Source organism: Lissotriton helveticus, chromosome 12 (genome assembly GCF_964261635.1).
Source record: "Lissotriton helveticus chromosome 12, aLisHel1.1, whole genome shotgun sequence".
Classification (NCBI taxonomy): domain Eukaryota; kingdom Metazoa; phylum Chordata; class Amphibia; order Caudata; family Salamandridae; genus Lissotriton; species Lissotriton helveticus.
Genome location: NC_136073.1, coordinates 705,952,954 through 706,025,042, shown reverse-complemented (window position 1 = coordinate 706,025,042; position 72,089 = coordinate 705,952,954). Strand labels below are relative to the sequence as shown.

Below are 72,089 nucleotides of genomic sequence, written 5' to 3'. Positions count from 1 at the left end.
AATCACTGCTAATATCCTTGGTAGAGGCTAGTGTCCCTCTAAGGCAAGAAATCCTTTGATAGCAGTTCTGGGTCCAGCAGACTCGAGTGCAACTTTTGGCTACATCGGAGATGTCTCTAGGAGCACCCAACAGCAGTCAGTGGTGATTCCTCTGAAGAGGATACTGCTTTGCCGGTTTCGGCTTTCTCAACTTTGGTATCCATGGTGCTCTTCCAGGGGGCCAACCAACTAACCCTTGGAGTCACTGCTTCAATCTGGCTCTGGGATCAATGTTTTCCCAAGCCGGGAGCCGCAGGCACAGTCCAAATTTTACTAGTTCAAAGTGCAGCAGGTGCAGTCCTTCCAACAGTGAATCCTCTCTTTGTGCTATTCCAAGGGCAGGAGAACAGTCTTTGTTGGGTTATTTTTCCAAATCCAATGTGTACTGAGGTTTAGCATGCATGGGGTACCTATTTTATCCTGGGAAAGTGCCTGGGGGGACAACGTGGTCACTATCCAATGGGCTTGTAGGCCCACTCCTTTTTTGCGACAAAGTTCAAGTTATGTGTGGCATTTCGCAATCCCAGTGTGCAATATTTTTGCTACTGTCAAGCCCACAGGAAAACTGGTTTGAGGACAGTGTTTTCTTCTCCGTCCCTGCCTTCAACTTGTCTGCAGGAACAAAAGTCATCCTGCTCGGGTGTGTTGTCACCCTTTAAAGGGGGAATTTCCTTTGAGCCTGCCTTTTGGGCTAACACCTCAGTTGGCCTTTCTGGGAGAGGAGGTGACACCTCAGTCTGCGGCAACTGCCTTTGTGCTTAAGCCTTGGAGTTGTTCACATGTCTCCCCAGGTGGGCAGAAAGCTGTCTGTTGGCCCGGGCCTGCACAAAGCCACTGGACTATCTAGGGCACAGAGTGTCAACTTTTTAAAAGCTGCCTAACTTTAACAGTGACATTAATTTCGATTTGGTCATCAAGTTGAATTTGATGTAAGGTAGTCCCATTCAGAAGTTAGGCGGACTAACTTTCCTCATCAAAACAACAACTTTAAGGGTTTTGCTGCTAAGGCTATATAAACGTATATGTCTTGCTTAACAATATACAGCTCCCTGCCATAGGGGTCTATATGGCTTCCTTAGGGGTGAATTACATATATCATTAAGGGAACGGGTGGCTTTGCCATTAATGGCAATGCCATAGTCAAACTAGCATTGTGAACAATACCCTTCTAGTCTGCAGTGGGAGGCTGGTAGCCTTCTTGTCTTTTGTCACACTCTGCCCCATATACTAGGGACTCACAAGTAAGTTAGTGCTTGCAAATTGGGGTCATCCAATGCAAGAAATCTTTTATAAAGGGTCAGTACACTGGCACTGGGGTCAGGTTAACAGGCCTAAGTGCACTGAGTCGGAAAAACAGCAACTAGTACTCAAATAGGGTCAAGAACTGGGATGGGAACATGCAAAAAGCCCGTTTCCTGACAGGGTAGGGTTGTAGTGTGATGTTTTTGGGCCCTAGGGTACTGCAAAGGACTATGTGGTGTGAAGTAGAGTTGTATAAGGTTAGGTTGTCTTGGCTTGTAGTCCAATGCTTTGCTATAGTGTACAGAATAAGTAAGTTAGTGTGGTGTTGCAGTGTTATATCATATTTTTGTGCAGTGTACTATAGTCTTGTGTAGTTTGTCAGTGTCATGCTGTGCTGTAGTGCAGCTATGTGTGTTTTGTGGTGTTATGTTGTAGTATGATGCAGAGATGTATTGTAATGCATTACATCGCTGTGTTGTGTTGCAAGTGCCTGGAATGACAGATTTTCATCTAAAGCATCCATTAAGTATACATATTGATATCGTACTTCATGGATGAGTCATTAGACAAAACAGTATTGTAACCTTTGTTTGAACATTTCAACTCTGTTCGGTCAGAGACTGTGGGAGAAAATGGCAGACACTAACCTCTCACCGAACCATGTAATGGCAAATTCTTTCTTGGAGTGAAGAAAGAACAGTTACACTGCTAGTTTGCTGTAAAAATACTTCAGATCTTGGGGTCTACAACCTAGAACCAGAAAGACTGGATCCTGCCAGGTATTCAAGATATCCCTGTAAAACAAATGTACATAACCTCATCAAAATGAAGATCATTTAAACACTCTGGTTAATCCAGAAATGTAACCAGAATCTTGCTTTGAGGGACTTATTGAGAAATACCCTGATCCTGATTACAGCAAATCTGTGAATGGAAAGCTCTCATGTCAGCTACTTTTGTCCTTACAATATTATGTTGAGTGTCATCTAAAGGAGCCGTTTGTGAGACGTAAGAATGCATGGCTAGTTTCTACTCTGGATAGGGATAATTGAGGAACATGTGGCACAAGGAAAAGGTAAATAAATACAGGTCAAAAAAGACTATCATCCCTATTCACAAAAGTAGAAATACCGGCAATCGTGCACATTTACTCTTAGACTTTGTAGTAACTTTACTGCTTTTGGCTATTCACCGTTTTCACATGTAAAGTTACAACACAGTGGAAATGTGCATATCCTCGATCCCTGAAACTAGAGGGTGGAGGCAAATTTATAAGTGACTAGTTGCCACTGGTAACCTTTCACACTTATTTCACCGGGGCAGAGTTCTCCTTATGGTATAGTATTGGGGATTTTTATTCTTTAAAATAAGTTAATGAAAATATTTTAATGTATTTTATTTTTTTTAAACCTAAAAGAAATTGAAAATAAATTCTACAGCAATACTATCTTGAAAGTATGTTAAAATATTTCCTGTAAATATAATAGGCTAATACAAAATTATTTATTTAAATATTTATTTAAAAAATCAACCAGAAAGTAAAATGTATATTTTTATTTAATCTGAATTAAAAATTACTAATTGTTTGTTGTTAAATGTATTTAAATTATAATAACTGTGTAATTCGTTTATATATATATATATATATATATATATATATATATATATATATATATTACCTACTGGCGGTCGCCAGTAGGTATATATAGTTAGGATTTTTTCCCTATGGGATTTTTGAAAATTCTATGTCTAATAACTTTGGCGTTTGTGGACGGAATTGGCTGAAATTTTCAGCAAAATGGAACATTTTGTTTCTGAGCAGCCACTGGAAATTTGGGGGGAGTTGGTCCAGGGGGGGCCGAGAAAAAAGGGGGGTCCCAAAACGTGTTTTTAACATTGAGTTTTCCATAGGGCGGTTAGCCTCATTTTTAGCCTGAACGGCTGAATGGATTTGCACGAAACTTGGCAAATTTGTAGGGACTGGTAGCCCGATGTGCCTTTTGTAGGTCTCAATATATGTGCTCCAGTGGATTTTGAGAAATTAACGTTCAAAAAAAGATATATATCTAGAGCCGCGCCTGGAGCGCTCCCACGTACGCGTACAGGGGAGCGCTCCAGGCGCGCCACGCGATCTGCGCACGGCAAGCTGATTGGTTCTCGGGTGTCTATAAACATTCGAAACAGTCCGCAGCGGCCGCCATCTTGTGTCTCGGTAGGATTGAGACACAAGAGGTGGCAAAAATCAAAGGGGGAAATGAGCAAGAGGGAGCAGGGTACACACCCCCTGACCCCCTAGGTTTCATGTGGGGGCCATAAAAGGCTCCCGCGGGTGAAAAAAAAAAATAAAAAAAAAATCGATTTTCGCGGGGGTGAGCGCCCGGTACGCGCACCGGGGAGCGTACGGGGGAGCGTACCATGGAGATTAAAAATGACAGACTTTTAAAAAAATAAAGCTTCTTTTTAAAAATTGGAGGTAGTTCTGAAAAGAACTTTTTTTTTCATTTTGTTGTTTTATATATATTTTTTTTTGTTTTTTTTGTTTTATATTTTTTTAGACTTTTTAAAACAATTTTATATTTTTTTTGTATTTTTTTCAAGGGAAAAACAAAAACAAGGATTCCAAAACTGCTCAACAGGAGCAAAAAAAATTGAAAATTTAGGGACTGGAAGAGCAGCGGTGTTGCTGTTTCTTTAGGGCAATCAGTTCAACACTCTGCTCCCCATAGCAGAGCAGTTCGTCACACTCTGCGCACAAAAATTTGATGCCCGCAAACACCGGCTGAATGTTAGGGATCATTCTTCCACGGGGTGGTCCCGAAGGTGTTGCTCCACCAGTGGAGGTGCTGCCGCCATCTGTTGGTACATTCCGTGCCAGCTCTCTGACACTCTCCCTGGCAAAGTTGTTAGGGTGTCTTCTTTTGACATGCCGGATCAAATTGGCATTGCCAAAACTATATTTTTTCAGAGGATTGCCTCTGGATAAACTACTCCCACATATTTTGCATGTTACTTTGGGAGCGTTGACTTTTTTCTGTCCTTCTGGGATGTCGTAAAATTTCCAAATGAAATGGGTTTTTTTCTTTTGCTGAGGAGGGTCCTCATCCAAAAATCCCTCTGAATCACTGCTGGATGACTCTCTTGCAGCCATTGCTGGAGATCAGAAAAGTAGGAGATAGAGTAGACACAACAGCTCTTGCTCTCTCCAAGTACAAAGCAATAGTGAGAGAAATGGGTGGGTTTCACACAATTTGGAAAAAAAAAAGTTCTGAACCAATGAAAAGTGTTATTTTAAAGTCACATGGTTTGACGCGCTTACGCTACGCGCCCGGGGCGCGTCCCGGGCGTGTATCGTAAGCGCATCGGGGCGCTTACGTTGCGCGATCGTATGCGCTTCCGGGTGCGCTTACGCGGTGCGTCATAAGACGCATCTCGCGGCTACGCGATACGTGTCTTATGACGCAAGGCGTGGCGGCTACGCGATACGTCACGATGTTGTTTTCGTTCTCGGCAATAGCGCTTCCGGGACGCGCATTAGTACGCGCCTCGGGGCGCGCCGCCAGATTGCGCTTACCCGTGCGTTCACCTGTCCGCGCCCCGGGAGCGCACTAAAAATAATATTAAAAAAAAATAAAAAAATTATAAAATATAAAATTAGATTTAAAATGTATTATTTTTATAAAGATTTGCTATTAAAAAACCTATGAAATTCACTGAAAAAACCATAGGTTATAGACCATATATAGTTAGGAATTAGCATTTACAAAACCTTGAAAATTCACTGAAAAAACCATAGGTTATAGACCATATATAGTTAGGAATTAGCATTTAAAAAACCTTATTTTACTCACACAAAACCATTGAAATTCCATATATAGTTAGTTGCACTAACTATATATCGCGCACCCGCAATCCACTGCTGATCATGTCACATATTACATCATTCATGACATGGTCAGTGACATCACTGATGACATCACTGATGACATCTCAAATGACATCACTGATGACATCTCAAATGACATCACTGATGACATCATGACACACCAATACCAGTTACTACATACGCACTCACTGATTCCTACGTCTACACACACATTCACTCATTCACCCATACAATCACTCATAAATACAGTCACTCATTATTACAACACTATCATATGCACTCATACACCTAGTCAGTCCTGTGAAGAATCAATCACACTTCGATTTCCTCATCTATACAGTTAAACACAGAACACCATACTTTTCACACATAAACTAACACATACTTACTCTCTTATACAATCACTGATACAAGTACACATTGATATGCACAGTCACACACCTCCCAGCCAGCCACACACACACTCAGTCTTCCATACATCCACTCATTCTTCAATATGTAAAACATATTTAAACTTTACAAAAACACACAGACACTAGATGATGTCATCAGTGATGTCATCAGTGATGTCATTTGAGATGTCATCAGTGATGTCATCAGTGATGTCACTGACCATGTCATGAATGATGTAATATGTGACATGATCAGCAGTGGATTGCGGGTGCGCGATATATAGTTAGTGCAACTAACTATATATGGAATTTCAATGGTTTTGTGTGAGTAAAATAAGGTTTTTTAAATGCTAATTCCTAACTATATATGGTCTATAACCTATGGTTTTTTCAGTGAATTTTCAAGGTTTTGTAAATGCTAATTCCTAACTATATATGGTCTATAACCTATGGTTTTTTCAGTGAATATATATATATATAAACATACACGTTTCCCACCAGTTCCTCTGAGCTCACAACTGGTGCCTCCAATTAGCGGGGGTGTGACCCATTTCATTCAACAACCAAAAAAGCAACTCGAACACTCCCGGGGCTTTCAACATAACTTTATTGGCCACATACGCGTTTCACCAATCAGCCTTCATCAGTGTGGCAAAAGTAGATGTTCGACATAGGCAGAACCATGAGAATGTAAGCAATTTAATGTCACAATTGACTATTTTCTATCCAATCAGTAGACAGTATTTGAGCCAGTAGGCAGATGGTGAACCAACATCTCCGTTTGTTATTTTAAGGACTGTGTGACTTGTATGCCCAATGGAAAATTAGAGATGTCAACAGTGATGTCACTGAGCATGTCACAAGTGATATAATATGTGACGTCATCAGCAGTGCATTGCATGGGCACGAGTTAAAGTTAGGTCTACTGACTATTTCTATGGTTTTGTATGAGTGGAATCTCCAACTAACTATAACGTCCCTGAAACCTATGTTTTTTTCAGTGTGGGGTCCAACTAGCCCACTCAGTACATCCAGTAAGTGCCACAGTGGAGCTGCCTCTGATTGGCTGCCAACACTTGTAACCAGGAAGTGTTGACAGCCACCTTGTCACTTGGTATGAGGAGAAAGAAAAACGATTAAAAAAGAAGAAAAGGTGGCAGGGTAAAAGCACCCTGACCACATAGGCCTGATCAGAGGGTCCCGCAGGGCCAAAAGAGCATTTTTTTGGGGGCTGTATTTTCACACCCAGCGTGACTCCGGACGAAAATATTTTAAAAAATGAAGCGCGGGAGCCTCATGTATGTGGCGCTCCAGAAGGTGGCAGATCAAAGGGTCATTAAGGGAACCATTGACTCCCATGCGTGCCACAGGATTAGGATATAAGAGCATGACCAAGGAGATGAGCGCGGTAGGGATTCCCAGTTTGATCAGAGCTTCTTTCAAGAAGGGCCACTCCAAGGGGTCAAACGTCTTTTCGGCATCCAATAGGGTAACTAAAGCAGGTGTTTGGCAGGAGATTCTGTTGACCACTGCAAAGAGATGTGGGTGACATGTTGTTTGAAAGCTTTATAGAAAGCTCTCATAAGGCCATCAAGGCCAGGGCCATTGGACCTGTCTAAAGAGTCGATCACCTGGGTGACCTCCTCGCAAAAAATCATCTTGCTAAAAAATTGTCATTGGCCATCAGTGGGCCAGACCTATGGCGATCTCCACCAAGTATGATGGGATCTCTGGTGCATTGTCAGGAGTGCAGGATGTACAAAGGAGTTCATAATAGCATTGGGACTCTGCCAGAACATCTTCGCCAGCAAAAACAGAGAACTCAGAGACGGTGCGCAATTCATCGACATAACTACCTAGGTGATTAGGGTGAATTATCCGCACAAGAGTGCGGTCGGGTGCGCCCCCTCACCATAGCAGGGAGCCCTAGTGTGTTTCCCTAGATATGCGATTTCCCTATCAGCCAGATCGCGAAATTCAGTCAACAATACTAAACGTCAATGGAGTTGGAGGCCGCCACCTTAGGAGGCACTTAAGTCTATACCTTGGAGGTTTAAAAGCATTGCGGTTGGGAGTGGATATCTCATAGGATACTCAGATGCTTGGATATGCACACCCCATGGATATATGCTTTAAAGGCCTTCCAGAGGGTTGCCTGTGTGGAGACCGTACCCGAGTTCATTGCGAAGTAGTGGACGATGGAATGAAGGAGTTCGCTACAGAACACAGGATCATGTATAGCCTAGTGATGGATACTCAAGGTGCGCTCTGACCTACATCCATAGGGGACCTGTATGGTTAAGAGAACAGGCTATGATCTGATAGAGTTTGCGGTAGAAGTTTTACCTTTGTAGTCCAGAGTGAAACATTAGCAGACAAGAACCAATAATTTAGCCATGTCAAAATATCATGTGGGGCAGAGTAAAAGGTATAACCAGGTGTGGATGGCTGTTAAGCACATCAGATATCCTGTAGAGCATAAGCGTCTGCAATATAAGGTGGAGTGCTTCCCATGATTGGGGATAACCATTCAGCTGGGTACTAGAGTCAATGCTAGAGTATGTACCATGTTGAAATCCCCACTCAGAAGAGCAAAGTTGGCATCTGCATGTCCCATATGGGCATAAAACTCCTGAAAGAATTGTGGATACTCAGTGTTCGGGGCGTATATGTTGACTAATAGTACTCGTTTGTCAGTGAAGCTGCCTTGTAGGATTAAATAGCATCCATTTGGGTCCGAGTGACATTTATGGAGGGAATAGGGGCTGCTTTTATGCATGAGGGGGCAGAATCCACAGGAATAGGAGCCATGAGAGGAGAAATAGCGGGGTGGGGGCCCCAAGTAGTCGCATATGATTGGGCGCCATTAGGTAGGAGACGTGTTTCCTGAAGGAAGGCTATGTCGCGACAGATATGAGAGGACTTGTTTGCCTTTACGTGGATTATTGATGCCACATATCTTTCATGTAAGGGAAGTAATGTCTATCACCTCTACAGGCCCTTTCTGAGATGGCATAGAGTAAACAGGTGTTAAAAGAACAGCGCCATGTCATACGCTGGCATATAGTGTACCTGTTGTGCAAAGGGTAACAAACAAATACAAAACTGAAGAGAAAGCAGAATGGGCCCACACCTATCCCCCCCCCCACCCCCACTATATAGGAAAACATCCAATAAAGCCCCGAAAAGGAGAAACAAAGAACTAAACAATCCCAATGAGGCTACTGCAGTGTTCTCCATGGGGGAGAGTTGACGTGTTTGCTTGGTGTGGCCCGTTCCTAGAGGAATGGCTGAAGCAGAAAGGAAGAATCAACCACATATAAACAGCATTTGTATGGAAAAAGTAATATGAAAGGAAATGATGAGCAAAGCATACTGTCTGGGGCAGTCCACATGTGTTATGCAGAAGTAGTCCCTATTTTGAGGGAGAATCCAAATACTGCAGGCCATATCAGCTCTAAGGGGACTAAGGAGCAGGAGTCGGTGATCCAGTACTTTGTAGCGTGTTCTGTCTAGAAGAGGAGGACTTGAAAGCAAAGTGTTTGCAAAAGTCGTTTGCCTCTGCTGGGTTGTCAAGGAGCGAGGCCTCCCATTGACCTCAACTCATAGACAGGCAGGGTAGAGCATATCATATTGAAAGCCCAACTTGCGGAGAGAGTTCTTCACATCGCTGAATTTCCACCAGTTTCAAAACCTTCAAGGTGGGGAGTCATACCCTGGGTAAGGTCCCAGCTTTCTCTTACCTGCTGGTGCTATTTGATGCTAATATGAGTTTTAAACCCATAGTTGAGGGTAAGACTTGTGATTTGGTCAAGACCACGGGGACTGTAGCTAGCGTTGCACAGAGGTTGGCCTCATGGTGACTGGACCCTCTAGTTAAGTATTTTAAGTCCAAGTGCTTCTCCAAGGAGCTATATGACAGTGATGTATGGGGTTACATGACGGTCGATAAAATTGAACTCACAGAAAATACATTTTAAGGTGTATTCTGCGGGTCAACAAAGTACCCCAGCTTTTCTTGTTCGTCAGGAACTTTGTTTTAGATACATTGGTGACCTTGTTGCTCTCAGACCCTTGCTGTGCTGGATCAAGATATAGACTGGAGAGGGATGCAAAATAAATAGACTGATTTTGTCTGATTGTCTGACCCTTGACAACATGCATCAAATCCCTTGGATTGCTTATATGAAGGCAGCTTTTACCAGCATGGGTTGGGTGAACATATACTGCAGTTATTAGTCCCCGTACCCCCTGGAACTCAAAAGAGGGAGAGACTTGTTTCTCAAAAGTCCCTTATTACAACATGAACACATAGAGCTTGTGAAACCCATTGTATAGGGGCATTTATTTTTAAAAACTGTTCAGGGTATGGAGCTTTCCTTTCACTCCTATCTAATGAAAGGTATAGATTTTTGTTGGTACGATTCAAGGTTAATGTTAGACCTGTCAGGCCTAGGGTGGTCTTCCCTATTTTTTTTCGCCTTGGCCTCATTTTTCCCACCTACTTTTTGTTGGCCATAGGTCTCTGGGCACCTTCCCATTGTTTCCCAATGTTAAGGTGCAGGTGCTCTCTTCCCCTAAGATGGCTGCCACTGACCCCTGCTACGGCAGCGTGGTCTTTTTAGGTGCACTCTAGTAGCCAGGAGCTGACTGGAACCCTAAACAATGTACCAATGCCAGCCTTCCAGCCTGCCCATAGCTAGAATGAGGGAAGCTCCTGGAACCTTCTAGAACAGGGGAGGTGACACCAACTGCCACTGCCAACTGCCAACTGTCGCTATATAAGGAAAGGGAGGGTAACTTTCCAGTCAGAGCAGAGTAGAGAGTTGGGGCATCACTGACCTGGGGGACCCACGCAGGAGATTTAGCACTGGGAGTGACAGGGCTTAGGTGCTGCCTTCCAAGTAGAGTGAGGAACCCTGACCTAGCCCACTGATCTGGCCCGGCGGGAGGGGAACCCAGGGACCACCTGAAGTGACCTGCTGTAAAGCCTTCAACTCTACCCCCCCTCAAGAAACCAAGGAACTACAAACAAAGGGCGTCAGAACCAACACGCGCCAAGAAGAAGCTTTCCCGCGCTAATCAGGAATCTTGGGGATCAACCAGGTACTGATCTGCCTGCCAAGCGCTCTCCCCTCTCTGCGCCAACCCCCCCTGACTGAACTGCGAGCCTAAACCTGAAGTGACTTGGGCCACCTGAGAAGTGCTCTTCCCCCCCCTCAGCGCTAGAATGCTGACCTGCCTGATAGCTGCAACGGCTATTTTGCATGTATTATCTATCCAGCGCTCGTCAACTGTGCCCCCACTGGGAAGCGCTGTGAGGCCAGAGCCCCTGTCTTTCACGAAGCGCTGTGAGTCCAGAGCCCCTTTATTTCACGAAGCACTGTGAGGCCAGAGCCCCTTTCTGTCACGAAGCGCTAGAGTTGAGACTGCCCCCTCAGCGCTGCGGAACTCACCGTCGCAGCCTGGCACTCCCTGGGCCGGTGCTGCCTTCATCACCCCCTCAGTGGCCCCCGGGACCAGGAGAGGGCCGCCGCCACATTCCACAAGGCCGCTCCGGGCCCGAAGCCATTGCCTCCCCTGTCACATGGTGAGGGGACGCCTGCCGCGTCACCAGCTGCGCCCCCTCCACCACTTCCTGCTGTCGAGCGTGAGGCCTACACGCCCCCGTAGGCTGCTCTGCAACCGGCATCTGCGGGCGCGCCTCCTCCCTGTCTCCTATGATTGGTCCTGGGCCCAGTGAGACTCGGTAGGTCTGGGACCCGGGGCAGATCCCGCAGCAGCGCTCGACGAGAGCAAGAGATCCTCTCCTGCTTGCTGCACCCGCGGGGCCTCGTGAAGCCCGGCTGCACCTCGCGACTGCCCCTCACAGTGCCAGACCACCGGAGAGCTCCCGAAGGTGCCCGAGCCCTCCTACACCAGTTGACCCGCCGCAAGGGCCCCGGAGGGCCTAAGATAGAATGTCACCCCAGGGGAGGAGGGCGGAATTCGCCCCTCCCCCGGGGAACATCGTGGTTGGGCCCTGTTGGCCTTAGATGACTCTGGGTGGTGGAGAAGTTCTTGCGAGACTGCCAGGTCTCTGAACTGGGCCAAGACATTGGTTAACCCCTGCCTGGGGTCCAGACGAATGCCAGCTGGTGTAGGCCCTGATGCTTGGGTAATGGTGGTATAAGGAAGTACTTTTTCTGAATACAGGGGTATCTGTGCCTTAATGAATGGAGAGTGTGGCTCACTGGTTAGAAGCGGCAGACCCTGAAGCAGAGGTCGGCCTGGGACCAGGGTTCAATTCCCGACGCGGCAGGGTCTTGGGTCAATGTCCGCGGACTCGACAATTCTCGCTTAGGTGCCTACGCTAATCATGGGTCCCACTCTGCAACTCTGGGCAATAGCTTGCTTAATCTCCACAACGGCCCCAGCAACGCCGGGGATGCCTGGCTTCACCTTGGGGTGCCCTCTCACAGGGAAAGCCAGGACGGGTTCCCCAGCGGTATACAGCGCCAGGACACCACGTAACGAGGTAACAGTGCGCTTTACAAGTATACATACATACATACATTACATACATACATACATACATACATACATGCCCAGTTCTCTCACCTAATGAGCTGATGCCCAATCTTCACTGTGATGTCCATTAATACAGAATGAAATGTTTTACTCCTACTTAATGGACGGTTTACTCTTGTCTAAGGCAAAGTTTCCTGGATGCTTTTAGTCACTAAATGAGATGGTTGCTTACATGAAGAAATGGTTATTGATGCTTGATGCAATGTTATTTGAATGTCTTTCTAAAGGTTGCCTTGCAGGTGCTGATTAGGAACAAGGTTGTTGCCAAGCCCACGGTTATCTAATATTTAATATTTATTCATTTAAGTATTTATTGCTGAGTGATGAGACACATGTGCTTTTAAGGGAAACTAATAAGTTATTGCTACTGTGAATTTTTGATTGCCCTGATTCTAATCTTATATAAAAACTTAAAAATTTGAATCAAACGTAACTGGTGTAGTCTATGTCCTTGCCTGCACTTATTGTCTCAGTGGATGCGTGTGCTGTGTAGTCACTTAACACCTGAGCTTTCAGGTGCCTAGCTGCTCATGCCAGGCTACCCCCGGGGAACTGGTGACCTCAGTTCCTACATTTGGTGGCGAGCGGTGGGATCCAGGACCTGTGACTATACAGCACCCTCCAGTGGGACAGAGTGCGCTGCAATTAGACTGGACACCTATCGTGCCTACAACCTTTCTCAATTAACCCCCCCCACTGTCTAGCCTGTAGAGTGCGTAGAGACCTGTGTTGACCCAGTATTGTACCCACGTCCTAATATCTTTCCTTGATTTTATCTGGGTCCCCACCTGGCAAAATGGAGTTCCAGCTAGCCGATCTGGAGGAGTACACAGTGGTGCAGCTTAGGGAATTTTGTCAGGGGATGGGGGTGCCGGTTGGGTGGAGAGCCGCAAAGGAAGAACTCCGTACCGCCTTGAGGGCATGGGTAAGGGTCCACCCAGAGGAGAGAGGGGATGGGGAACAGGAGGGACAGGTCACTCAAGGGGAGGCGGGCACTCCAGAAGACCCAGGCCTGCTCAACATTGATATGTCCGACAATGTGTTGCCAAGAAGACGTTCCGGGGCAGGGAGTATCTGGGGGGAGTGCGTCATCCCAGGAGTATGAGGACAGGAGGGAGGAGAGGCGATTGAAGTGGGAGCTTGCCAAACTAGAGCACGAGAGGGAAAGAGAAAGGGAAGATAAGAAGCTTGCTTTGGAGGAAAGAAAGATAGCTATGGAAGAAAGGAAGTTGGCGCACAAGCTCCAGCTTAAAGAAATGGAGCTGCGAGCATTGCAATTGGGTGCACCAGGAAGTCCCAATGGTGGCAGCGTACAAGGGGTTCAACAGGAGCCCAGATTTTGGTTACCCAAGGAGGTGATCGCGAGCTACACACAGGGGGATGACATTGCTAGGTGGTTGGAGGCGTATGAAGTGGCCTTGACCGCCCATGGGGTGCCTGAGAAACACTGGGGAGGTGGCCTGTATTGTTATATACCTCCCAACATCAGGGACACCCTCCTGTACTTGGATAAGGCAGACCAGTTCAGGTATTCCCCCATGAAGGAGGCGCTCATTAAAAAGTTCGGCCTCAACCCTGAAAGGTATCTCCAAAAGTTCCGTGGCAGCCATAAGCTGTCCACTGAGATTTGGGTGGATTTCTTTGACTATGCCCGTAAGGCTCTGGATTGTTGGGTGCGTGGCAGCGAGGTGCATAATTATGAGGGCCTGTACAATCTTTTTTTGAGAGAGAACCTCTTGGATAAATGTTTTCCGGAGCTGTGCCAAAATCTGGTGGACCGCAAGCTGACTGATCCCCGTGAGCTTGCGGAGGAGGCGGATACTTGGGTCAGCACCCGGGTGTCACACAAGGCCCCCGGGGGAGATGGCCCAAAAGGCGGACAGGGCGGCCCCCAGAAGAAAGAGGGGGGAGATAAAAAGAAGGAGTTCTCACGAGGCCCACAAACTAGACAGTTTGGGAGAGGAGTAGGTGCCCCACCTCAGTCCAGTTCCCCAAAGCCCACTTACCTTGACAAGAGTCAGCAGCCAAAAGTTGTCCGGTGCTATGAATGCGGGGATGTTGGACACTACAAGGGAGATGCCCAGTGTCACAAACGACCACCAGCCCCCACAGGTGGCAAGAGTCCTGGGGTGGCTAGTTTAGCGCTTGGGATGGAGCTGCCCCTAGATAGGGAGGGGGAGTAGACAGGCCTGACCCTGGTTTCACTTGGGGATAGAGAGATGGACCCAGTGACGCCCTTACCATGGAATACTGCTAAGTACCAGCAGAGGGTGAAGGTCAATGGGGAGGAGGTGGACGCTCTGAGGGACACAGGTGCCAGCATGACCACCGTAGTGAGGCCGCTGGTGTCCCCTGAGCAAGTACTACCTGATGTGTTCCATCCAGCTGTGTTGGCTGACGGCAGTCTGAGCTACTATCCCGTGGCTCAGGTTCCCTTTGAGTGGGGAGGAGTTCAAGGCCCGTTGAGAGTTGCGATAAGCCCTGCCTTGCCTGTGGACTGTCTGCTAGGAAACGACCTGGAACATACCGCCTGGAAGGAAGTGGAGTTTAAGGCCCACACTGAGATGCTGGGGTCACCAGAGTGGACTTGTGTGGTCACGCGGTCCATGGTTGCCCATCAAGAAACTCAACTCGGGTTGGAGCCTGAGACAATGGCCCAACCCAATGCTGGTCCTGAAGGGGAGAATGGAGTGGAGAACACACCCCGTGTGATAGATGGGGAGCCTGTGGAGGTACCCCCGGAGTCCGTGGAGGTGGATGTTGTTCCCGTGGGGGACTAGCCGACCCTTGCCGAGTGGCATGTGGAAGGAGGGCCTACCCGGGAGGAATTCTGTTGGGCGCAAAAGGAGTGCCCCACGCTTGAAGGCATGCGGCGACAGGCCGAAGCCCAAGTGATTCAACAGGAGACCGGCAGTTTTCACGTGTACTGGGAGAATGGCCTCCTTTACAGTGAGCCTAAGGTTCCGGTGCATGGATCCTCGAGGGCCTTAGTGGTCCCCCAATGCTACCGGGCCTTCTTATTGGAATTGGCGCATGAGATTCCTTTAGCTGGACACCTGGGCCAGGACAAGACCTTTGCGAGGCTAGTCCCACATTTTAATTGGCCCAGGATGAGAGTTGTCTCTGACACCTACTACAAGACCTGCAAGACTTGCCAGGCAAGTGGCAAGATGGGGACCAAAATGAAGGCCCCTTTGGAACCGCTCCCGGTGGTCGGGACCCCTTTTGAGCGGGCCGGTATCGACATCGTTGGGCCGATAGACCCTCCGACCTCTGCGGGACACCGGTTCATCTTGGTGTTAGTGGACCATGCCACTCGGTACCCAGAGGCTATTCCTCTGAGGACCATCACTGCACCTGTGGTGGCGCGGGCCCTGATGGGGATATTTACCAGAGTGGGATTCCCCAAGGTCGTGGTGTCAGACAGGGGCACAAACTTCATGTTGGCCTACATGCAGGCCATGTGGAAGGGGTGCGGAGTGACCTATCGGTTCTCCACTCCTTACCACCCCCAGACTAACGGGCTCGTAGAGCGCTTCAACAAGCCCTTGAAGGGTATGATCCGGAGCCTGCCAGAGGAATTGAGGTGAAATGGGACATCCTCCTCCCTCCTTGCCTGCTGTTTTCATACCGCGAGGTACCACAGAAGGGAGTCGGGTTCAGCCCCTTCGAACTGCTCTATGGCCATCCCGTTCGGGGGCCCCTCAGCCTTGTTAAGGAGGGGTGGGAGAAGACTTCGAAGAAGCTTCCCCGTGATGTCGTCAGCTACATGCTGGCATTCCGCAGCCAGATGGCCAAGCTGTGGAAGGAAGCATCAGACAACTTGGAGGCTAGCCAAGCCGTCATGAAGGAGTGGTATGACCGCAACACTCGGACGGTGGAGTTGGACGCTGGACAGAAGGTGTGGGTCATGGAGCCTGGGGAGCTTAGTGCCCTCCAGGACCGGTGGACTGGTCCGTACGAGATTGTTGAGCGTCGAGGCCAGACCACCTACGCCGTGGATTTGAAGACCCCCCGTCAGCCCCATCGGGTGCTCCACGTCAACCGCCTGAAGCATCACCATGAGCGATCAGAGCATGCTCTCCTCATGGTGACGGATGGGAGCGAGGAGGAGGAGAGTGAGCCTCTTCCTGACCTTCTGGCGGCCCAGGAGAAGGATGGTTCAGTGGAGGGAGTTGTCCTCTCCCCATCCTTGACCCCAGAGCAACAGAGGGACTGCCGCCAGGTATTGGCGCAGCACGCCTCGTTGTTCTCCCTCATTTACACATCTGTGTACCCATGATGTGGACACAGGGGATAGTCCGCCAGTAAAAACCAAGTCTTACCGGCTGTCCGAGAAAGTGAAAAACAGCATCCAGGGTGAGGTGGCCCAAATGCTGGAGCTGGGGGTGATCGAACCCTCCAGCAGGCCGTGGGCTAGTCCGGTTGTGTTGGTGCCGAAAGCGGCCCCACCGGGCACCACACCAGTACTTCGGTTCTGTGTGGACTATCGGGGATTGAACTTTGTCACCAAGACAGATGCTCACCCGATCCCACGGGCGGATGAGCTGATTGACCGGCTGGGAGCAGCTAAGTACCTCAGCACCATCTACTTGACATCAGGGTACTGGCAGATTGCCATGGCCGATGGAGCGAAGGAGAAGACAGCGTTCTCCACCCCCGAGGGCCACTTCCAATTCAGAGTGATGCCCTTCGGGCTCAAGAATGCTCCGGCCACCTTCCAGCGGTTGGTGAACCAGGTGGTGTCTGGCCTGGAGTCCTTCTCAGCGGCGTACCTGGATGACATAGCTGTCTACAGTAGCACCTGGGAAGACCATCTGCAGCATCTCCAGGAGGTGCTGCAGGCTCTGTAACGCGCTGGCCTCACCATCAAGGCTAGCAAGTGCCAGATTGGACAGGGATCTGTCGTGTACCTGGGACACCTGGTGGGCGGGGGTAAGGTGCAACCCCTCCAGGCCAAAATTGAGACCATCATGGCCTGGGAGCCCCCCAAAACCCAAACTGAGGTCCGAGCTTTCCTCGGCATCACGGGATACTACCGCAGGTTCGTCAAGGGATATGGTACCATCGTAGCCCCCTTGACTGAGCTAAAGTCCAAGAAGCAGCCCCGCAAGGTGATCTGGACGGCTGCTTGCCAGGAGGCATTCGAAACACTGAAGCGTGCGATGTGCACAGCTCCGGTGCTGGCCACTCCTGACTTCCAGAAAGAATTCATCGTGCAGACGGATGCCTCAGAGCATCTGTGGCCAAATCCAAAAAAAAATAAACAAGTACAGTCTCCTGTGCTTGTTTTCTTTAATTCCCTGGGCGGGTAAGGTCCCATGTTTTTGTTTTTTTACAGAGTTTTATATAGCGCGAACTTGACCCGAATCGGGTATCAAAGCGCTTTACATAGCACCAGTTGTATTACTTGAGGGCACATGAATTTTTGTATATGCATATAGGTCAGAGGTGTACGTGGCCCACTTCCCAAGGATGAGCCAACCCTGATGTCCCCATTTCCCGGGGACCAGCTTTATAAAATATTGAGAGGGCAGCTCATAGGCCCCTTACCGTTTTCAGCCTTGGACTCCATCTTCTGGGGTACAGATAAAGGTAAGAAGGGTGAGGGGGCACGCAGACCCCCTCCCCGGGCTGATTCAAGCCCTAGGGACCCCGTTCCCAATGGTCTGGCACTGTTACTAATGGGGAGTAACTATACCTTGTGCCCTAAGGCAACTATAACTCACAAGGTCACCATGCACCTCACATTTTACTTCAATCGTGACATCTTCTCTGATATTATTGATAATATCAGTGCAACTTTTGCTGTCAAATTGTTCATGAGATAACAGTTCATGGCGGGGTTGAGTTATAATTACCTTAGGCACAAGTTATAGTTACTTGAGATAACTCTAGCTATAACTGCTGAATTTCTATGGTTTTGAGTGTGGAAAATCTGAACCTAACTGTAACCTCCCTATAACCTTTGGTTTTTAATGAATATATATACCCTAACTACCTTTACCTAAAGCTCTCCCATTTAGTAATAACTATTACCTGTTTTCCAGCCACTCACTCCCATCCCTCCCACGGGTAGTACAAAATTATAGTTGTATGTGTAGGGCAAAGATCTCGTAGTAAAGATAAGAGAGGTGGAGGCAGAGGTCTTCAGACAAAGGTTTTGGGATAAGCATTTTGCAGTATGTTGCAGTTTGTGAATAAGTTCCTGATTGACTCTGTTAATCACATGTATGAAATGTACTTTTTCTTCCAGTTAACACTCATGCAGGAACTAGCCATTGTACATTCTATGTATACTACCATCACTCAAAGGGAGGTGACAATGAGCAACATGTTGGTGACTGCTGACACTCTGGATAGCATCTTGACGGACTCGGTAAGTAACAGGTTCTCACCGACAGATGGTGATCATTCATTCAGTCTTGGAAAACCTCAGAACCTTCAGGGCAAAGCAGAATTACTTCTGATCCTTCAGTCAGAACTTTGGTATTCCAGATAGTTCCATCATGGTCTGCAGCCGGTATGGAAACTAGCAGTGTTGCGATTGAATGGTTAACAGGGTTATACAGATGGCTCTCTCAAAGTATCTGAAAAATTTTGCACAGGATGATTAACTTGTCGCCACAATGGATGTGAGTAGAGAGCCTGGCAGAAGTAGTGCATGGGAGACGCAATGGGGCACAAAAAAACCAAGATATTACTGACATGAAAAAGTCTAATCAGTTACCCAAAGGAAATAGAAGGGATTTTGTTGGAATTGGGGATATCATGGGAATTACAAGAAATATAGCAGCTCTTATAATGAGAACACTGTCTTAGTTTTACAGTGGGTGGGAATGTAGAAATCAACAGAACTATATATCAGAATATTACATATAGAATATCATTTGACAGAGGCAAGATGGCGGCCCCCAGCTCAGTCCTGTGAGCTGGTAGCTCCTGTCCTCCTACACCCGTGAAGAAGATGTACTGTGGATAGTGAGAGGATGAGAGGGTGAAAGTGGGTCTGAGCACTTACCGAGGTGTGCGAAGCTCAGTCCTGGTACTATTGGCATGTTCAGGTTATCTCAGCAAAATCCGATTTAGATACATTGTAGCCACAAGGGGCCGGGCGTAGACGCCGAGCCGAGAAGCAGCAACTGTTGCAGGCAAAACTACTGGAGAGTCGAGAACAGGATATCGCAGAACACCGATAATGCCGCCTAAAGGAGCTAGAGGGAAAGCCCAGGCCCTGGCTGATGGTGCTACTGCTGCTGCTACAGTGGCAGCTGTTGGAACTGTCTCCGGAACGGTAGGAAAAACCGCGGAGCCGCTGAGCCGTAAGAAAGCCTCTAATCTCAATGGTAAAACAAATAAAGGCGAGAGCTGTGCCCGTCGTAACTCTACGGGCATGGTCAGTCCCGCAAAATGCACTATCCCGCAAATTTTCTCACAAGGCAAAGGTGGGAAGAGTGGGAAAACGGGGATCCAGGGTGTTCCGAATCCCCAAACAGACAAGCTCCTAGGAACATTGAGTGTTGAAGCTGTTGTTGGTTCCCCCGGTCATCATGAAGGAGAGTTCAGGTGCTCAGCAGATTTCTCTGTATGACGCTGTTGCCTTGGACAATTTAATATCTGGCAGCAATATGGATCTGGCTAATGGCGCTGGTAAAAAGGATGGGCGCAATCCTGCAGGAGTGAACAACAGTGGGGTGAACCCCTGGAACTGGGTTGCCAAGATACTGAACCAGTTGTACCACAGAAGCTTTGTAATGATAATAACATTGTGGTTAGAAGTGAAAATGGCTCGGTTGGCTTGGCTGGGGCTCTTAATAGGACAGAGTCACTCAGTCTAGATTCACTAACGAAGGAGGCGGAGTTGGTGGATCTTGTGGATAAGTTCTTGTCATTATCAGATCATTCGGATATATCCAATGAGGAGATGATGAGAAATGGGAAAACGCATATGGCTCAACATTGGGATGAACTGAGTGAGCATAGTACTACACCCCCTGAGGATACGGAAAGGGATTCATCGGAGGGGAGCCCCCAGACAATGCAGAATAAAAGGGCTTTGACAGAGGAGTCTTGCTACTTTGCCAATTCCTCTTTACCGGTGCAAAAGTCAATGGTTGGAACCCCGGATAAATCTGACCCCTCTGTGGTGCGAAGAACACTAGAGCCATCAGAAGAGGTATCCTTGAGTCTTATATATCGAACAGTGATTACTCACAGGGAGGAAACGCGATTAGAAAGCCAAAGGACACAGAATGTCTGTCGTAAATTACAAAATTCAGTACGGCGTATCGCCAAGACTTGCTCAGAGTTTACTGCAAGAATTACCGAGGCAGAAGCCTGTATTTCGTATTTGGAGGATAAACTAGCTTCACAAAAGACGATGAATGAGACTTTACGTGCAGTGAAGGATGATATGCTATGGAAACTTATTGATTTGGAGAACAGAGCTCGGCGGAACAATCTGCGAGTCTTTCAAATTCCTGAGGGGGTTGAAGGACAGGATCCTTGTAAATGTATTATTGAATTGTTTACTGTGGCGTTTCCAGAATGAACTCAATGGGACTGGCAGACAGAGGATTCAGAGGGCTCACCGTTTTCCCTCTTCTGTCCGGGCCCGGCCAGGTCAGTCGGCAGAAGTGGCTAAACCAAGGGCCATACTGATTTAATTTAACAACTTTTTTGGCATGAGAAGCAGTTTCCGATCTGGCCTGTCCCGATAGGAAAAGAGTTGGCAAGGGGGTTGAATTTTTTGTTAGGCCAGATTACGGCCATCAGACGGTAGAGAAACGCTGACAATTACCTCAGTTTATTCTACCATTTCAAACTAAGGGGACCCAAGCTTTCTTACTACAGCCAGCCAAACTTAAAATCATCCATAAAGGGAATACTAGGTTTTTCACCTCTGAAATTTTGGCGAAAGAGTTTCTGCAAACCCTCAAAGAAGGATAAGGAGGGATTAGGCTTATAGAATTATTATCAGATTTGCAGCTTCCTTTTGTGCTCTTATGCCTAATTATTTGCATAACTCTTGTTTATGAAGTTGTATACCCCCCAGCTGTTGATCTGTAGGTTAATGTTTTTTTTGTTAGGTTCAATTGTTGGGGGACTTCACGGGTGTGGGAGGGACTTTTAGGTGTAGGGAGCATGTCACCGCTAGGACTAACAGTCCTAAAGCCTCAAGGTAGTGGGGCTGTGGGGTGTGCTGTAGGGGTGGTATTGGGGGGCGGGTGGTGGAGAGGGTAAAGAGGAGGGCAAAAGTAAAAGAAAAAGGAAGATTCAAAGCAGCAAAGAAAAGTACAGAGGGTTAAAAAGATTTGCGTATAGGCCTGTAGGTATGGCAACCTTGAATTTATGGCAAATTTAGGCCTTCGAATATGGACACTGAATGTGTGAGGGTTAAATAATTATAATAAAAGGCAGAGGGTCTCCAGAGAGCTTCGGGTGATTCAGCCCGATGTGGTGTATCCACATCGGGATGATTTTGGGCCATTGTGGAATGTAGGACAGGGGGGGTATATTTACCCTCTGTACAATATACGGTTCTAACCTTGATGAAGCCCCAATATTGGAATATTTGAATGGGGAGCTTGCTACATGGCCCATTCTGTTATTCTTGTGTGGGGATCTTAATATAAATTTGACCTCTGACGCTTTTCAAAATTGGAGGCGAAACTATAAAGGTAGGAAACCCCGGATCATCAAGGCTCTATTTCAATTACTAACTGATCATGGGCTATTGGATGTGTTGAACTGCTTGCATAGGCAAGACCCAGGATATACATTTTATTCACAGCCCCACAACAGGCTTGTACATCTTGATTATTGTTTTGTACCTACATCAGTGTTTACTGGGCTGAAAATCTGTGTATACTCAAGGGTGACCTTGGACCATGCACTTGTGGTTGTTGAAATCCCGGCACTTGCTCGGTGTGTAGCCCCGAGAACGTTTACATTTGACAGGAAGCATTTGATGGATAAAAAATGTATTGACCACATGACGGTGTGGATAAAGGAATTTTTGCAAATTAATAGACACTCCGCGTCCTGAGGGACTGTATGGGATACATCCAAAGCTGGATTTAGAGGGGAAACACAGAGCCTTGGGTATTTAAAATTTAAATTAGTGAAACAGGCATTGCAGGTTTTTTATGATGAGCTTAAGATTGTCGAAGAGGAATTAGTTAGCGGGTTAGCTGCAGGATATAACACCACACCACTTCAGAATAATCTAGCGAGATGTAAGGCCAAAATTAATCTAGAATGGAGCAAGGAGAGCACCATAAAATATCAAACATATAGAAAAGAGTGTCACGAGTATGGCGAGGCCACGGGCCGATGTTTAGCCTAGAAATTGCAAATATAAGAGGACGAAAAAAGAATGGATGGGGTTATTGTGTCTGATCCCTAGGAAATTCTTATAGTGTTTCATGATTTTTATACAGAATTATATACAGAGAACGATACTGGGGGCCTTTCTCTGACAGATATGGGACTTCCAGCCACTTTATGGGGCCAATTGGCTCAAACGGATGTTGAACCTATTAGGACGGGGTAATTAGAGCAGGCCATAAATTCTCTTGCAGTAGGGAAAGCTGCGGGACCAGACAGACTCCCCTTGGAAGTATTTAAGATCTTTTTTCAGGAGATAAAAAATGATATGCTTAAAGTTTATCAAACTTCACAAAAAGGGGAGATTCCACGAACCTGGTCCGAGGCCAATATTTGTGTGTTGAAGAAAAAGTGGAAACCATCTGAATTACCGGGGTCTTATCATCCAATCTCTCTTCTTAATGCCGACAGTAAAATCTATGCAAAAATCTTGGCCACCAGGTTGGCAAAAATTATACCATCAATAGTATTGTTAAAACAACACAGCTTTATACCTGGGAGAGGGACCGTAGACCATGTGCGTAGAGTAATTACTCTCCAAGATATCGTACAGGTAGAATCTCGAGATCTTGGCCTGATTTTACTCAATGCCGAAAAGGCGCTTGACCGGGTTTTGTGGCATTTCCTCTCATGGGGACTGCAACACATGGGTTTCAGGCAGGGCTATATACGTGCTTTAAACGCCCTTTATCATCTCCCCTCAGTGAAAATTTGCTCAATGGGATATTACTCAGAGACCATCGCGATTTCTAGAGGCACACGACAAGGCTGTCCTTGTTCACCACTTTTATCTGCGCTGTATATTAACCCTTTTATTCTTAGGCTAGAACAAAGTAGAAAGATTTTGCCCTGTAAAGTACAACAAGAACAGTATTCTGTAATGGTTTATGCCAATGATATAGCGATTGTTACTTGTAATCCCTGTCTAGCTATACCTGAAATAGAATCCCTGGCGCAGACTTTTGGGGCACTTTCTGGGTATAAACTTAATACTGCTAAAACACAAATTTTATGTACAAGTCAAGCAATGGATGGGGATGCTAGGTGTGTTAAGGAAGCTATCTATCTGGGTATTAAGATCCGTACCTCTGTTAAAGAGATCATTGAGGTTAATTGGGGCGATATTATTTGGGGAGTAAAATGCTCACTTGAAATGTAGGAGAATCTCCATCTGTCATTAGTGGCAGAGCTAACGTTCTGAAAATGAATGTCTTACCGCAAGTTATGTATTTTTTTAGGGCTGTGCCCCTGGAGGTATCCTATAAGCAAATTCAATATTTACATATTTACAATCTCTCTGTACTAAGTTTATGTGGGCCCCTTGGAAACCTCGTAGGGCTGCTTGATATATGACTCCTTCTTGAGAAAGAGGAGGATGGTCTATCCCTGACTTTGCTTTGTATTACTATTCCTGTATTTTGTTAATGGACGTATTTTACGTACTGGAGAAGAGATTAGTAATCTGGCCAAAGCCCACTCAATTTATCAGATGATTCTAGGGTCAAAGGTCAAGCATTGCCTATTCAAAAGAGTGGACAGCAGTTATTTTAAAAGAACGCACTTCAAGGTATTAAATGCTGTGTTTAAAGTCTGGAAGACTGTACGGAAAAGCTTCGAGATTCCAGTACTTTCCATGTATACCCCCACTAATGCCACAGGAGTGCTGCCCCCGATCTTCTGGGACCAGGTGGCCTTAGGCTTGAGAAGGAAGGGGATTACTTGACTTGGCGACTTATATCATGATGATGGGAGATTACACTTATTTGCGGAGTTGGCGGATAAATTCCATCTACCCACAACTCAATTTTTTAAATACTTACAAGTAAGGGACTTTCTGGGAAAACACCCTATTTGCATTATGAAGTTTAAAATTGTACAATCTATTAGACAGCAGGGAAACATCGAGCTAATTTATAAAACACTGTTAGAGGGCAGAACGGATGATCTAGAAAAATATAATATGAGATGGAGAACATGGTTGGGGAACCCTGAAATCTCATTGGAAAAATCCATTGATTTGACAGGGAGGATGTTTCCTGCAGCCAGCCTTAAAAGTCCTCATTATAAAATGTTATTAAATTTGTATCATACCCCTCTTAAAATGATGAAGTGGGGGGGGGTCAGCATGGTGGGAAGTGTTGCCTCTGTGGAAAGGATAGTGCAGACATTGTGCACGTGTTTTTTGCATGTGCGGTATTGGACACTCTGAAAGAATCTATAGAGAGGTTTTTGTCAGAAATAACCGGGGACTGTGTTAAAATTTCTCAGTCTATGATGTTGCTTGGTATTGGGGAAGATTTCCGCCAGGGGCAGCTACTATATGAACACCGTTATCCTATTTTTATGGCCACGGTGGTTGCTCAGTTGGCAATTGCCTCACTTTAGCTACAGCAAGAGGCTCCGCCCTTTGAGATGTGGCGGGCCAAGTTTCTCAATGAGTACCACATGGAATACAGTTTATATCCTGTTAAAGGATATAGAAAAAGGAGATTAGGGTTAATGATTTGGGGGGTGGTGAGGGAGGGGGAACATGCTTTACGACACGGATGTTACCCCGCAGTACCGTTACAACGCGTATTTCAGAACGCAAGTCGTAACCACGACTTGCGCTGGAGGGCGCTAAAGGACAAGGAATAGTAAATTTACTAGTCCAACACCTTCCCTACTGTACATAGGCTGGTGTTGGAATAGTAAATTAAACTATTCCTAAGTCCGCACCCCTACAGCGCAAGTCGTGGTAACGACTTGCGTTGTAAAAGACGCGTTGTAACGGTACGCGTGGTAATACCACACGTCGTAACACGTACATCCGTGAGGGAGTATATGACGGGGTAATTAAGTCTATTATCTATCATATAGTTTGTACCTCATGTTAACTTGATGTCGAGGGCATTGGTTAGGATTGGGGCTTAAAATGGGCAATGGTGGAAGTCTTGATGTATGTGTTCAGTTATGTATTATTTACTTTGCTGCTATGGAATTCTAATAAAATTTAAAAATAGTCGATCATTTGACATAAAAATCATGTCCTAAATGTGGCAATAATGTTTATGAACAATGTTTAGTACAGAGTATTATGTCAGTCAATATTCTGACCATGCTATTCAGGTACAACACCTTCAATAGAATTTGACAAAGGATGACATATTTAATAAATTAAGGGCTGTCAGCTGCAACTGTGTCATAACATTATGTCAGATGGACCTATATGATAGATTAGGTGCTAGTTCAGCTGTGTCTGCAGCAAGAAGTTATATTTGATTTCACAGAGTTTGAAATTCAGCCATAGTATTTCTATTTCAATTAAACTGCAAACACTTAACGTAACACTGTATCCATACACATTATTTTTACAATGGTCTTATTAACTAAGTAAGTTTAAGTAAGTCCGTTTTATTTGTAAAGTGCATAGTTAATTAAAACCATTGTACAGATAAAAAAGTAATTAACTATAAAATATGGCATGTTAAAACAGTTTTGTTATGTACACACCGGTTTCTCATGTATTTCCATTAAGAATTCTTTAGGAAGGAGTAAAATGCAATGTGCTGATCTTTTTAACTGCCATCTCTGATACTATTGCGGGTGCAATATTCAATTATTCCCTTTTAAAAGTTTTAGTAAGGAGCTTCTCTGCTGTTAGCACTCAAAAGACAACAGTTAATTTTTTGTTATCTAGTGTTTGATTGTTATGTTTTTTATCATTCCAGGTCCTTTAGTTTGGTGTAGTAGTACTTTAGAGTTGATAGTGATGAATTATTATATTGATATTAGGGTGTGTCCTGAGGAAGAAAGAAATAGTGTGCCTTAAATGGTCTGCCTGTAGAAAATGAGTGTACTGAACATCATTATGCAATGCACATTAGGGTAAGCATGACACTCTCATACTTTTGTAGGGAAATCTGACACCACCAGCTAAACTATAACCTGCATCTACACTGCACTTCCATACCACACCTTCACTACCTACATCGTACATGAAACCTACATCCCAATGTTTGCTGTTCTACACTCCTGCATCACAAAAGACATCAGTTTCAACTAGCTAGCATATACTTCTTTCCCTATCACATGCAGCCTAGAGGTCAATTACACTCTTTAAATCAGGAGTCTCAAACCTTCCCTGAGCTACTGTCTAATATAGGAATTTTATAAATGCACACAGAGACCAAATAATTTAAACACTGCCCCTAGAGTACCCTTAAGTTCTTCATTCCAGATACAGGGAGCATAAAGTATTAATAGAACAGGAGCTGTAATGCAAAGGTTTACAATTGGGGTCCCTGAGGATCAGTGTTGTCCCTTTGCTCTTGAAACACCTAAATAGAGAGAAAGAGAGATGAGTATAAAAGAGGAAGATAAATAAAAGAAAGAATGACAAAATAAAGAAAGAAATCAGGAAAGAAAAACAGAAAGAAAGGAAGAAAGAAAGAAAGAAAGAAAGAAAGAAAGAAAGAAAGAAAGAAAGAAAGAAAGAAAGAAAGAGAAATATAGGAAAACAAATAACAAAATAAAGGAAAAAAACAACGAGGACAAAATACCCAGAGAAAAGAGTCAAATGCAGGAAATGAAGGAAGAAAGCAATTAAGAAGACATGAAAGACGAAGAAACAAACTAGGAAAGGAATGAATGAAAATACAGGAAGAAAGAAGGCATGGTAAAAAAGAAGTACGCGAAAGAATGAAGAGCACAACAGAGAAAGAATAAAGGAAGAAGGTGAGAGAAAGAAAAAGACAGCGAGAAAACAATGGAAGGAAAGAAAGAAAAGTAATAAGAGAAAAAAGTAGAAGAAAAAAGAAGGGAGAAGATCAGGTCAGAGGTGGAATTAAGAAAAGAAAAGAACAATAAGTAATGACACCAAAAGGAGAAATACAGAAAAAGAATAACAGAGGAGGGAAGATGAAGGCAGAGAAAACAGATAAGACTGAAAAAAAGAAGGGAGAGAAGGAAACAACCAGAGAAAGAAAAACATTTAGAAAGATGGAGATAGGACCAAAGAAAAGAAGGAGAGGGAGGAAAATTAAGTAAGAGTAGAAGAAAGAATAATAAACGAAGAAAAGAGAAAAACAGAAATTGGAGAAAAAAGAAAAAATGAAAGAAGAAAGGAAAGAATTACTGAGAGACACAAGATTGAAAAAGAGAAGGAAGAAATAGTAAGAAAGATACAAAGAACTGGAAAATGGAGGAAAAATTGAAAAAAAGGTAAAATGAGAAAAAAAGAAAGAAAAATATCAATTAGAATATTAAGCCAAAAAGAAAAAAAGAAAGAGAACTGAAAAAGAATGCACAACAAAGGAGGGAAGGAAAGAGAAAGTGTAAACAAATAGGGGGGAAGCGGGAAAGAGGGAAAAATAACGAAAGAGGACAGCAAGAAAGAGAGAGTAAAATACATTGAGAAATGAAAGAGAGACATAAAAGCAAGGAAAACAGAAAGACATGTAAAAAGAGGCTAGAAAGAAGTAGAAAAAGAAGAAATTATTTTCAGAAAAGGGTAGTCTGCATCCTCAAGCACTGTCAGCGTTTGAGTAAATCATAGGAACGGGAGCTGTGTTTTAAATAGCTGTGTTATCAGGTGGGCACCTGTATATTCTCAAGCTTGTTGACAGGCAATTATCATATGTGAGCTACTCAATGGCAGAGTGCGAGCTACTAGTAACATGTGATTGATTAGTTAGAGACCATTGCTTTTAATCTACCAATAGGAAACACGCCACTTCCTACTCTTTAAGTCTCTCTTACTTCTGTACCTACATTCCTCCTCCTTCGGTGCCCTACATTAACACCTGCACCAGACATCCTATAAGTTTTTTATTTTTTTTGAAAACATATTTTATTAGGTTTTCATGCAATGCACAAACAATTCACCGATACATGCAACTTCATTACCTTAGTCTCGCAACACTTGACCAATAATTGTGTCCCCATCCAGATTTTGCCTCGCCCCGCCAAGTCTGTGTTAGTCCATCCATTTGTTCCACATATAGAGTGAGGCCTTTCTAATAGCAAGAGTTATATCCCAGTGAACCCGAGACACAGTTCTACAGGGCTAAATTGTGTTGCTCTTAGCCTATTCAGGCACTTTCAGCCTCCATGTTTCAGCATGTATAAAAACGAACAAAATCCCCCCTTCAACTCAAACTCCCCGCCCTCTACCCCCCCGAACCCTACCACCTACCTCCCCTCAGACATGTCGCTTTCCCTAGCCGCGCATGTAATGCTCATAATGTGTTCTGCATACTCCACCCTAGTCCTATGTCAGTAGCCCACATCTCCGCCGGAGGGACACTCCCACTTCCACGCTCGGTCCTCCCATTCTCTCAACTCACTACCTGTTGTTGCAGTCTCATATAATAAAGAGGGCACCAATAGCCGGCGAGGTCAGTCATCATCCTCAGTTGGATTCTTTTGCAAATCCACCAACGCCACACAGGCTCTCGCCGACTCCCAGAATTTGTTGTTGTCAGTCCTCCGAGCTAATTGGAGGCGGAGCGTCCCCTCGCAATCCTCCCACTTAGTAAAGTCACTTAGCCAGCGCGCAACGCTAGGGGCCGTGGACGCCTTCCAATGGCTAGTGATTTCACGCTTGGCTAGAACTAACCCCAGGTCTAGGAACTTACTGGTGGGTTTGTTGCGGGAAGTGTGGGGAAACCAGTGCAACAGGCACACCCCTAGAGTATTCTGCAGGTCCCTCTCCGTCACCTCCGTCAGTTTGGCCAGTACCTCTCCCCAGAATCCACGAAGCAGCGGACAATCCCAGAACATGTGTATGCATACCGCACCCTCCAGTCTGCATCGTGGGCAGGTAGCGTGGGAGCCAAAAAACTCATTAATTTTGTGAGGTGTAAGATATGCCTGATGAAACACATAAAATTGAATAAGTTGGAATCTCGCGTTTCGGGAACATTTCCAGGCCCGTTCCATTAACAATTCACAAGGTTTCTCCTCTATAGGCGTTCCCAGGTCAGTTTCCCACTTAATACGCAGTCCCTCCAGAGGTGTCTTCAAGCCCTGCGTCAACCTCCGATACAAGCACGTCACCGCCTTGATCCTACCTACAGAGGTGACCACATATTGGCAGGGAAGTAAGACCCGTGGTTTCTCTAACCCTTTTTTCCAGTGCTTGCGCAGAGCAGCGGTTAATCCCGCGTGCAAGAGAAAGTCCTGAGCAGAAAGTTCGTGCCTCTGCATGAGGTCTTGAAATGGTAAAAGTGCACCATCTTTATACAGATCTCCAATGTAGGAGATCCCCGATTCCTCCCAGTCATGTAGCCGCTGTCAATCTCCTCCATGGGTGAGCTCCTCACAGAACCACACCGGGATCTCAGGGGTATATGCCGGGCTCCCTTTATTGCGTCATATAGCCCTATACCAACATTGCCTCAGGACCCATAGATCCCTGGATACCTTGCGTTCCCGCATCGGGAACGGTAGCAAAATCCGACTCAAGTGAAGAAGCTCTAGGTCCCTTCTTCTCTGGTTTGTCTCCATTCCCAGCTTCCCTGCCAGCCGTTGTGTGAGCCATTGGAACTGGGCTGCATTGTAGTAACCCTCAAATCCGGCACTGCAAAGCCTCCCTCCCAACGCGGGAGCATCATGGTCGGCAGAGACACTCTTCTTCGTCCCGTTCCCCACAGGAAGCTCGAAACCATGGAGTTGAATTGGGCAAAGCACTTTCCAAGTATCCAAATCGGCAGGGTAACAAAGTAATAGAGTAAACGGGGGAGGGTTATAATTTTTAATAATGCCACACGCCCCGCAACCGACAAAGGCATGGAGGCCCAGAAGTCAAGGTTACTCCTGGTTGAGCGCAGTGCCCTCCCTATGTTACCCTCAAATAAATCAACTGCCTTGTTGTAAATTCTAACCCCCAGACCATACATCCTATAATTTATACCTACATACTGACCAACAACTCCTGCACCACCACTGTCACTCTCAATACCCGCCAAATCATAAGTCTCACAAACTTTACTCTATACAGCTTATCTCAAACATAAACACAACATCCCACACCGATACCCATAAAAAATGCAACAATAAAACTGTTCTGCTTTATCTCTGATTCTATTGCAAAATAATGGTATACTTGGTTGTGATTTTTGTAACTATTAAATACATTTTTTGCATATTGTGTTCAGAGGTTTTGAATTACGAATACATCTAACACACCTTAAACAATAGAAAAACATTAATCTGGTCAAATGGAAAAAGTCATAACATCTCAAATGTTATCCACTCTATTTTTTCTGCACATTGACAGTAAAAGAAAGAGAGGTTTATTTTACAACTAACGACAACAGAAAGCTGTAAATACATAGATCAATTAAAAAGTAAATGAGCATTCATCAAAGTAAATATTTCTTTGTAACAATATGATGCTCAATATATATCTAGGAGAGAAACCGGTGGATTTCAACGCCGGTCTATGATTGTTTCACCTCTTTATATATTTTGCAGAGCCTTTAATAAGACTATAACAAACATTAGGCCCCTGATTTAGAGGTTGGCGTACAGGTTATACCGTTGCAAATATGACGGAGTACCCTGCCCTCCAAGCTTTTGTCCACCTGCCTTATTTACAGGTGGGCAGACTACAACTTTCCAATCAGTGGATTTCTTGATGGCTCAGTCGACCAAAGCCTAGAATCATTTTCTTTTGCCAATCACTGCAAAAAAACTTGTCTGTGAGGGACAGGAAAAAAACAATAATGATCTCCACACCTTGGGAGAAAACTCCCAGAGTGTGGAAGTCATGAATCTTTTGTTTTTCAGAAACTGCCGCTTCATGGGTTTCTGAAAAAAAAAAGTTAAATAGTTGGTGAACTGCTGTCAAACCGAGGATGGCCATCCACCAAACCTTTTGTACCTTGATGGAAACAGCTGTGACAGTGGTTCCTTTCAAAGTACAGAGATGATCGCTGGGCAAGAGGTCAGCTTGAAACATAACAACTCAAATACCATTGGGGTGGCGGACGCAATGTCCTCTGACACCCTGGAGGACACTGCTTTGCCTGTAAAATACAAAATCAGGCCCCAAATTCCATATTTTCACTCCTAAAGAACTTCTGAAATATCTTAGCAAAGGTAGCAATATGGTAACACTGAGAATCAGATTCTTCTTTACATTCCACAGGTAGGCAAGGGCTGAGAACACAAAATAGAGTCAATCCGTATATAACAAACTAATCGATTCAAAGGTAAAGCTCTCTCATAGATCTTGATTTGTATTTTGTAGAATGAATTGCCTATTTTAGTACCAGATTTGCACACAGAAATGTGTGTACAAGTCTGTACTGGTTTGTGTGTGTAGTTGTTTATGTGTGTGAGAAACTGAGAGAAGAGAGAGTAAGAAAGGGGATGAGAGTTCGGGGCTGCACTCATTTAAAATCATGGACTACATTGGCAAAAACCACAGGAGGTAGGTGGTGTTTGTTTTGCAGCAGATTCTGCCAAGGCATGTGCTGGGCCTTTTGTAACAAGCATTGTACTTGCACCCATTTCACCCCCCACACTGTGTCAAGACGCATTACACCATTTGCTAGGAGGCTAGGGCCCATACAAATGAGGGAACACTTTTGTCCAGGTCTTTCTGTCAAATTACTAAGCACTGGCAAAGGCAAACTGGATCGCAGAAGATGTCTAACTCTAAGGGAAGCGGTGGAAAGGTAGCACGCCTACCGAGGCACACTTTGGGAGGTGCTACGGAGAGTCTCAGAAACCCAGTCATCCCCATGAAAATGAAGTTAAGTAATATACCCACCTCCAAATGTGTTTAGATATGCTGGCAGTACAAAACAGAACAGCAGCTTGGAAGTGCCACACATCTTTCACTGTTGCACCCTCTCTGGCCTCTGAGACTTCAGGACTTCACTAGCAAGGTCATGTTTTTATCAAGATACACAAGGAGATGAAACAACTGTAGACCTATTTCGTAACACACCACATTGTTATTAGCATGTAGTTAATGTATTATACCATTACAGTACTGTTGATTTATTGACATTGTGCTTTATCATGTATTTCCATGTATTTTTATCTAAGACAGTCCATCCTAATAAGAGTGTTTAAAATACATTTGTGTTAGACTTAAAATAGGTAAAATATTTGTAAATATAATCATTCAGTGTTTTTAAAGCCAGTTTACCTTTTGTTCCGCTCAAAAAGATATTGCAGTCTCTAAGGCCAGTATTGTGTTGAAAAGAGGTTAAATGTTTCACAAACTCATACCCCTAGTACAGATATTTTATAAGTATAAAACACTAAGGTAATCCAGGTCTAGAGAATAGCCAAATAGAATTAATTATTTCTGATGATATATGCCCCATGCCAATAGAGAAAGCGACTGGGTTGAATAGCTCGCACCTCTCAGCCTGTACCAAGCAATACACTTGGTGCACATCCTAAATGGTATCAGTCACTTTTGGATACCTCTGCAGTGCAGAAAGACATTCATTTATAAAAAAAGAAAAGCCTTTTTGATGTGAAATTAAGAAAAGACAAGAATTTCTGATATTTTGATGGACTTATTTATTCATTCATTGGGGGTACCAATATATTTATAATTTTATTATGACCCATTTTTATCCTGTAAACTTTCTTGCTGCTAGGGGTCAAGAAATCTCAGACTACAGCCTTATCTGTTTTGGTAACTGCTGGTTCTACTTGGTCTATTTCAAGGAGTGATTACATTGTTGTTATTTGCTCCGCTTCTATCTTATTGATAATTGAGTCTTAGGGCCTGATTAGGAGTTTGGAGGACAGGTTTACTCCATAACAAACGTGAGGGATATCCCGACCTCCGTATTACAATTCCATTATATCCTATAGTTGTAAATGTACATGTGTTGTATTTGTATAGCGCGAACAGTAACCCGGAGGCATCCCGGCGCTTGTACTCCTACCACAAGGGAACCCCTCCTGGCTTTTCCTTGTGAGGTGTCCACTCCTGGGCATCCCATGGTGAAACCAGGCATCCTTTGTGCATCGGGGGCCGTTGTGGAGACTAAGCAAGCTATTGCCCAGAGTTGCAGCGTGGGGCCCATGCTTAGATTCGGCACTGAGGCGAGAATATCCGGTCAAAGGAATTTAAGCCCGATCCCGCCGAGGCGGGAATCGAACCCTGGTCCCTGGCCAGCGTTCTGCATCAAGGTCTGCCGCTCTAACCATTGAGCCACACTTCTCCACAGTAGGAACATGTAATATGGCGGACGGGATATCCGTCACGTTTGTGACGGCGTATCCCATCCACCAAACTCATAATCAAGCCGTTATTGATTTGTTCAAGCATCTCCTGTATTCACAATGTTCACTCTATACCTGATCCATGGTACTTAATACTTGTTTTGGATTTGTTTTTCTCCTCTTGTTCGTCACAAATGTTTCAAATTACCAATATTTCCTATTTCTGCATATTTAGGAGAATTCGCCTGAAGTTGAAAGGATGGCTTTAATGTGTCAAATTTCTCTTACCAAGTGGATACCACAGTCAATATCTTCTAAGATTGTAAATCTGTTTACGGTGCCTTCTATTCCAGAGGAGATTGTTTTTTGGGCCATTCATCAAATGACAATTCAATACGGTAATTTGAAAAAATGCTATGTTGTTATCAAACACTGTGCTCTGTGGCAGTCTACCGGATTCTACATTCATTTTAGGTCTGTCTGCAAATAGTTTTATCTGTCTATGGCTCATGTCATCACAACACTCAAATACACAGAGTGGGCTCTGAAGCATGTGGCAACATGTTCTTTCAGTTCCCTTACTCCATTGTTCTTTCAGTTCCCTTACTCCATTGCTTGTTTAAAGTATTTCTACATTTTGTACAAAACCCATAACAGTATGGTGAATTTATGCATTTTACAGTGGTGATTGAGAATGGATCAATCACTAGCATTGCATATACAATGCAAATTGAAAGTGGAAAGAAGCCACAGGGTATATTTAAATTATTTTCTACATATATTTCAAACTGATTGTGGCATTCAGAATAGAGTCCCATGCCCATGCCTTTGCCATTTCAGCCCACATAGTTAAAACAATTAATTTTTTAAGGAAGTGACAATTAATTGGAAGGAAATACAACAGCACCACTATGTGTTGCAACCCCATGTCATAATGGTAATTCAAATAAGCTCCAAAACGATTACTTTCTGTACAGTGCTAATTAAAGAAACAAGCATCTCCGTGCTAATGCCATCAGAAGGCTTCAAAATATGGAACTCCAGCAAGAGGCCTTAGAAGTGAATGGTTGCATCTTAAATACAGGTCCACTGACAGCCACTTTTGAAAGATGCAAATGTATTGCTGCTATTTTGGTTATTATGTTCAAATGATACATATTGTTTTAGATTTGTTGAAATTTAGTAATTTCACATTTTAGATTCACATTTTAGCACCACATACCAGTACCAGATGTCCCTTACAGGTTTTGTTTCATTATGTCTCTTGAGGAAAAACTGTTAAAAACAGAAACAGCTCTACACCAACCAGCTACTTAACTATTAAGCCTTTATTTGTACAAGGATTTAGAATTTCTGTAAATGCAGCAACTCTGCTATAATGCCGAACTCCTTCATCACCGTCATAAAAAGGTGCAAATGAATCCTGGGAAAAGACAATTTGAAACGTTCTTTTCCGCTTATTGCATTACGTTTTATGTTCTGCTGGGTGGAAAATATACAAAGCCATGCATCAAGATTTTTTAACAATATGTTTCATGACCAACACCACCTTTGCAGCACACTCATCATCTTAAGTTGGTATTAGTGTTTAGTTTAATTAATATTGTTTATCCTATTTTCTCTTACAGGACCGGAAATGGAACCATCTCTAGATCTGATTCTCAGAGCGCTCTTTCCTGTCATGAAGACTGCTTCTACAATCAACCAGAAATATTGGTTTAGTCTTGGTGTGCACCTGCGCTGGTGGAGGGGTCGCGTTCGGTTTGATGGTTGGGAGAGTGTTGGGAGAGGACACCTTTATTAAGTTCACTTTTGTAACATTTCCTGAGAGCACCCTTCATGCAAAGAGATGCAATTTCTTATGTCTGATTGGTGCAGAGAATAACAGTCCCTATTCATCCCATTGTTTTCAACAACTGATTACTTATCTGCACTAAACTTTCATTTGTGGCACAAATCAGAACTCAACTGCAACAATGGTCTGCATAATGTGTAACTCCACTACTTTCTAGTACATTTGCCAATTGAACTGGCATGCTGAGCTGCTGTGTCAAGTTTGCCATGTAATGACTGGAACACATCTCTAGTCTGTATAGTGCACCTCCGGGAAAAACCCTATTCTTTTCAGTAATAAAAAACGAAGGGCTTGATTTAGAGTTTGGTGGACAAGTTGTATCCTATTGTATGTGTAATAAGAGGGCCGGGCTATCCCATCACGTTTGTGATGGGATACCCATCTGCCACAGCCTGAATCAGGCCTTATGTTGTGAACTTACCTCCCTAGGAAGTGAAGCATTAAAACCTGTAGAAATTGTACATCATTTCCCAGAGGTAATTGTTCACTTCAATGGCACAGACATCTTGTTGCAACCTAGAGCTCGCACAATTGCAAACTAGTCACCGTGTTAAGTAAAGATTTAGACTGGTGCAAATCATGGAGTAAACATATTTTTACCATTTTTGCCTCTTGAAAAATAAAGAATGCAGGAAGAAAGATTTGCTCCCAACTAAACATTTCAATATTAGGACAGAAAAAGGGGCAATGTGATTTCACACGTTTTGCTATGCTTAATATAGGAAATTGAATGAATCAGTGTTTATTTAGATGTGAGATTAAAACCAGTGTAGTGTCTTCCTGCCTGATTAGCAGAATAGTGCAAAATCATTACACCACTTTTTACTCTGGTGATATCTGAACCAGCACTTCTTTGTTAACCACATGAAATGATTCACAAAATTACTGATAAGGAATGCTCGGATGCATCATCTTTTATATTTTTACATAGTTTTTTTTATTTTGCCAAGAGGGCAAATATCGTCATACAGTAATAAGTTGTGCAAAATCCGATTTCTCCACTCTTATTTCATAAACAACAAAACTGTACAAACTAAATTGCTTTGTTGCTAATTGAATGTAAAAAGTACTCTGGTGACACATATTCTGCCTTTCCTTCATTTTAGTTCAATACAATGAGATGCAGTAATGGGGAATTATTACCATATATTGTCTAGAATGCTTCAAAAGTGCAATAGGATGCATGATCGAAATGGATACCATTACAGTATCTATGAGAGTCAGAGAATACCTATGTGAATTGAGTCTAATACCTGCTAAAAAATAATTTCCTATCAGCAGAAACATTGCACTGTTTTTCCTCAGTATGTCCTATGCACTACCAGACAAGGTGGTACATGTGTAGATTAATGCAACACTTAAGCCTTTGAACTTAACTGTAATTTTTTTATTTTTGTGCAGTCATTGAGATGTTATCAGGCCAGTTTGCTTCCAGTGTAGACACTCCTCTAGTCACACTTTTCTTTGAAGCCTACTCAACCTGTAAGGTATTTCTTCTTGAAACCATCCCCAGTCTGCAGGAGGTGAGTTGGTAAAGTGGGGAAGGAACAGAGTGCAGTGGATGAAGGTTTAGAGCTGTTACGTTTTGTGAGATAACTGATGCATACACATTGACTACCCCTTCCTCTGCCTTTGCATATATACTTCATTTGATGAAATACAAAACAATATGAAATTCATTCTCTTGACCCAGACTTGTGATCTCTATTTATGTAGCTGAATAAAATGTGTAAAAACCTTTATTGTACCCGACCAAGTATCAAATTCCTATCAGGTCAGATATATAAAACAAAATCAAAGCTAAACCATGCTATAATACTTAAGTATTAGGGAACAGTAAGTGTAATAAGTATTTTTGAAAAAGAAAGTGACAGAATTAGATTCTAGGGCAATTTAATAAAATCGCAGCTGCAGTAGTGTATTTTCTATGTCTACCACAACCTGTCCATATATAGGAGGCAGGGGAAATATATTTTTTTTAAAGAGCTGGGCAGAGGGAGAAAATAGAGAGAGTGGGTGGGGAACCCTCATCCAAATAAGACAAGAGCGAAACAAATTCATGGATAACATTTCTATTTTAGAGAATCAGTTTTGTCTATTGGAATATTCTGCCAGTGAAACAAACCACTGCCTTTGCATGATAGAATCACTTCCTAGTGAACAGATGTCAAGTGCAGCTGCCTCTCCGGGGAACCCTCTACTTCCACATGTGGCTCATCTTTTCTTAGTAGTTAATGTCTAGTGTGTGGAACTGAAAACCTGGTGTAATTTATCTTAACAGGTCTGGGGGCAGGTCATCACCACTCTGGGAAATTTGGCCTCTGTTCTGCCAGAGGAGCAACTAGATAAGGAGCTTCCTTGGTTGGTCAATGAAGTTGAAAGGCTCCAGCCCCAGCTGCCTGCTGATATGGCATTTCGTTTGCTCACGGTGAGTGTGACCTTTATTTGCTGTCCATGCTTGCCACTTCAACCAATCCCAAATGATCCACTCATAAGGAACACTGTATCCTATAATGAGAGATTAGCTGCAATGAAACACTACATTATTGAGAAATGAGGGTTGAATACAGAACTACAGGATTCCATTGGTGAGTTAGTTACACCACAGGTGGAGTTGTGAGATGGTTCAGGCCTCCATAATGTGTACATTGGGCCAACATATTGGCATTCCACTCCCAACAGTACCAATGTTGTGGGTATCAGAAATTTTGGGATGTAGGAAAAATGTATGATTCCAAGTTTGCCCCTTAGATACCCCTGGGAAATAGAACCACCACACCAATTTGGACAGTAATTCCCCACTATTTGACACATTCACGCCTGGTAATTATTTCAGTTTTGAGCTGGTGTATTGTTTTGGATTACAGGGATTATAGTTTTCCAACATTAATTCCAAATACTGAACCAGCTCAATTGTGATTAGTACACAATCCATGAAGGCAGCCAGAGAAGCAAAATGCACATTTGTATTTGTTACATATGAAATCGGGATTAATAAAGGAGAAATGTGTACCGAAGCAATTGTGCTAGAATTTAAATAAACATCAACAGTGCTGAAATGTGCTTCACCTGTTGTTGTGATACTGGGTAAGTAAAATTGGTTATAGAAGTGAAATTGAGCATACTGTTGCTCTATCTTGATGTGTTAATCATAACAAAACAGCAGATCGTCAGTCACTAGAGCCCTGACATAGGTCCCAAGCAGTAATTGGGCTTACTAAAGCCCTAGTGACCTCTTATAACAAACAGTGTGCCATTGCATTTTCTCTAATCTGAGAGGCTGCTTACACCCTGTGAAATACAAGTAAATTTACAAATGACCTTCACTAAGGAGCCCAATGACTTTGCATTGCACTCCTGGTGACCGAACATACAGGTAAAACAGTGAAGTCTTGAGAGGAGCACTGGAAATTTATCATGTTGGTAATCAATAATGTGTTGGAATGATAGAATACTACTTTTAGTTGCTATAAAAACAAATATTAGCAAAGGAAAGAGTCCGTAGTTAGAGACGTGCGAACTGTATTAGCTGAAAAGGCAAGAGTGACGTAGACCTTGGTGGACACACTATTAGAATCATTACGTCTCCAATCTGCCAATTTTCATTTCCACAGAACTATTATTTTTAAGGCTTGAGAATTGTAGATTAATGTTGAGGCCCAAAGTGGAACAGTTTCTGCTAGGTCTGAGCACTTACAGTTAAAAGGACAGGATGTTCAAATTTCCTTACAAGTCCTTCTTTTGACAGTCTCCACTTGTAATAAAAATTTGAATACCAGCTACAAACATAAAAACATGACCGAATTTTGTTGTATGGCATATTGAACATAAACGTCATTTGAGGTTGTTCCCCCAATGAGTCTTACGAGCCTTAATTGCAGGTGATCATTCTCCTCATTAGCATCTGTGTAGCTAAATGTGTTCCTAAAACTGCTTTTAGTCGTCACCCATCTTCTGTGTTGCAGCTCCTGCCTCCACGTTGCCTTTGATTCTCATAAGCAAACACTATCCTTTTAGGCTCCTCTGTACTCCCATGGTTCACAGTGTGCAGGGGTGCAAGAGGGACATTGAGCAATCCTGGTCCACAACTGTTAATAGTGAAACAGATGTAGCGGCGCATACATGGATCCAGGTTTTAGAGGAGCACCCCAATTATGTCTGTATTTTACTATCTAACAGGAAAAAAGGGGAAAATGTATTTCCAATAGTGTTCATCCACCCATGCTACATCTAAGTGTGCCCTTTGGCTTGAGGGTGTATTTTGCTGACTTTGGATGAGACTACATTAGTGGAGTGTGGATCACTTGGAGAAGCAGGTAGATAACTAGAGGACCTGTAGGATGAACAGGGAGAAACAGGAGGGTGAAAGGGAGGTCAAACCGAAGAGGAGGACAAGGGAACAAGACTCTCCAAAAAGTTCAGTACAACTGAATGGAGGAGCAGGAGGAGGACCAAGATCACTAGCAGGATTAGGAACACAAGGAACTGGATTTCCAAGATAATGACGAGAAAGCAATAGCAGGAGGACCATGGGAAAAACCTGGAGGATCAGGCAGCTAAAAACCACAGTCGACCAGGATGACTGAGACCCCAAGGACATAAGGCCCAGCATGCCCAAGACAAAGAGGAGGATCAGTAAAACCAGGAGAATAAGTAGAATGAAGTAGACCAGAAGGACCAGAACCAGGAGGCCAAAGAGGAGAAGATGTACAAGTAGCCACTTTATTAAGCGCCATAGAAGCCAGAAACTAGCTGACTCCAAACCCTTTCGGTGATATAACAATGAATTTATGCAAGCAAGAATTGCCCTTGGCAATGCTATCAGGGTTGGGGAAATGGGTACTGTCCGTACTGCAAGATATGAATACATAAAAGCTATCCATAAAGCCAAGTGCCTATGGGATGAGCTTAGATGGCAGGACCTAAAAGAATCTAGTTTGCAAAATAATACCAAATTATTCTGGAATATCATTAAGTGAGGCAGAGGGGGTCAACCTGATCATCCCCTAAGTCATGTCTCTCATGAAGGATGGGTTAATTACTTTAGGCCCCAATATGCGCGTAACCCTTTAGATGATCAAATGGAAGAAGTTAGTTATGTTTTTTATACTGATGAGGCTTTTAATGACAAAGAAGTTTTAGCAGCTCTTAGTGCAGTTGCTGGAGGTAGAGCGCCAGGACCCGATGGTGTCCCTGCGGATGTGTTCCTCTACGACAAAATACGATGGGGTAGATACATCTTGTTGATGGCAAATGCAACAGCCCAGGGTGCCCGATCCCGGTTTCCTGGAAAGGGGCCGTGATAATTCCAGTATATACAAAAGGAGATAAAACTCAACCGGGGAATTACAGACCTATCAGCTTGATAGATACGATTCAGAAGGTAGTTGGGAGGTTGATCCTGAACAATATCTTAGACTGGATTGAAGAGAATTGTATATTGTCCCCTTTCCAAGAGGGTTTCCGTAAATACACTAGCACCATTGATCAAGTCATTCATTTTATTCTTTTATAGTGGAAGACTGTGACATTGGGCAAGGGCAGCCTTTACGCTTCCTTTGTTGATCTACGTTCAGCTTTTGACCTTGTCCCCCGTTCCCGGTTATGGGTGACGTTGAGGGAATTAGGACTTTCGGACAACATCCTAACCTTCGTAATGAGGCTACACGTGAGCAATCATGCTAGAATACGCTGGGGTGGGCAGGGTAGGGTCACCACCAAGTTCTGGTTGAACGAGGGGTACGGCAAGGCTGTGCCACGGCACCAACGTTATTCTCTTTGTATATTAATGGAATAGTGGACCGTTTGTTGCCAGTGAATACAGATGCCCCTTCTCTAGCAGGTGTAAAAATTCCGATTTTAATGTTTGCAGATGACACATTAATTATTTCCAAGACTCCTAATGGCCTCCAGCGAGCTCTATCAATTTTTGAAGATTTTTGTGCTGCTCGAGGCCTGGAAGTGAATGTGTCAAAAATGAAATTAATGGCTTTTAATCTGCATCGAAGTTTTAAGGGGAGGGTTTTTATGAATAAACAAACACTTGAACTGGTCAGGGCTTTTACCTATTTGGGTATACAGTTAAAGAAGAACCTTAAGTGGGACTGCCATATAGATAGCAGCCCTGAAACATCGACAAGTTACGGGAGCTTTAAGTCTGGAGCATAAAAGGTCTCTAACAAAACCAATTAGACCAGTCCTCCAAGTTAATGAATCTAAAGCTGTTAGCTCCGCGCTTTATGGTGCCAAATTATGGGGGTTTGAGAAAGCAGCTCCTTTAACTCTTTCTGAAAATAAGTTCCTCCGTAGCATTACCAATCTCCCACAAAGCACCCCTCTTAAGCCACTTAGATATGATTTGGGTAGGAAAGCTATTATTGATGTCCCCAAGTTGCGTCCGATTTTATATTGGTGCAGGTTGTGAACGACATCTGAACTCTCATCATAAATCTGATGCCTTCCACAAAATCGGTTGGTTAAGAGGTGTTAGGAATAGCCTGATTGGCCTGGCAATGAGAATGCTATGGGAGAACCCATTAGAGGCTTCTTTTCCCTCTGAAAACATCCTAAAAGAAAAGCATTGGGAGTGGGCTGCTTTTAATGCTTGGAGTAACTCTGACTCATCTTCTATGGTGGGAATCTTCTTAGAAACAAAACTCACACCCAGATTAGAATCCTATTGGGATAATATCACCAGGCCGAGAGATAGGAAGCTTTACTTCCAACTCAGGGCAGGCTCCTTACCCTTAAAGTCCCTTATGTCCAGGTGGACTCCCACAAGTGATAACATCTGTCCTGACTGTGGGAGTCATAGCGAAACAGTTGCCCACGTGATTTTTGCCTGTCCCGCCTATGCACTCCCTAGGCGAGTTTGGCTGGCACCAGTGAGCAACCTACTTTGCACATTTAGGAGTGCCGAAGCGTAAAGGCTTATGCGCACCAACACTTTACCATTTATCACAATAGCGGTAGCCAAATACCTAGGATGGGCGTGGGCTATAAGGCTGAAACCTAAATCTGGGTAATTCTTTAGTGAGCATTAATTTGAACTTCCCTAGCCTGGCCACTGCATGTGATTGATTATTTTAACTGGGTGTAACTTTTATCTCGTCCATTTGCTCTGAGATCTAAGTTTTATCAAACATTTTTAACTATCCAGCCAAGGCATTTTTAACTGTATCTAAATGTTGTTTGTTTTGTGCTTTTATGAGTATACTTCGAATAAAGCTACTTTGGAATGGAATGGAATGGAGAAGAAGGATGTGCAAGTGGAAAGGGAGGGTCATCAGGAGGACCAGTACCACCAGAACAAGAAGGAAGAAGATGGGCAGGTCAACATGGAGAACCTACACCACTGTGAAGACCCTACACAGAATGAGGAGGAGGAAGATGGCCATGAGGATGAGTAGAAGGGGAGGTGAGGGTCCAGGACAGCCAAGAAGTTTAGAAACTCCAGGACCACCAGAGGATTTGGAAAACTTAAACCAACAGGGGACCAATACCATGTCCAAGAACTAGGAAAACCAAGAGGATCAAGACCAGGAAGAATAGGAAAAGGATTTCTAAGAGGACTAGGAAAATAAGGAGGAAAACCAGGAGGAGGGAGACCAGTAAGAGGAAGAAGACCATGAAGAGAAAGCGGAGGCTAGGAGGTCCAGAACAGCAGCCACCACCATGACCACCATGAAAAACCTGAAGGCCAACACCAGGATTGCTAGGAGTAACAGCACCAGAGGATCCAGAGGACCTTGGAAGAGGATGACCAAGATTAGCTGGACCATGAACATAAGGACAATGAAGATCATGAGGGCCAGCAGGACTGGGACCAGAAGAATAAAAAGATTGGAGAACACCAGGGCAAGAGCACCAGAAGAACAACTAGGAGGGACACAGCAATAAGCACCATGGTAAAGATAATCCTTTTAACAGAAGTAGGATCTCAGGAGGATAAGGGCTACTTATGGCCAATGACCAATACCTAGAGACCAGGACCAAGAATATGTAGATGAAGCCTAGTAGAATGATTTTGAGGAAAATATGAGTTGACAGAAGGGAAAGAAGAATAAGAGGATGATCAGGAGGAAGAGACCTAGAAAAAGGAGAACATGAAAATCAATACGAAGATTAGGAGAACAATGAAAAGGAAGACCTTTTAAACCAGGAGCATGAAGAGGAAAACCTATAGGTGGAAAACCAGGAAGAGGAGAATGACCAAGAGGAGTAGAGGGACCAGGGCAACCAGGAAGATCAGGAACACTAGGATTACCAAGTCCACCAAGAGGATACAACTATCAAGGGAATCACAACGGGACACGCATCAGGAGAACTAGGGACAGGAAAAGCAAATGCAGAATGATGATTTGAAAAGGAAAGAGAGATCAACAAAACTGATGGGTACCATTAAGACCAAGACCAGCAGGAAGACCAGGAGCAGGAAGACCAAGGCCATGAAGGAAGGGACTAAGATGGCCAAGAGGATCTAGACAGTGCCATAAGAAGAAGGAGTAGCAGACAACCAAGAGAACTAGAACCACCAAGAGAACGAGGACAACCATGGCAAGGGCCATCATCAACAGTGGCTAAGAACACAGGGCCTACGATGGCAAGTGAGTCTAGGCTACATGTGTTAGGTCATGCCCCTGTTAAATGCTGAACATGTTCTCTTCTGGTTCCTTGATGGTTCCTTGATGGACTAAAATCCAACATCTGACTCCAACAGATAACCTCTACAGAAATCACTACGTGAATCTGAGAGATCTTAAGGCACTGTGAGTCAAGAAAACAGAACAACCAGGAAAGAAAAAATTAGACATAAGCACGGTCATCTGTCAAAATCTACTTGTGGTCATATGTATTTAGAATTAGTACACAAAAGAGCTCATTCGCACACCAACCCACTCTTGCATTCAGACAGAATTTACACTTTGACGTTTGTAATTCACCACTGACCATCATCACTTGCACAAACTGCCCTTTGGCCTCATCTCAATTTTCTTATCTCCTTGCAGACCCTTGAGTTATGCATCAAGGCAGCTGTTACTAAGAGTTGCAGAGCGCTGAATGGAACTGTGCCAACCGTGCTTGCCGTCTTGCATCACCTGGTAAGTATATACATGAGGACAAACAAAGTATTTCAGTGGGAGGCGACAGATATTTCCTGTGTAACATATTGTAACAAATAAAGTTTCTACCTTAATCCAATTTATAGTAGGAGTGTTTTTAAAGGGCAACATTTGGGAACTCTCTTGCATAAAATATTAAATTATAATCCTATATGAACCAATTTGCTTCTAGGATGCAAAGAAAGAAGACAATGGATATAAATCTGTCAGTGTTGAGAGTTCCTCTGCAAGAACCACCCATAAGTCTGCCTCTCGGCAGCTCTGGCTCTGATAATAGGTAACAGAGGAACAGAGTGACAGGGAAAGGGAAGGGATGGGACCCAGGGGGAACACCAATGATGGAGACCTGAAAGAAAAAAGCTGTACCCAATAACAATGGTTTACAACAGAGACATAATACTAACAAAGCTTATCTCGGAGGTTCAATTGTCCAGTTAGACTTTACCATATAACATATACTGGACTCTTCATGAGTTTCCCAACAACAGTACACCCAATCTTAAATCTATATATTTAATAATAATATGTCTATATCATATACATTTGATTAATGCCATGAATCAAAGGAAAATCAGTATTTTCCCGCTAAGGTTCCTAAAGTCAATATGTGCAGAAACTACCCCACAATTTAGTTCAAATTATCCAAATACACAACATTTCTGGAATATCCTTACAATCCAAACTTGAAGCATTCAAGACTCCAGTCCACAAATAAGAAGGCCCTCTGAAAACAGGTGCACAACTTGACGGCCATAAGCATGAAATTCCAAATAGCAATGCTGGCACGTGGAATCTGGAATGAATGGGAAACAAGCATCTCTGATGAGGACCAAAGTATGAGAACTGAATGCCGGTAAAGAAAAAAAATGAATTGGTACAGCAGAAACAGCAAGTGGCGGTGAGAACAGAAAAAGGCCCTAATGAAGCCACCGACAGAAACACTCGCTCCCCACTCTGCTGACTAGAGACCTGGGACGTAAAATGGGCAAAAAATGAAGCAAAAAAGGCCTGCTCTGAAAAGCATGCAACCCACTATGCTGGCCAGACACCGTAGGACGCAAAAGGGGAACAGCTTTACCGTCCCCAGAGATAAACCAAGATGAAGTGTAACAACAGCCTTCGTCTTGATTACGTTGAATAGCCGCCACTAGTGCCAGCTTTGTTAAAAGTATTAAGTACCACTACCTTCGGCAATGTCGCCAGACTTCTGAGTCTACAAACTATCCAAAAACCATAGGAAACTAAGGCATCCATCTTAGAGTGGTAACTGAGAATTTGCACTTCCACCAATATCGGGCACCCTGAATATGCTGTATTCCACACAATTAATTTTTCTGTAGCGTGGTATGGATCATGGTCCCACAAGTCCTGACAAACTCCTATGCTGTCATTCCCCCACTGGAAGTTATTTGCTGTCTGGATGTATGGGATTGGCTTTCAGATAGCCTAGCTTCTAATATTATTTATTATGGCTTTGTTATTGGCAGATCTGCACACCCTCAAGTGGGGTTTCCGATGAAACAGAAGAGCCACTCAAGTTGTCCACGGCTATTATCCTGTCACTGGGTGAGTTGGTCATAAATGTATGTATGTATATATTTGTGATAATGAAAGTATATATTGGCCTTTACTAGGGATCAGGTCCTCTGTAACATTAATTTCTGTACACTGCCCTGCACGTAACTTGATCGTCTTAAAAGCTACTATTGCTTCAGTATTTATCTCCCCCCCAGTACATTGGTTGGCGTGCTACTGGAATATGGTGCCCAGTTTACTATATACAGCTATAGTAGTCACATGAGTACCATGTGCTCGTAAGATCATCATTAAATGTTGCAGACCATTGATAACATACCTCCTGGACATGCGTTGAAGAATGGCCTTGATGGGCTGCTCCCCAGCGTTGAGTTCCTTCTTGCATAATTTTATGTTGTGTAATTTTTCAATTATGTCTATTTTTTCTTTTCACTTTACTCTTTCAGCCCATTCTCACTCTAGTGAGGTCCATAAATATTTTGAAAGTAGCTTGATGCAGATAGGTGCAGAGTCCCGTGCCACAACATTACAGCTGCTCTGCAAGCTCCTTTCGGAAACTGGTAAGACTGTCAGTGGGTGGGTGGCAGTGTGTAATTTAGGCAGGGAAAATAGTTAAAGGGATATAATGCTTGTCATAGAATCCGGAGCCCTAAGTTGTATTCCCAACTTACTCCCTTACTTGTCCAACATGGTGCAGCTATAAGCAAAATACTTAAATTTTATATTCTTCAGCTACATTAACTGCCAACTTTTCCTGGTAGAGCACTGCAATTTATGAATAAAGCCTTGCTTACATCAACTTCAATTATGTGAATCATGGTGAAGAAATAAAGGAGTGCCACTGTTTTCTTTTCGGTTAATTGTTCCCATTGTGAGCCATTAATGGGACAGGGACACTGTGAAAACCGATCCTGACATAGACACTGGACAGGAACAAAAAGGGAAATAAAATATGGAGCAGGTCGACACAGACACGCTCAGTGGTACATGATGTCACAGACATGCACGGCAAAACAGGAAGGCATTGATAGCCCCATGTGGCTCACAGTAAGAGACTCACAAACCAAAACTGAAAGAGAAGACCCTCAGGGTGGTAATCACAGTTGATAGTGGAAACTTTACTACTTATGTATTAATCTTGATCTTACTAGACAAAGTCAATATATATGTGTTATGAACATTTGGTGTATGGCTTTATTTAATAGATTCAGAAGGAGCCTTTTATCTGGATGCTGTCCGTCACGTACTTGAGGATGACAATCGCAAGGTACCATCAAGCTATTATACGTGTGTTAAAGCACTTTCATAATTAGCAACTCAATCTAATTAAGTTATGCAGTTTTTGCATAGTGCAGTAGTCCTACTTACATGGACTCAGAGCTGTGGTTTGCACACCACAATCTGTTGACTTTCTCCAAGGCAAGTCTTCAGTGGAGGTGTTGGGTCATGCAACCTCCAGCCATTTCTGTCAGTTCAGTGTGTCTTGTGTTCCATTGTCTCCCTGTCCAAGTTGACATATCCCAGTTTTCCTGCCCTAGTCTGTGTCAATGTATTATTTTCAGACCCAATCCCAGAGGTTGCTGATCCCTAATTGTTTAATAAGTGTGTGTTAAAAGAAAGTTTGTGTATGCTGTTAACATATTTAGTCTGTATTTCACATTGAGTTGATCTGTAATACCCCTCACTGAGGAGTAGAATGTTGATGATCAAATAAGGGGTTTTGAAGTTCAGAATATTAATATCTCCTCAAATCTTTAACAACCGTGGTGTAGGGTATTTCAAATGTCTCTACCAAGAATAATATTTGGGCTATGTCTCAGCGAAATCTCACCAAACGTGGATCGATAATACAGGATAATATTCAATGTGCACGTTTGAAAAGTCTGATTGTGTTATAAAAGATGTATTTTATGTAGAAATTGGAATATATGTGACTTTCTTGATGCCATGTATGTCCACAATGTGCCTGACTTCAGTGCCATGGAGAAAGCAAGTAACTCCGTATCAGAATCACCATGTTAGCAAGCACAGGACATAGGCACAAAGGAAAATCAACAAAGCTGTTTTCTTTTGATAACGAACAAAAGGCTGTATTGCCATAACTTTGTCTCTAATGGATTCTCTTTGAGAGGTGTATTGGGTTTGTCATTTTTAACCTCAGGGCACGATATAAACCAAGTTATCCTTAGATATTTTTCAGATTAAACCAGGAACATCAGAGACAGGACTCTGCTAGGAATGTTAGAATCACAGAAATCAAGCATGGATGTATCCTTTGGCAGTTGAAGCCATTGTGGCCAGATTGTGCAAATATACCGCGTGCAGAACCATGTTAGGGATGTGAATTTTAACTACTATAGCTGGATACAGGAGACTGTGACTATTTACGGTCTTGAGCCAAAACGACTTCTTGAAAGTGATATGGATCAACCAAACAACAAGGTGTGGGACAATGAACTCTAAGTACTGCAACCCATATGTTATCTGCTGTCCATGTTGTGATGTCTGCTCAATCTTACAGGTGGAGTTAGACAGCGGCCATCATTCTTCCCACAGATGACTCTAGTTTTTTTTTAATTCCCTCAGCAGTGGGATCCACAGCCTATTGAATTCTCATTTGCATTTGTGTAATCAATATCAGGTCCTGAGAGCTTTTTTGTTGGATGTAACCTACCTAGGCATATTTTGCAATGTTTTTTTTAATCTTTTATCAGATCTCAGGCACCTATAGAAGGTGTAGCCCACCTGGAATATTTGAATATTCCCTCAATCACACTTCAGTCAGACACTCTGTAAAAACAGTTTAATTAAATTTACTCTAGTTTCATTCTCAGAGTGTCATAATAGCCCTTTTTGCAACATACTTTAAAAGGTTGTATCCAGGTACTGGCTTTCCACACATAACAATGTATATCTGTCTATTCTGTGGACAAAAGGAAGGAGAGAATGCATGTTTTTCTCACACTCCCTTGCTACTTTCTCACTAGAATGTGTGATTTTCTCCTATTCATACACCTAAAGGGTTTCTCACTAACCATGCTTACCTTTTTTCTCAATTACAGGTTATTCTTGCCACTTTAAGTTTAATGTCCAGTTTAACAGCCAAAGGTTTTTATGATGTGAATGGAAGAGCTGTGATGGATTATGTGCTTAAAAAAACCAGCCTCCTTATCAAAGAGCAGGTAAGTGGCAGATGTACATATTTGGATAGTTGAATGTGTTAGGGAACAGCAACAGTAGTCAGCACACAAGAAATAAGTGGACCTTTTAGCCCCCTTGTGCCCCAATGTAGTTACTTTGCCATATAATATACATCGGCAGTGTCACATATTTGCCCCTGGTGGTGGAATATAGACCTCATGTCCCTCTCATTAGTTCCCATAGTCTCACCTTGACATTCTATGTTCTTCATTTGAGCTTGATGTTCCCTACTTGCACTCCAGTGCGTCTTTCTCCCTCCGTTACTTTTATAGGTGTCCCTTATCCATTTGTCTGCTTACATTTGCACCTGAAATTCAGCAGCTGCCCATCAGTGCCAACACTGTACATGCCTTTTCTTCATGTCTTGTTATTCCAGGGTGCCTATGATGTGAACCAAACCACTCAAGTGAATTTACTTATAGCTTTCACTTCAAGAGTCATTCTTCCAGTACACCTAATCTATGGTTTTTCCATTATTGTGAAAAGTTTAACCTAGTGTACCCTTACTATTGTGGGGTCTGAGTTAGTGATGTCAAATGCAAGTGGAGTCGTTGTCCCGAAGTTTAACTATTGCAGCTGGTTTGATTCAGACTGTGGCACTTCTGGCAATTTTATAACTTTTATCCTGCTCTTATGTTGTGCAAAATCATCCACTGTTGTGAACAACGAGTTTCAGAAAGTGGTCTGATAATATCCTTCAGTTATTCTCTTTCTCCTTCATTGCCCTCCTCTTCCACAGGCCTCATGTATGATTTTGTATTGGGCACTTCTTCTATTTCTTCGCTTTTCTTGGACCATCTCAAGTCCTTTGGGCACTTACAATTTGATCCTATCTCTAGTAGCTGGAGGAAACACCTGTCATCTGACTAGGGGCCAGGAATGGGTGTTGGATAAGTGCTCTTCACTGGTGCTTGTGGGGCTGCAGGTGATATGTGGCAGCATGGGCAATGGCAGGTGGCATGGTGTCTGAAAACTGCAGTATTCTTGGCTTTGTCAGTGTCTCTGGGAGAGTAGGCCACAGTGGTTTATGGTCTCACCAATTCCTCCATAACAGCAGGGGTGCCATGACCTTCTTGATCACTGTGAACCAGGTAGGACTTCCTCATGCTTGGCCAATGCATCCATGTTACAGAGTAGTTGTACCAAGATGCACAACTCAAGTCCATGCTCAGTAATATGTGTGAGGATTGGGCACCACTGATGACGTCTGGTATCCATCTCCTTGGGGCCTGACCATAATCCAGAGTGTCTGCAGTCCATGCTTAGTCTTACTCTTGGGTTCCCATTAAGCTCAACTAATAGATGAGCCAGACACTGTCCATAGTTTTTTTTACCACAGGCCAGAGGCCTGTCCTTATGTTGCATCGCATTCTAACAATGGTGCTTGAATACCTAGATCCCATCTTAGTAACCAGATGCACATGTTGACTGGCATGAGTGCAAAGAAATAAGATGCTCAGACACTGTGAGAATGGGACTCGCTCCATACACGTCTCAACAGCAGTGCTCCCATGCAGTACATAGGCCTACCACACAATCCAGCCTATGTGAGACAACTGGCCTTTAGACTTTGCCGGGGCTAACTGGGAAATTTCTTGGGTGATTGGGCAACAAGGCACATGGGCATTCAGCGAATGCACTGATAAGCTGTGTTTTTCACTGATAACACATTATCAAGTGGGCTCCTTTCTGTTACATACCCCGCTTTATCGTTGAAATGCCTAACAGGGCAAACTACCAAATCCTACACAAAGTAGCACAAACATACTTCAAATCAGTATTTCATATCAACACTGCCTCCCAAAAATGCAGTTCCTGGTTTTGTCTTATTGAGTGTAAGAAGTACCATAATGTAGCACATACTTCCCCATCAAGCAGCAAGGGGAGGGCTCATGGGGCATCACAATCTTTGTAGTGAGCAAGAGAGACTACCTTGTGGTGCCAGAGGTGCAATGTATCAGATGTAGTGCCCAGTGCATCAGAACCTTACATATTATAAGTGAGTCCACCGGAATTTTGACTGTATATGAATGCTATACACTTCTCCGCCAAATGACCATATACTTTTTTTCTCTGTAGAGCGGAGCATGGGTGCATAACCTCATTTATACATTTTTATTTACATGTTTGTGGCTAGTGGTTTTAATTTCACATTTGAATTTAAGCCAAGAGGTTCTCGCTGTGCTTACAACCTTGATTTGAAAATTGTGATGTTTTCACTCTCAATTCTCTTGAACCTCCATGAGGAGAGAAAACACAGTGAAAATGATGTGAAAATATATGTTACTTTACTTCTCTTGCTTTTCCACATTTTCACAGGGCACTAGTCACATGGATCCTGAATCTGGTGTTGAAGAAGAGACCATCCACATCCAAATCTCTCAGCTCCTCAAGAAAATTGCATTACGCTATAAAAATACTGACGAGGTAAGTGAGAAGGATGTGAAATAAGGTGGGTCAATAAACCAGAAGTGTACAAAATATAAATTGCAGAATGTCCAAAGACTCCTCAATTCCCAGGTTATCTTCATTATCCTCTATCCTCTAACTCACATAATAGCATGTTTTAGTAAAGCTCTCTCTGCTGCAGGTTTGTATGTGGGAAATATGCACATATTAATCTGAACCATGAATTCATGTTTAAAATGCATTCCGTTTCCACCCAAGTCGTTACCATGATTTGCCTTCGGGAAAGCACTGGAATTTGGAATAGTATTTACTATTCCAACTCCAGTCTGAGCAACTGTAGGGAAAGAGTTGGACTTAAAGTACAACATTAGTCCAACAACGCTTTCCTTCTGGGAAGTGGTTGTATTGGCTTGCTTGATAAAGGAATGCATTGAAAAGACACATTAGGGCACGTACAGCAATTACGAGTCTTGCAGGGCAATGTGTTGGGATCTTAAATACCTTAAAAACATCTTGTCTTCCTGCCAGAAGCTGCCAGAAAGACAGTGGTCAAGTCTTTAATCATGTTGAGACTGTATTACTGCATTGTTCTGTATCTCGGAGTGTCACAGACATGATGAAGAAGACGACAGTGGGTGCAGAATATGGCAGCTTGGCTGCTATTTCATCTGCCTAGACACTCACCATCAGCCCCAGCTCTACCAATGGTGCTCTGGCTTCCGTTAAGGCATTGGGTATATTTCAAAGCCATGTGCTATTGTCGCAAGATTCTCAATCATAAAGGCCCGAAATATCTTCACCTCTGATCACACCTTATCTTCTTAAAAGAAATATGAGATCAGCTGATGCCTCTCTTGCATCTATCCCCAGAATCAAAAGTGCTCACATTGGAGGCCATTTCTTCAACTACTGGCAGGCAAGATGTGGAACTCCCTACCACTTCGGCTTAGGCAAGAAAAATCTGAAATACGATATCGCAAGAATTTAAAAACATGTTTTTTCACGCTAACTTAGATTAGGGGAATTCATATTCTTACTCTGTATAATAGGACTGATACCCCAGTGCTGGGACACGCATCTGACGCAGCTATGTGCTTTATAAATCTCATTATTATTATCATTATTAGTGGTTTGGACCAAGTTGTTAAGGCACAGCGTGATTTGAGACGCGATGTAAAGTCTGTTTCCTCTGCTGCAGGGATAGAGGTCTGCTGTCCCATGCAGTCCTCATTCCCAGCATTTCCAGCATTCATAGAAGATTGTCGAATCCTACCTCATTTTTTTTAATGAGGCAGGAGGTTTTCCAAATTATTCTAAATAGCCACTTTGAAACGAGATTGAATGGCACATCAGTCACATTGCAAAACATAGCTACTCAATCTGCATCTCATATTTGCTACTTGCCCGATTATAAATCAAGAACCAATATTTCATATCAACAGGGTCGTTCATTCCCAGCCATAGCTTTACACACTCTGGCACATTTATAAAGATAGTTCTCTTTTGTGATTGTTATGAGGATAACAGCAGATAATGAGATAATTTTCAAAGCAGCTCACTCACAGGGTTTTTGGAGAATAAATGTTGCACTCATTCTCTGCAAATAATTGCTCGGATATAGAATCACGGATTGTAGCATTGAACAGGGTTGGTGCTACATCAGTGTAATACCAGCAATCTGTCTTGGACCCCATCAGCAAGGAATGGTATCAGGAAGGGAATCATTCAAATATAGCCCCATCGCCAGAAGACCCACCAGAGACCCTCCCACCGGCTAGGACTGTTTATCTGTGGGAATGCAGCCTTATTAAATGCTAATGATACTAATAACACATTCGCTGCTCTTTCTTGCAGGGATTTTGGAAAGAGATTTTGAGCTACATGCTGGAAGATGACTATACTTCATCTGTGCCAGCACTGTGCCAGATGCTACTTGTTGTAGATAAGAAAGCAAGAATCAACTTTCATGAATGTGGTGAGTCTTAAGCATCCTACTTATTGACACAGTGGGATCTACCATTGAAGGTGGTTAATGCTTCCTCCTCCACTCCCCAGATCCCCTCTTACTTTGTCATGATCAGGCATGAGTTTAAGAACCAGTCCATTAGCTCAGGATGTGATGGTTGAGTTACTATAGAACGTGGGTGTCAATATTTCAAATAACATTTATTGCTCTCCTTTTAGAGATATATGTGTCTGTGCTGATGTTGCTGCTCGCTGTGAGCCTTATTCATAAGGAATTAACTAATTGCTGTGCCTCAAGCCATTTGGCTGTGCCACGCTGCGTTAATTCCGAAGCACTGGGATGCTTCATATCTACAAGGATATAATGGATCCCTTTGCTCTCCCAGTGCTGGTGCCTAATTAGCTGCCATGCACCTATGAAGGTACCCTTGTACCATGGTGCAAGGGTGGCTGCATCACAGGGATGGTTGTTTTTGTGAAGTAAGGCATATCTTTATTTTTATGCAGTTAGGCATACCTTTGTGCACAAAAACAATCACAATAGGTAATTTCCTCTTCCTAAATGTCCTGCAGTATGCAGTATGCGTAGAAAGAGGTAAACAACGAGGCGAAATAAAAATATTTGTTCTTGTTGCACCTCCCTATACCTCCCCCTGGGGAGGTGTAGCATTCTGACACATTTCCAGGTGTACTATTTCTTGTAAATCTGGAAATGCGGCAGAAGCCTTGGGTGTTGCGCAGGAAATCTCACAGCAAAACCCATGGCACAACTGTTCCACACAAAGTGTTGAGTGTAAAGGGGCCATATTTACAAGGGCAATAAAAGCCACGCAGGGTGGCTTTACCTGTCCTTGTAAATATGGAGCAGCAGGTTGCACTGCTGGTGTGTCTCAAAAAGTGATGCACAGGTGGCACAAGGGGCTTGTAAATAGTCCCTATATACTTTTGGTAGTTTGCCAGACATAAAGTGGCTTTCCTGTTTGTTTCAGCTCTTAGTCTGGTTAATGCAATGTACTAACTGTCCCAGGTTTCCACACACCATGAGGCTACTCAGGACTCTAATGCTCCTCTTCAATCCTTGCAGTATTCTTGCTCTGCATGATGTTACTTCAGTCTAGTATGTTGATCATGCCCTGCTGGGCATGGTACCTATTTATGTGTTGTTACTTTTGCCGACCGCAACAGGGATGTATTTTATTTCTCCATGGAGTTACTTTTAGTTATGATATTTGTCTCTGCAATGTTTCTGGTTCAACATTTTGGACTTCAACTCCATACTAAAATGCTAGTTATTGGCCCTCACTTGTAAGCAGGGATGCATGCTCAATGATGGTAAATGAAAATAAATATTTTGACTGACTCCAAGGTTACGAAGGAGATTCGCATCTGGTGGTGAATACCTGTAATTGCTGTAATTCCAGGGAACCAATTAGCTCTCCCCACTCAACTTTCCAGTGGATGTGTTGATAAAGTGCAAGTGACCTGGTCAGATGGTATCATAGTCTATTTATTTGTCACTCATGTTAGGAGTCCTGAGCAGAATCGAACAGGCAAAATATGTGCTCGTTCTTGCTTGCCCCAGGTCGTTAACCTTATTAGAAAATAGATATGCAAGAACATGTTCTGGAGTCCTCTTTTCTTCTGGGGTATCCGCTGTCAGAAAATGGCTCCCATTTTTCCATGGTCCTTCAGGATGTAAAGCACGTCCACGGCTCATGACGCATCCTCTCTTATCCCACTGGAGTCTTCTATCCCTCAATGAAAGCTTTAGCAGGAATCTGTGCATGGCAGCTTAGGTAGCTCCTCCTCCAGCTTTCATTCCTTGACAGCAACCACTAAGGGAGGGAGGAAGAGAATTGCAGCATAGGCTGTCAAGGTACTGTACACCCCTGGGCACTCCTTAGTGGTAAGGGTGCCTTTGCCAGTATTTGCAGGAATTTCAAAGAATCCTCATGACCGCTAGAGGCTCATTGAAATGCCACCCATCATCTTGTTTACAGGTACTACTGGGTGTCTTCAGTGTGTGTGTCAGCCATATGTCTTCCTTTGGCAAGTATTGCTCAGTAATTTATGGATTGAGTATGACATGTCTTCGTTCTTTTGTACCTAAACAGCTAAAGAAATTCCGATACACAGACTCTTCATAAGATTGCTGGTGAGTATCACATTCTACCCCCATCATATTCCACCAGATCCCTCTTCCCAAGTTGTTTGCTGCCATTTCTATGCAACCTACTAATAGAGATCTTAAATTCAACTCAGCTTTTATCCTTTTGAATTTGATGGTTTTATTTCCAGTAAATTGGTTATCAGTACCAATGTGGTTGGTACTAAGTACTGCATAGAGAACAAGGTAGCATTTCCAGAAGTTTCAAAGGCTAGAGAATAGGAACTCATGAAAGAATCACTTTCTGAATTCTTTGTTGTGGGTTTTCAGGTAATTTCTTCATATCCTCGCTGGGATGTCGAAAGGGGAACTTCAGTCTTGGCTCTTCTCAAGCACCTGATTCCTGCAAATTACCCATTTCTAGCAAAACTCCTCAGAAGGAAGATCCCCCCGCTGATAACATATTTAGAAGGTGAGACTCCAAAGCATGAACCAGTGAGCACACAATTTAACAAGTATTAATGGCATTTCAAACAACCATTGACCAATGACAAAGCCATTAAGTCTGGTGTTGGCTGCTAGCTTTTAGACCTTGTCCACTCATGTTTTTTTCACGATTTTTATAAACTTGTATTGTGGGAGGTGATGCCAGGTACATACCAAGGTAAAAAATACTGTTTTGGTCTCAAAAGGTCACATTCTTATTGTTGTCCCTGGAACTAAATGAAAATAATTTGTGTGTGGATGTGCTCCTTGTGAAAAAGCAGAACGCCATTGTTCACAGTAAAGTTAGCCAAAGTCAGAATTGGCCCATGATGTATGCTGTGGAGGACAGAAGAGAATGTGAATGATAGGACACGTTAGACCTGCAGATGAGGAGGTCTGGCTGAAGGTTTGTATAAGTAAGCAAAAAAAGAAATAGTCACAGTCTTTCTTTGTAGCTGGCCGATGCCGTACTCCAAACCGAATGAGGCAATAACAGAAACGGAGTCAGGTATCTTCTTGCAAGTTCTGGGTTACTTCCGCGTATAACAGAAAGGCAGTTGACACATTGGTTTGCCGAAAAAATCAGTTTAATGCAAAGCTTCTGCCATGAAGCGCTTCATCTGTCAGACTCAGCCTTGATCACATAAGAATGCGGCATCTTGATTCAGTTTTTTAAAGTACATATGTGCCAAAAAATTCCATAAACATAGAAAAAAATATTTCTTCAGTATATCCAAGGTCAACATTATTTTAGAGCACTACCTGTTTTGGCACCTTTTCTTTTATTTCAATTGTGACTTATTGTAACAACTCAGTAGCACCAACTCTTCTAATGACTAAACTTGAAACAAATATCCCTGTTGGCCTCAATATAGAAGAGATTTTGCACACACATTTATAAACACCAAACGCTCTCTCTGCGTTTGTATTAGAAGTAGGTATTAGTCAGGGTATATGGTAGGTTAGATTAGTCTACACGGGCATAACATTGTTTGTGTGATGACTAAGGATGAACAGGGTATTTCACAGCAATTAATATGAAAGAAAATGTTAGAACTCTGGTTCAACCATATGTTGCAGTTAAAAGTAATGTTTAAAATGTTGCATAATTGAATCCTACTATGTGAGAAGTTCACATGGAGGAACATTTAGAAAAGTTGGTGATATTATGTTGTTAATAAATTGATTGATACATATTTCTGTAAGGTTAGACACCCTTGTTTTCTGAAAAACAAGATTTGTATTTCAGCCTGTGTAGCAGATATCATGCGGAAGTGTTTTATTGTGTTTTTAAGGTAGAATTAATTGCAAATTATAATGTCACTTATGTGAATTAGTCGGGTAGTTCCTACAAATCTATAAAGGATCTCTACGTTTTAGACAACATAAACTAAGGGATTGGTGTCCAGACTGATTCCAGACACCCCCAAAGGATATGTTAGTATGTAGACCAGCTAGCTCACAGTGCCACTAAAAGCCCCACAACCTTACCAAGGAGAGAATAGTTTCTCGCAACTATCGAACATGAGAACCCTGACCCTCAGGGATCATGGAAACAGTACAATACTTTTTTCTTGGTCACTTGTGCTCACTTTATCTCAGAGAGATACACAGACTAAATGGTGGGGGCGTTTTCAATAAGTATCTATTGAACCAGAGTCATTCTAGCATAAAATACATGTGCTGCAACAACCACGAGACAGAAACAGATATAGACGATTACAAGCACCAATAGAGTAAATAAAAAGTAGAAATCTACCATGGTGCTAAAATAGTGAATATATGCAGACACATAAATACATGAAGTTAATAGTGCATACTCCTACGATGCATACCCTAACTAGATGTACCTAAGTGTACCTAGCATGTATGTTGGTGTATAGCCAAGAACCTCCTAGGAAAGAGCAAACCCCAATACCTGATGTGAGAAAGCAAAGGACCCCATCTTGGTCTTGAGTGGACAACCCACAAGTAAGGTCAGACGACTGCTAACTGGAGTGTCTGCATGCAGGGACTTCAGCGTCTCGTGTCAGCATGTCAGCATAGAATCTTTTTCTCCTCCGGCTTGCCCAGCAAAGATGTTCTACTTATATACCTGAAAGGTACCATCAGGGGTTCTACCTAGATGTGCCATGGTACTGTGGGCATGTCAGCCAAGGATGACGATAGTGGTGACCCTTATACAGAGTTATTATGCACAAGATTGTAATCCTGCTGTGATACTAAGAATCCTCATGCATAATAAATTAGGCCAGTTTTTAAAAAAAACTACACAACATTTATGCAGCACCTAACTAGGTAAAAGGTCAGGGCCAGAACTGTTATGAAGAGCAAGGTAGGACAAATGTCGGTAAAAGCTTGTGCGACTACCTAGGACTATATTGGGGTACATTTGGGTATTATAGCAAATTAAGAAGTGTTATAAAATATTTTGGTCTTTGATATAATAAAGGAATATTTTTCTATGTGTATGTAATTGTAGAGCGCATGTGCTCTTTTTTACTCTGAACCACAACGGCGATCCCCTATGTGATCAAGGCTTCATCTGACGGCTGAAATGCTTATTGGCAGTAGCTCTGTAATGAACTGTTTTTCTGCAAACAAGTGGTGTGGTGACCTTTCTGTTATATAAGAAAGGAGACCAGAATATATAAACCTAAAATTACAACCAGATATATACGGAGCTAAGAGTGACATCAAGGGCACATGAACAACTAATGACCTTGAACTCAATTCCCCAGGACAGGCTGAGCCAACAAACACATTTTGCACACTTTGAATTGTGTGAATCTACTTCTGCTAGTGCTTGGTATGTAAGCACATTGCCTTTGAAATGTTGCTTGCTATTCACTTTTACTTACATATATTTCTTTTTCACCAACTACTATTTCAGCTTCCACGGAAAGAAACTTTGACTTGGCAAAGTGGAAATGCACGCTTGTTTCAGTAAGGATGAATTGCTAATGAATGTCACACATGACGCTTGTCTCTTTGTTTTCCAAAGCCACTCATTCAGCGTGAATATATACAGATATTAAATTCACCCCATCATAGTGCTGTTCTGCTATGAGGTTGCAATATTCTCACTATATCCCTATTATTTCTATGGATTATGATCGTTACTATGATGTTGATTATGATTGGGCACAGAGGGGGAGCAGCTGTACTCGGTACATAACATTTCCCTAATATGCAATATTTACCAGAAGCATTAAAAACCTTATGTGCCCAAGTTGACATTCATAAAACTGGAAATTGCATGCTTACGACACCTAGTCCTACATGTATCAGAGTTTATCTGCATGTTTTACCCAGGTAAATTAGAGGCTCTACAGTGATCATTGCATTACTCATAAATCTGACTGGTGCAGTGAGCTAAAAAACGGTGATGGATCAAGCCCTGATCTGTTGACTGGGTAGGAGTGTTCTGATTAACTCAGATACTCTGTCCATCACCACCCCCTTTTTGAAATTGTTGTTGCACAGGGCTACAAATGTAGCCCCTTACTGGTAATTGTTTCCTCGGACTCTTTTTTATCCCCCAGGATAGTCCCAATAGCACAACGTTCTTCTTTCCCTGGACTGTCACACTATCACTCTTCCCACTGCATTCCACATTATCATTAAATTCATATTCTGCAATCGGACTGGCACATGATCCATGCTCCCTATCTTCATTTGAATTGTCACTCTGTCACTGTATGTTTTGCCAGGCCATCACACTCCACTGAGCTTCTATTGTGCTCCTGAGATGCAATTGTTTGTTCCTTGTGTTCAGTCTTCACCCTTGTTAACACGAAATTTACAGTCTGCCCCCTTGCTGGATACCCAAAATGTTTTTGCATTCTGCTTCTAAGTATGTGATATTGTTGCATAGTCCCAATGTGTTTTCTGTCTGGATGGCTGCACTGTTGCTCTTTTCACAATAATTTGTGGGCAGCATGGTTTTGTTGCATGTGTTTCTGTGTAAATCAACACCACTGTCAAGGCCTCCTGTTTCTTCTGAGCACTGATATCACACCACACTATTTAAGCATTGCTATTTGTGTTCTCTGGTTCTCTGTCCAAATATAATTTCGTCATTACAGAGGTTGTTAGCTGAAGTTTGTATACCCTTATCTTCTCAAAATCACTGCAGACGTCACCCGTGGATACTGCATTTACGTTTCTATTACTGCATTAAAGTCTCTCACTGTTTTCCTTGCAGTTCCTGGGGACTATCCTAAAACAAGCCCCATACAGAGAATGGCATATCTCTTTCATGGAAGAACTCACCGAACAGATTGACAGTTTTGCCCATCATGTGAATGAGGAGGTTAGTGCTCTCGAGGGTCAGTGTTGAACCATTGGGGAAGTCAATTTAACACAAAGTCGGAGAAGGGTAGAACTGTGTATCCCATTAGTAAAGGTAATTTTTATAATATGGGTACACAGCATTGGGCTTAGCCTGTTGGGAAAATCAGGTGTGGTTCTCCCACTCCCTGGAAGGACTGACCTACTAAGAAGCAGATGGAGATGAACTCCCTGAGGTAATCCTCTCCACTTGAATCAATAAAAGCCACAACATTTCAGGGCTATACTCATTTCCCTAATGGATCTCCTTTAGCCAATAGGTAGTCTTCATGTTAGAGCCAATCCCCATTCAGGGGATGTGAGGCCATATTCATGCAAAAAGCAGTGGAGATATTGTTCCCATCAAAAAAGCAAAGAAGAAAGGAAGGCGGGCAAAGAAGGGGGAGTCTTAAGGATTATTTCTTGGTGCCCTCACCCATCACTGAGGATGTAATGCTTCATAGTGGGCTTGCTTCTCATAGGTCCAGCGCTATAATGCCCTACGGGCCCCACGAAGGGTCACTTTAGGGGAAATCTTTTTATTTTTGCTGTCTGATGAGAAGTGCTTGTGTAAGGGCATTTTGAATGTGAGGGGTGGAGTAAATGTGTACAGTGAAGTAAAGGGATACTAAAACTATCTAAGAGATACCGAACTGAACTGTAATGTGATGGTTCCCTTGGTAGGATTGAAAAAATATAATTTGGTGGGGCTAAAACAGGGGTGTGATGTACCCAAGTAGACTAAATCTGTGAGTGTGGTCAGGTTTCGATGGCCTAAAAAGGTTCCACAATGATTCGTCAGGACCAAAAATATGGGGGATAGTCCAACCCCACACCTAAGACATGATATGCTGCTAAGGTATTCCTGTAGAAGAAAATACCTGGTTCAAAATGTTTAGAATTGATCATCTAACCTAGAAAATAAATGAAAAAATAAAGAATACACTCAGTAAACAAATGTTTTGTATGTTTGGTTCAATGTGTCACCAGAATCGATTTTCTAACTCACTGTATCATAGTGTCTCTAAAGGCAGACATGCACATGCTATTTTTGGCGCTGACCAGTCACCACAAGTGAAAGAAGTGAAAAACACACAATTACATATAATATAACAGAATAGGCAAGTGAACATACATGGAACAGACAAAATAAACCAATCTGTGTTTGTGTTACTCAGCGTATCATAACTGATTGGTTGTCCTCCATTGTGAGTGACGGGTCTTACACTTTGGATCAATTAATTATGCCCTATAGGTCAAAAGCAGAGGGTAGTGCTCAGCTGCTGACAGTGGAAAGAGCTATGATGGTCAGTAAAAAGAAACAGTAAATCAAGGGGACCCAAATGACTTAGTGTTAAAAGAAAAAGAACAAGTTTTCAAGAGAAGCAACCATACTCACATGGTTTCTGCACGGAGAGCACAAGAGACCTACCCTCCTTTGCTCGCCTGGCTCGAGACTGAGCAGAGGAGAAGACCTGTCATTGAAGGTACGGGCAATTGGTGCGATTGTCCTCAGGTGTGGTGTGGGCAGAAGCTGGAAGGAGTGATGACCTAGTGGACAATGAGGAGAGGAGAGGAGGGGAGGGGCGAGCTTGAGCCAAAAGGAGTGAGCTTCTCACGTGCTGATGTAACAGAGGTATCATGCCTCAGTGGCGCCTACCTCAGAGTGTGCAGTGGTTAAAAGCTGGGCATCCCGAAGTCATCCATGGTTTTTGTAAGGTGGCCTCTAAGTAGTAAACTAAGACAGTTGAATGTTTTGTTAATCAAGGGTAATGGTAAGAGAAAAGTATAGTAAACCTAAGTACTCTTGCATATACAGTGATGGAGAGCAAATCAGGTGCACATAACTCCTATCGATCCCTCATGGTGGAATCTAGGCATATTGGTATCTGTGTTCATGTTGGAAATCTAGGCCACCTCATGTAATAAGTAACACGAGGCGGCCAAGTGGTCTATTCCCAATGGATTAGGATGCTTGGTGAACACTATTGGGAAATGTCAAATGAGGAGAAGAGGAAAGAGAAGAGGTAGGCTGGAGCCAATAGGAGCAAACCCCTCATGTGCTTGTGTAGCAAAAGTATCATCCCTCCGTGGTGGACATCTTGGAGTGTGTAGCGGTCAAATGCAGGCTGACCAAAGTTGTCAATGGTATTAGTAAGGCGGCTTCTGATGGATACAACTGCCAGTGGATTCCTCACCTTCTGAATATCCCCCTGCGTCAGCAACGTTCGGAAAATTCTTTGTAGCTCGCCGGCGTGGACAACGTTACAGGAACGCACGACATCGCAGGCGGCTCCGCTGACGTCACCGACTCCATAAGAGGACTACGCCGGCATGATGACATCAGTTCCCTTTTTTCCACGTCGTCGGCGCAAACGGTTTCGGGAACCTCTGTAGCTGTTAGTAACTTTGTTACTGTTTTTCTCTGTTTGGGTCTTCTTGCTTCTTTGTTTCTCGCTGAAGATGTCGTCTAAGAAGACCGGGTTCGAGCCATGTGGGGAGTGCGGCAAGATGATGTCGATTACGGACCCGCGCGAGGATTGTATCTGGTGCCTGAGTTCGGACCACGATGTCAAAGGCTGTTCTTCGTGTAAGAAGATGAATCCGAAGGCTCTTCGAGAGAGGCAAGCAAAACTTCTGGTGGCGAAGTTGAAAGGTAGAAAGGAGAAGAAGACTTCGAGATCGCGTTCGAGTAGGGCGAGGTCGAAGTCGAGGTCGAGGTCGAGGTCCCGCACGGCGTCGCCTTCGAGGTAGTCATCTGGTCATGCTTCGAGGTCAACGAAGAAGAAGCATAAGAAGCGAAGGCATGAATCTCGACATCACTCCGGTAAGGACTCAGTCTCCTTCACCTGGTGTTCCAGAAGGTGAGGCTTTGCCCTTGGAGTCGCCAGTGCGTTCTCCGGCATCGGATCCCTCTCCGCGCCGTCCCCGGCTCAAGAGGAAGAAGAGGCTCCATTACCTGAGGGCTCTATGACTCCAGTCCATCCGCCTGTGGAAGAGGAGGCGAATCTGGAACCTCCGAGAGAGCATCCTGTGGGTCCTTACCCACCCTTCCCAGCTCCAGGTCAAGACCCTACTTCGTTTTTAAACGCAATGTATGGAGCCTACTCGAGAGCTTTGTACCCCTCTGGTGCACCTTCGGGTCCCATGGGTCCATTGGCATATAATTTAGTAGTTCCCCACTCCTATGCTCCAGCTCCTTTTGCCATTTATGCCGGTGCCGGCTCCGCCTTGGCATTTTTCTGCGCCTCCGAGGTCGTCAACGCTGATTCCATCGTCGCCGGCTCCGACTCGACCTCGTGAGCAGCGACCTGGGCTTCCGGATCTGATCTTGACGCCGGCACCGGCTCCGTCGGAGTCGGTAACGGATCCGACGGCGCAACTCTTGAAGGAGAGATCGAGTTGAGAAGCTCAGCGCCTTATAGAGGAGCAAAGATTTAGAGAGGCTGAGGCTGAGGTGGAAGAAGGTGAGCTTCAGGAGGACTATTTTGGTGATTTGAGGGATGCTACTGGTTTGGAGCTTTCCCCTGAATGAGAGCTGTCCTCTGTATCTGATGCCCCTTCAAAGGACATTGCACCATACCATGTGGTCATCAAAAAAGCTGCAGAATTTTTAAATTTGACTTTGCCTACAGCTGAATACAAGTCTAATGTTTTGACTTAGGTCCTCCATTCCCCATCTTCAGTTGTGGAACCATTGCTTCCTTTTAATGAGGCTTTGACTGAGCCTATATTGGAGGTTTGGAACAGGCCTCTTACAGCTCCTGCCGTGGCTAAGGGTGTTGCAAGGAGGTATAGGGTAGCACCTGGTGATCCTGAGTTTCTATCCTCGCATCCTTTGCCTGAAAGTCTGGTTATACAGGCAGCCTGTTCGAAGAAGACTGTTGGTGCTTTCCCTCAAGTGCCTGGGGATAAGGAGTCCAAGAAACAGGATCAGACTGCGAAGAAGATTTTCTCTTCAGCAAGTATGGCTCTAAAATCGACCAATGCCACATGTCTCTTGGGGAGCTATACACATGCCCTGATGGACTCTGTATGGCAGTTGGCTCCTAAAATTCCTGAGGACAGCAGGAAGGATTTTAATGAGGTGTTTGCCGATACACAGGCGGCTGCATGTCAAGTGATTCAAAGTGGTCTTGACACTGCTGATTCAGTTGCTCACAATATGGGAACTTCTGTTGCCTTGTTGGATTTGCCATTTGATGGTGCTGGACTATTTGGCAAAAAATCTGATGCAGCTTTGGAAAGATTTAAGGACAGTAGGGCTACTGCCAGATCTTTGGGGCTGCAGTCCAGAGGCTCTGCGACTAAGAGATATAGAGGTTTTGGACGTTTGTCCTTTCGTCCCTACCGTCAAACTCAACAGCAGCAGCAACAGCAAAATCCTACAGGGGCAAACAAAGAGCTCGTCCTCGAGGACGTCAAGCCTCCGCCTCCTCTTCCCAACCCCGTTCACCATCAGCAAAGCACCCCTAGATCCGCCATTCCGGATCATGCGGGTCCTGTAGGGGGTCGGCTTACCCATTTTCTATGGGATTGGGAATCGGTTACATCAGATCTTTGGGTTCTCAATCTTGTAGAGAATTTCGGGAATTTCCTCCAGATTACCCTCCTTGCCAAGGATTTTGCTCAGAGGACCACCTACTTCTCCTGCAGGAGGAAGTCCTGTCACTATTACGAAAGGGTGCGATAGAGGTGGTTCCGGAGCAGGAAAGGGGTCAGGGATGCTACTCCCGGTATTTCCTGATTCCCAAGAAGGGTGGCAGACTTCGTCCAATCTTGGATCTTAGGATATTGAACCTTTACCTGAAAAAGGAGAAGTTCAAGATGCTCACCCTTGCTCAGGTTCTTCAGGCACTGCTGGAAGAGGACTGAATGGTGTCGATCGACTTGCAGGATGCTTATTTCCATATTCCTATCCTGAAGTCACACAGAAAGTATCTCCTTTTCACGGTGGGATCGCAACATTACCAGTTTGCGGTCCTTCCGTTTGGTCTTACTACTGCACCTCGAGTTTCACCAAGGTGATGGCTGTGGTGGCAGCACATCTCAGAAGGTCGGGGAAACCTGTATTCCCGTATCTGGACGATTGGTTGATCAAAGCAGAATCTCCAGAGACAGTGCTCCATCATCTGCAAGTCACAACTCAGTTGTTGTACAGGTTGGGTTTTTTAATAAATGTTCCCAAATCTTACCTGGTGCCCTCCCAGCGCTACCTGTTCATAGGTGCGGTACTGGACACAACTGTATATCGAGCATTCCCTCCACCTCAAAGGATTCTCGACATACAGGGAATGACTCCTTTATTTCACAATGGAGCGGTCGTTCCAGTCCTGAAGGTCCTTTGCCTGCTCGGTCTGATGCCTTCCTGCATTCTGTTGGTCAACCATGCACGCTGGCACATGAGGGCACTCCAGTGGTGTCTCCGCAGGCAGTGGTATCAGCACAACGGAGATCTCAGGGAGTCTGTGAGGATCTCCAGAGAAGCTGCAATGGATGTATTTTGGTGGAGCATGGAAGGCAATCTGTCTCAAGGAAAGCCTTTCCATCTACCTCCATCGGTTGCCACGGTGATAACGGATACATCCACTCTAGGGTGGGGTGCTCATCTGGCGGATCTGGAGATCAAGGGTCATTGGTCTCCAGAGGAAAGGTTGCTTTACATCAACCTTCTAGAGTTGCGGGCGATACGTCTAGCACTCAACGCCTTTCTCCCTTCCCTTCGCGGGTGGTCGGTTCAAGTCCTGACGGACAACACCACCGCGATGTGGTATGAAAACAAACAGGGAGGAGTGGGGTCGCAGTGCCTCTGCAGAGAGGCTCTGCGTCTCTGGTCCTGGGGTCAGGACCATCAGATTTGTCTGATGGCAATTCATCTGGCCAGAGTTCTGAACGTGCGTGTAGACAGTCTCAGTCGGCAGTTCTCGGCCGACAATGAGTGGAGGCTTCATCCAGAGGAAGTTTGTCACGTCTTTCGGATGTGGGGAACTCCTCAGGTGGACCTGTTCGCCACTCACGAGAATGCTCACTGCCCGTCATTCAGCAGTCTCCAGTATCCGATGCAGGGAGCTTTGGGGGACGCGTTTCAATTGAGTTGGAGCTCACAACTCCTTTACGCGTTTCCTCTCATACCCTTGATTCCTCGGGTACTGAGAAAGATTCGCCAAGACCGGGCCCTAGTCATATTGATCACCCCGGATTGGCCAAGAAGGGTGTGGTACACAGATCTTTTCCACCTCTCCTCGTGCCCGCCGCTCCGTCTCCCTCTCAGGGTAGATCTCCTCTCTCAGATGGAGGGGCAGGTTCTACACCCCACCTCCAGACCTTACACATTCATGCCTGGAGATTGAACGGGGCAACCTGAATTCCTTTTCTCTCCCACATGATGTGGCGGATGTCATTCTATCGGCCAGACGTGACTCCACCAAGTCTATCTATTCTTATAGGTGGTCTTGGTTTGTTTCCTGGTGTGGGGAGAAATCCATCGATCCTTTGAGGGCTCGTTTATCAGCTATACTTCAATTTGCTCTTTCTTTAGCGCAGCAAGGGTTTGCTGTTGCTACAGTCAAAGGTTATCTTTCGGCTTTGTCGGCATTTCTCTGCCTGCCGGATCAGCCGTCCTTATTTAAGTCTCCTGTTGTTTTAAGATTTCTAAAGGGCCTTACGAATAAATGTCCTCCTACTCCCTTTATTGTACTTCAATGGGACTTGAATCTGGTGCTTACTGCTTACAGGGTTCTCCTTTTGAACCTTTGCACAAGTGTCCCTTGAGACTTTTGTCTTTTAAGACGGTCTTCCTGGTTGCTATTACCTCGGCAAGGAGGGTAAGTGAGCTTCAATCTCATAGTTTGAAGCTCCCATTCTTGACTATCCATGCTGAACGAATGGTTCTTAGGATCAGAGCTGCTTTTCTGCCTAAGGTGGTAACTCCCTTCCATCTAGGACAGTCTATTACCCTTCCTACCTTCTATCCTCCCCCTCACCCTTCCAAGGAGGAGGAACGGCTTCACCGCCTGGACCCTAAGAGGGCGGTGAGCTTTTATCTTGATAAGACAAAGGACTATCGAGTGGATGACCAGTTGTTTGTTGGATTTGCTGGCTGTAGAAAAGGAAGAGCTGTGCACAAGCGCACATTTTCGAGATGGATTATTCTATGCATCAAGATCTGCTACGCCCTGGCTGGTAAGGAACCTCCAGAGGGCATAAGAGCTCACTCTACTAGAGCAAAGTCATCAACATCTGCTTTGTCTAGGGGTGTTCCTGTAGAGGACATTTGTAGAGAGGCAACTTGGGCCTCCCTGCACACTTTCGCAAAGCATTACTGCTTGGATACCGAAGTGAGGAGGGACGGCCACTTTGCGCTTTCTGTCCTTCAGGACTTTCTGGTATAGAGGAGTGGACACCCTCCTCCGGGAGTGGGGACTGCTGTGGGAATCTATTCACAAGGTGAGGAATCCACTGGCAGATGTATCCATCAGAAGAACAAGTTACTTACCTTCGGTAACGCTATTTCTGGTGAATACAGCATCTGCCTTTGGATTCCTCACATGCCCACCCGCCTCCCCGTTGTCCACTCTTCTATACCTGAATTTCTGGTAATGTTTTTTTAATGTATACATGTTATCCTCAAAGGAAGTGTGTTCTTGTACATGATTTACTATGTTATATTCACACTTGACTAGTTTGTACTGTGTATACTGTGTATATATCTATTGTTGTTGGTTCGTCCGTGTGCCTCGAAGGCACGGAAAAAAGGGCGGAACTGATGTCATCACGCCAGCGTAGGCCTATTATGGAGTCGGTGATGTCAGCGGAGCCACGCGTGATGTCGTGCGTTCCTGTGACGCCGTCCACGCCGGCAAGCTACAAAGAATTTTCCGAACGTTGCTGACGCAGGGGGATATTCCCAAGGTGAGGAATCCACAGGCAGATACTGTATCCTCCAGAAAAAGCGTTACCGAAGGTAAGTAACTTGTTCATCTCAAACAGTAGACTAAGACAGTTAAATGGTTTCTTATTGGAGGGTACCACCTCATTGGTATCAACAGAATCATTTGTGTTACTGAAGAAGAGACCAATGCCAAGTCGCAAAATGCTTATCATAAGCACTGCTTAGTGTGGTGTCTGGGACTCCATAGCCGGGCATTCCATATGTGACATGGTGTCAATGGTGATATGGTATATCAGGTCCCATGTATGAAGAAAATGTCAATCCAGCCATAGTAAGAGAGTATCTGATTTCACAGGGGACTGAATTACACCTCGCACTAGAGGATTTCATCTTTCAAACCTTTGCTGTTGGTGGAGAGGCATAAAATCCACCCTTGCTCCATTCGGAAAAGATTTAAAGGGCTCCATGAATTAATAGCTTCCAAAATTATCTGCCGGAAGTCATCTGGAGAGTGGTTGGAGTTGGAAAACTGATGGCACATTTTTGTAGTGCTGTGTCTGCAGCATATGTTGCTCCAGTGCTCCATTATTCTTGGTTCGATAGCGCTCGAGGTCATTCCCCCGTAATGAAGGCCACAAAGGCAGGTGATCAGGTAAACACAGTTTTTTGTACTGCCGTTACTGTGACTTTTCTGTTTCCAGGCGAATTGGGGACCCAACCTGACCTCTTAGGAATGTTTAGTCAGTGGGCATACCCCGTAGGACCCACAGGGATAGTGCCCTGTGACAGGTGGTAAGGTCCAAAAGGTGTTCTGCACGTGGGACTGTTGAATATGAGGTCTGGTGTTTACCAGGAGGTCCTTCAGTTTCTGGGTACACGTAAAAGCGAATCATGGCTCTGGAATCTCAAGGGGCCCAGTGCGTCATCACTCCTTCCCACGGTCGCATGCACCCCACCCAAGGACAATCACTACAATTACCTGCACCTTAAAAGACGGGTCTTCTCCCCTGCTCAGTCTCAATCCAGATGAACAGAGGATGGTAGGTCTCCTGCGCTCTCTGCACAGAAACCACATGAGTATGGTTGCATCTCTTGAAAACTCTCTGTTTTTCTTTTTTTTCTCACCCTAAGGCATTTTGGTCCCCTTGACTTGCTGTTTCTTTATGTTGACTATCATTGTTCTTTCCACAGTTAGCAGCTGAGTGCTACACTCTGCTTTTGACCTATGGGTCACTGATCCAAAGGGTAAGACCCTTCACTCACTCCTGAGGACAACTTGTGATACACTGTGTCACATCAACACAGATTGGTTTTATGTTGTCTGTTACCTGTATGTCCACTTGCCTGTTCTGTTATATTGCATGTTCTAGTGTGTTTTTTACTTCCTTCCCATTGTGGCGACTGATCAGCCATAACAATAGCATGCACATACAGTGTCCCGGAAAAGCGATCCTGGAGACACATTGGCCCATACATGCAAAACATTTGTTTAATGTGTGTTTTCTTCATTTTCTCAATTTTTTTCTAAGTTGGACGATCAATTTTAAACTTTTTGAACAAAGGTATTTTCTTTTAGGGGTGACCTACACTTTATATCACATCTTAGATATGGGGTAGGGTTAGCTCTCCCTTTTTTAGGTCCTGAAGAAGTGGTACAGATACTTTTTGGGCCAACAGGCAAGAAACATGTTGACCTGACCACATTCACAGATTTAGGCTACTTGGATACATTACCTCCCTGTAGTCGCCCGTACCTAATTATGTTTTTTTTAAACCTGCCAAGGAAACCATCAGTTTAAAGTCCAGTTGAATACCTCTTTTTAGTCTCTCTTCATTTCACTATACACATTCACTCAACCTCACACATTCAAAACGCCCTCACACTGGCACTTTCATCAGATGGGAAAAATAAAAAGATCTCTGCTAAAGCGACCCTTCGTGGGGCCCATAGGGCATTGCATTGCCAGCCCTATGAAGAACACCCTTGATGATGAGACATTGCATGCTCATGGATTTGTGAAGGCACCAAGAAAAAATCCTTAGGATTCCCCTTTCTTTGTCCACCTTTCTTTCTACTTTGCTTTCTGAAAGGAGCAGTATTTCCACTGGTTTCTGCATTAGCACTTTCAGGGCCTAGGTACTGTACCTTCATTGGCTCACATTACCCCTCACTTCCTTGTTTTGAGTCATATTCAGGGCCATATACAAATCTCTACAATGTCCAGAAAATATAACTATACTATACATAAGATAACAAACATTTCACTCAACTTATTAGGTGCTATTTGAAAGTGGGAGACAAATATGTGTGTAGAGTGAATCAAAGATGAATACTCCAATATAAGTAAGACTTTCATAGAGTGAGCAGGAGATGCTGTTTATTCTTAACTCAGACTGTCTTTAATTCACTCCCATATTAGGGTTTTATTTTCCAGTGCCTTGGTAAGTGCATGGCCAGCTGTGATGATACTGCACTGATCTTACCCTTCCTTCGAAGCATGTTCGAATCTACTTGGTTCATCGCTACGCCTTACCATGCAGTAAGTATCAAGTGCATTTCTTACAATTATCATAGCTTTATTTCCCTAGGGTATTTCACCCTGTACGACCACAACAAAAACAAGTTGAGAAGGTAGTCATATGGGGCTGTGGAGCCTCTGGATGTACATTGTGTAGGTTTGTAACTTCATTCATAGAGCTTGATGGTAAATTATTGATGACTGGTGAAACATTCCTCACTCAGTACTTCCTCTCACCCAAAAGTGTGATGTTGTACTCCGTTCATAGCCAAATTATAGTATAGTGAAACCCCTCTACAGAGTAGATGAGGACTAAGTTAGCAGAAACTAAATGTAGAGCTCCTTTTTTCAGGTGACTAATAATGCATTTCATCAGGGATAGTTAGGAGCCTCTTTAGGTGATCTCTCTTGATAGAAGCCAGTGTTTGAACAAGATAAATCAAGTTTAATCAATGTAGCAGATAAAGCGGTGAAAGACATAAAGCTATGTGAAGGCTTTGAAATTACTCTCTCAGAAAGGCCTTCAAAATAGACAACAGTAGACATGAGGAAGAAAGGATAAGCATCCCTTCTAAAGAAATCACACTCCTTTGTTGTAAAGAAGGCTTGTGTATTGAACTGTCCTTGCAGTTCCTTTATGTGAAACACCAGAGAGAACAAAGTGACAGAAAACAAATAGTGACGAAACTCTCATCTTATTGTCCAAAGATGCTTTTTAAGTAGCATGGTAAAGGCCCTCCAGCATAGCTGTATAAAGGTATCCTTAAATCATGCTTTCAGGCCACTGAATATATTTGCTTTACTAGTTGACAATCATTCACCAATACCAGCTGTAAACACTGAATGTGAAATCAAAAACCAGCTTTATCCTTTCTTTCTAACATGAAATCTCTTGTACTAAATGTCTGTGTTTGGTTAATGTCTATTGTCTCCCTGAGGCTGTGAGTTGTCTTTCCTTATTTACAGGGTA

General features: G+C 43.7%; 1 protein-coding gene and 1 long non-coding RNA gene across 2 annotated transcripts; both read left to right on the top strand.

Moving 5' to 3' along the window:
* Nucleotides 1–37,745: 37,745 nt before the first annotated feature.
* LOC144798100 (maestro heat-like repeat-containing protein family member 1) lies at nucleotides 37,746–53,805 on the top strand. Its single transcript, XM_078668863.1, has 8 exons — nucleotides 37,746–37,979; nucleotides 44,560–44,652; nucleotides 46,161–46,239; nucleotides 46,656–46,769; nucleotides 47,415–47,476; nucleotides 49,272–49,391; nucleotides 51,730–51,837; nucleotides 53,674–53,805. The coding sequence occupies exons 1-8, from the start codon at nucleotides 37,959–37,961 to the stop codon at nucleotides 53,803–53,805; spliced, it is 729 nt and encodes a 242-aa protein (XP_078524989.1). The 5' UTR covers nucleotides 37,746–37,958.
* Nucleotides 53,806–56,227: 2,422 nt separating this feature from the next.
* LOC144798659 (uncharacterized) lies at nucleotides 56,228–71,141 on the top strand. Its single transcript, XR_013603599.1, has 4 exons — nucleotides 56,228–56,363; nucleotides 59,271–59,323; nucleotides 60,585–60,692; nucleotides 71,021–71,141. It is a non-coding gene; the product is annotated as an uncharacterized LOC144798659 (long non-coding RNA).
* Nucleotides 71,142–72,089: the final 948 nt, after the last annotated feature.

Bases quoted from the DNA above. Each gene is read 5' to 3' on its own strand.
- LOC144798100 (XM_078668863.1), top strand. From the start codon at position 37,959: ATGGCATTTCGTTTGCTCACG. The intron at 44,653-46,160 runs GTAAGTATATAC...TGTTATTGGCAG, and splicing joins TTGCCGTCTTGCATCACCTG to ATCTGCACACCCTCAAGTGG. The intron at 47,477-49,271 runs GTACCATCAAGC...TCTCAATTACAG, and splicing joins TTGAGGATGACAATCGCAAG to GTTATTCTTGCCACTTTAAG.